Genomic DNA, 72,089 nt, shown 5'->3' with positions numbered 1-72,089 from the left:
TATTGTACTTTGACTGCTTAATTTAAATTCAAATACGCGCGCGCGCACACACACACACACACATATATAAACGAAATTATTTTCCAAAGAATACTAAAATGTACTAATGTAACTCAATGACTAATATATTACAATAACATAATTTAAATTAATTAGAGAATTTTAGACATCTTACTTAAGGGACTATCTTTAGGTTTTTTTTTAGAAGATTATGTTTAAGTTATCTCAAACAAATTTTATACATTACTCTTTCGAAGTATATAATAAAAAGGAAATAACATAAGATTCTTGGCTGTTGTATCTGGACTGGGGCTGGCAAATAGTAGAATTTTATGGAAATTCACTGTATTAGGGTAGGGTGAATGGGTGATGTCAAATGTAAAGTTAGGGCGTAAGGGAATAAGAGTAGTATCCTTAAAAAAAGACTGGTTTCTACGCACAAGGGCCACCACTAACACCGCCACTAGCACAAGGTAAACAATGCCCTTGAGGACACGGTACCTATCACAATATATGCATGTTTTAGAGTGATGCGACATAAAACCGCCGCAATAGGCATGTTTTAGAGGCTGTAACTACAATATAGTGACGCTAAAAAATCCTGCCGCAATAAATATTTCATGTTGCGCATTTTCTATAGTGGCGGTATAGAGAACCGCCGTAATATGTAATTTATAGCGGCGGTGAGATGACTGCCGCAATACGTACTCTTTTTTGCCGGGGGTTGAACCACCGCAATAGACCTTTAAATTTCCTAGCCCCAAAATTTCACTCTATTTTTTTCGACTTCCCATATAAAGATCAAATGGTAAATTACACCCGATTGACATGAAAATTGGCTTGCATGTTAAGAACATGTAGAACATGTGATTCAACGGTTGAATTTTCAAAATATGAATTCTATAATAAGTTATCGGTTGTTGTAACATTTTTTAGAGTTACATCAACCCTATCTTTCTTAATTCAATGTGAATTTTGAAAAATCTACCGTTAAATTATATTATCTTCATATATTTGTCATGATTAAAAAATTTCAAGGTAATCAAGGATTAATAGCTATGTCATCAATCAATTGTTTAAATTCAAGTTTTTGTAATTTAAAATAAGGCACAAAAGATGAATATAAAGTTCATAAGGTAAATTACACCCGATTGGCATGAAAATTGGCATGAATTTTAAGAACATATAGAAAATATAATCCAACGGTTAGATTTTCAAAATATGAATTCAATAATAAGTTATTAGTTGCTGTAACATTTTTTAGAGTTAAATCAAGTGTAACTTGAATCCAACCCTATATTTCTTAATTCGATGTGAATTTTGACAAATATACCGTTTGATTACATTCTCTTCATATATTGTTCATGCTTACAAAATTTCAAGGTGATCGAAGATTAATAGCCATGTCATCAATCAGTTGTTTAAATTCAAATTTTTGTAGTTTAAAATAAGGCATAAAAGATAAGTTTAAAGATCAAATGGTAAATTACACCCGATTGGCATGAAAATAAGCATGTATGTTAAGAACATATAGAAAAAGTAATCCAATTGTTGGATTTTCAAAATATGAATTCAATAATAAGTTATTGGTTGGTGTAACATTTTTTAGAGTTAAATCAAGTGTAATTTGAACCCAACCCTATATTTCTTAATTGAATGTGAATTTTGACAAGTCTACCGTTTGATTACATTATCTTCATATATTGTTCATGCTCACAAAATTTCAAGGTGATCGAAGATTAATAGTCATATCATCAATCAATTGTTCAAATCAAGTTTTTGTAATTTAAAATAATGCATAAAAGTTGAGTTAAACATCAAATTGTAAATTACACCCGATTGGCATGCATATTAAGAGCATATAGAACGTGTAATCCAACAGTTGGATTTTCAAAATATGAATCCAATAATAAGTTATTGGTTGGTGTATCATTTTTTAAAGTTAAATCAAGTGTAATTTGAACCCAACCCTATATTTCTTAATTCAATGTGAATTTTGACAAATTAACCGTTATATTACATTATCTTCATATATTGCTCGTGTTTCCAAAATTTCAAGGTGAACAAAGATTAATAGTCATGTCATCAATCAATTGTTTAAATTCACGTTTTTGTAGTTTAAAATAAAGTATAAAAGATGAGTTTAAAGATCATACGGTAAATTACACCCAATTGGAATGAAAATAGGCATGCATGTTGAGAACATATAGAAAATATAATTCAACGGTTGGATTTTCAAAATATGAATTCAATAAAAAGTTATTGGTTTGTGTAACATTTTTTAGAGTTAAATTAAGTGTAACTTCAACATAACCCTATATTTCTTAATTCAATGTTAATTTTGACAAATTTACCGTTAGATTACATTATCTTCATATATTGTTCATGCTTACAAAATTTCAAGGTGATCGAAAATTAATAGTCATGTCATCAATCAATTGTTTAAATTCAAGTTTTTGTAGTTTAAAATAAGGCATAGAAGATGAGTTTAAAGATCAAATGGTAAATTACACCAGATTGGCATGAAAATTGGCATGCATGTTAAGAACATACACAAAATATAATCCAACTGTTGGATTTTCAAAATATGAATTCAATAATAAGTTATTGGTTGGTGTAACATTTTTTAGGGTTAAGTCAAGTGTAATTTGAACCCAACCTTATATTTCTTAATTCATTGTGAATTTTGACAAATCTACCGTTAGATTACATTACCTTCATATATTGTTCATGCTTACAAAATTTTAAGGTGATCAAAGATTAATAGACATATCATCAATCAATTGTTTAAATTCAAGTTTTTGTAATTTAAAATAAAGCATAAAAGATGAGTTAAATATCAAATTGTAAATTATACCCAATTGGCATGAAAATTGGCATGCACATTAAGAGCGTATAGAACATGTAATTCAACAGTTAGATTTTCAAAATATGAATCCAATAATAAGTTATTGGTTGGTGTAACTTTTTTTAGAGTTAAATCAAGTTTAATTTGAAACCAACCCTATATTTCTTAAGTCAATGTGAATTTTGAGTTATCTACCGTTTTATTACATTATCTTCATATATTGCTCTTGCTTACAAAATTTCACGGTGATCAAAGATTAATAGTTATGTCATCAATCAATTGTTTAAATTCAAGTTTTTGTAGTTTAAAATAAAGTATAAAAGATGAGTTTAAAGATCATATGGTAAATTACACCAGATTGGCATGAAAATAGGCATGCATTTTGAGAACATATAGAAAATTTAATTCAACGGTTGGATTTTCAAAATATGAATTCAACAATAAGTTATTTGTTGGTGTAACGTTTTTTAGAGTTAAATTAACTGTAACTTGAACATAACCCTATATTTCTTAATTGAATGTGAATTTTGACAAGTCTACCGTTTGATTACATTATCTTCATATATTGTTCATGCTCACAAAATTTCAAGGTGATCGAAGATTAATAGTCATATCATCAATCAATTGTTCAAATCAAGTTTTTGTAATTTAAAATAATGCATAAAAGTTGAGTTAAACATCAAATTGTAAATTACACCCGATTGGCATGCATATTAAGAGCATATAGAACGTGTAATCCAACAGTTGGATTTTCAAAATATGAATCCAATAATAAGTTATTGGTTGGTGTATCATTTTTTAAAGTTAAATCAAGTGTAATTTGAACCCAACCCTATATTTTTTAATTCAATGTGAATTTTGACAAATTAACCGTTATATTACATTATCTTCATATATTGCTCGTGCTTCCAAAATTTCAAGGTGATCAAAGATTAATAGTCATGTCATCAATCAATTGTTTAAATTCAAGTTTTTGTAGTTTAAAATAAAGTATAAAAGATGAGTTTAAAGATCATACGGTAAATTACACCCAATTGGAATGAAAATAGGCATGCATGTTGAGAACATATAGAAAATATAATTCAACGGTTGGATTTTCAAAATATGAATTCAATAAAAAGTTATTGGTTTGTGTAACATTTTTTAGAGTTAAATTAAGTGTAACTTCAACATAACCCTATATTTCTTAATTCAATGTGAATTTTGACAAATTTACCGTTAGATTACATTATCTTCATATATTGTTCATGCTTACAAAATTTCAAGGTGATCGAAAATTAATAGTCATGTCATCAATCAATTGTTTAAATTCAAGTTTTTGTAGTTTAAAATAAGGCATAGAAGATGAGTTTAAAGATCAAATGGTAAATTACATCAGATTGGCATGAAAATTGGCATGCATGTTAAGAACATATACAAAATGTAATCCAACTGTTGGATTTTCAAAATAGGAATTCAATAATAAGTTATTGGTTGGTGTAACATTTTTTAGGGTTAAGTCATGTGTAATTTGAACCCAGCCTTATATTTCTTAATTCATTGTGAATTTTGACAAATCTACCGTTAGATTACATTACCTTCATATATTGTTCATGCTTACAAAATTTTAAGGTGATCAAAGATTAATAGAGATATCATTAATCAATTGTTTAAATTCAAGTTTTTGTAATTTAAAATAAAGCATAAAAGATGAGTTAAATATCAAATTGTAAATTATACCCAATTGGCATGAAAATTGGCATGTACATTAAGAGCGTATAGAACATGTAATTCAACAGTTGGATTTTCAAAATATGAATCCAATAATAAGTTATTGGTTGGTGTAACTTTTTTTAGAGTTAAATCAAGTTTAATTTGAAACCAACCCTATATTTCTTAAGTCAATGTGAATTTTGAGTTATCTACCGTTTTATTACATTATCTTCATATATTGATCTTGCTTACAAAATTTCACGGTGATCAAAGATTAATAGTTATGTCATCAATCAATTGTTTAAATTCAAGGTTTTGTAGTTTAAAATAAAGTATAAAAGATGAGTTTAAAGATCATATGGTAAATTACACCAGATTGGCATGAAAATAGGCATGCATTTTGATAACATATAGAAAATTTAATTCAACGGTTGGATTTTCAAAATATGAATTCAACAATAAGTTATTTGTTGGTGTAACGGTTTTTAGAGTTAAATTAACTGTAACTTGAACATAACCCTATATTTCTTAATTCAATGTGAATTTTGACAAATCTACCAATATATTACATTATCTTCATGTATTGCTCTTGCTTACAAAATTTCACGGTGATTAAAGATTAATAGTCATGTCATCAATCAATTGTTTAAATTTAAATTTTTGTAGTTTAAAATAAAGTATAAAAGATGAGTTTAAAGATCATACGGTAAATTACACCGAATTGGAATGAAAATAGGCATGCATGTTGAGAACATATAGAAAATATAATTCAACGGTTGGATTTTCAAAATATTAATTCAACAATAAGTTATTGGTTAGTGTAACGTTTTTTAGAGTTAAATTAACTGTAACTTGAACATAACCCTATATTTCTTAATGCAATGTGAATTTTGACAAATTTACTGTTAGAGTACATTATCTTCATATATTGTTCATGCTTACAAAATTTCAAGGTAATCGAAGATTAATAGTCATGTCATCAATCAATTGTTTAAATTTAAGTTTTTGTAATTTAAAATAAGGTATAAAAGATGAATTTAAAGATCATAAGGTAAATTACAACCAATTTGCATGAAAATTGGTATGAAATTTAATTACATATAGAAAATTTAATCTAACGGTTGGATTTTCAAAATATTAATTTAATAATAAGTTATTGGTTGGTGTAACATTTTTTAGAGTTAAATCAAGTGTAACTTGAATCCAACCCTATATTTCTTAATTCAATGTGAATTTTGATAAAATCTACCGTTGGATTACATTATCTTCATATATTGTTCATGCTTACAAAATTTAAAGGTAATCGAAAATTAATAGCCATGTCATCAATCAGTTGTTTAAATTCAAGTTTTTGTAGTTTATAATACGACATAAAAGATGAGTTTAAAGATCAAATGGTGAATTACACTCGATTGGCATGAAAATTGGCATGCATGTTAAGAGCGTATAGAAAATGTAATCCAACAGTTGGATTTTCAAAATATAAATTTAATAATAAGTTATTGGTTGGTGTAATATCTAATAATAAGTTGGCCTTTTTTACATTTATGGGCTTTCGGGGTGTTTCAGTCATTTTCTTTACGTTTATGGTGTATGTTGGCCTTTTTTTATATTAACTATTAAATTATATTTTACTAATTTGTAGTGCTAAATTATATTTTATGAATTTGAAGTATTAATTTAAATATATTATATTAATTCGAAGTATTAAATTAAATTATATTGTGTTAAATTGAATTATAAAAATATCTTTTATTAATTTGTAGTATTAAATCATATTTTATTAATTTGAAGTATTATATTATATTTTATTACTATTTAAATTATATTTTATTAATTTTTAATATTAGAGGGTATTTTGGTCGTTTTTAGGTTTAGGAGTACATTTTAAGTTTACTAAAATAATTTTAAAATAAATTAATCAAGAAAATATTAAATATTACTATTTATATTAAATATTACTATTTATATTAAATATTACTATTTATAAAATATTTATGAATTAAATATTACTATTTATGTTATATATTACTATTTATAAAATATATATGTATTAAATGTTAAATATTACTATTTATATTAAATATTACTATTTATAAAATATTTATGTATTAAATATAACTATTTATAAAATATTTATGCATAAAATATATATTTATGAAATATGTTCATAAACTTAAGTTACCTTTAGTGGTTAACACGTGAGCCATGTAGATTTTCAGGGTCTCGTCTAAGGTTCTAACCTCCACAATAGCCTTTTTTTTTTCTCTTCATTTTTTAAGTTACTACAATTAAAACTACGTCGTTTTGATGGTAACTAATTTTTCTATTATATTTCTCGATTGTGTAGCTATATATATAAATATATATATATATATATAAATATATATTTTGTTGTAACAATTCCTAGGCAATGAAACTTATGATTCTCTATTATTTCAAGCAATTCATCAAATTGTAACACAAATTCAAATCAAATAGGAGCAATTCATATATGCATTGGTATAGTTTTATAGTCAATTTAATATTTCTTAAAATTATTTTAGTTTTTCACACAAACTAGTAGGTTTCCGTGTACCGGTTAGAGACTAGTTATTAACTACGTGCAAACTACCAAAACTCCCAAAAAGTCTACTCTAGATGGGTGACAAATAGCAACCTAATACTTTGATCTCAACTATAATACTAATCTGCGTCACCTACATACCACTTTCAAGGATTAACGTCTTATCACAGCAATTATATAGTGATTTCGTCTTCTTTTTTTTTCCAAATGAAGTCTCTTTGCTTCTCTCTCCTCACAAAACAAAGGCATCACAAGAATTACTAGATATGGAAGACTAAAATGGATCACTCCCATAAAGTTAAAAAAGTGAAAAAAAAAAAAACACTTAAAAAATTTATTAGGGATTACAAATAATTACTTTAAACTTTTAAGTGATTTTGCACTAACCTTGATTGTGTGAACCTTTTTATTTATTTAAACTAGGTATATATGTAATTGTGAAACTTTGCTAGTAATTTTGGGAAAGTTATTTATGTATGAAGGTTCATGTGACATCTCATGATACCAAGTTTGCATGTATGCTAGAAGATGAATGATCAACTATAGTCTAGAAATACCGTACATTTAGTTTGCTTATTGGCTATGGTAGAGCACCAGCAGAATGGTGATATCGTGGCTAGTAGGGAAAGACAAAAAATGTATGCCTTTGACTGACACTAAGTCTCTCTCTCTGGGCCGCGTTCAGCACTTCAGCCTACACAATGATGTAAGCTTGCAGCTGCTGCAGGGTTTGATGCGCAACTGTGCATTTTGTATGTTAACCAATAGAAACAAAGTTAGAGAAATTCTTTCTATTTTTGTTACTAGCACTCTTGATTTAGTAGTTTTGAGACAATCAGTTTTAATTATAATGTACTTAACAACTTGGAAGTTACTTGCAGTGAGTGAAAGCGTCTTTTAATGGAAGATTTCTTTTGGCTCTCTCTCTTAATTATAATCTAAACTTAAAATAAATAAAATATAGAATCCAAGAAAGTCTCATCAATTATGGTTAGTGTGTCGGTATTCTCTTTTTGAAACTAGGTTCTTTTCACATGGCTTTCAAAAAAAAAAACTTATTAAACATAGGCTAAAACCGAGCACACCTTCTCTCTCTTTTTTCTCTCTATCAAGCCCTTCCTAAAACATCTTCTCTCTCATTTTTGCTCTCTCACTTCAAGTCTAAAACGTCATCTTTGTTTCTTATTTTTTGCTCTCCACAAAATATGTCAATGAAAACGTTCTGAATCCTTTGACTGCAGAACAAAGCAGTGGTCGAAGAAATGCCATTTTTACGTCAAAATACTGTCATCGTTTTTGTGCACACGGAAGATTTGTCGGAACATAACCTAACCACAAATGATCTGAAAATCCTTTTTTCAAAAAAAGTTGACGGAGGCTGATTTGCTAAAAAATCAACTCTTGCCATGACCACCTTGGAAGACACAGTGAAAGTGTCTTCAGGGGTGGAATCTTTACTTGCGGTGCATCTAACCACAACGGGCATGAAGTTGTGGGAAACCATCAGACTTCAGAGTCCTGGCATTTTGCTGGTAAGTCTTCTAGTTAGTTAGTTTGTTTGTTTTGTTTTTTTTTTTTTTTTTGCATTTTTAATAAATTTTAAGCTTAATCTAATCTAATGCTTTCTTATTTTTCATTTTTAGGAACCAAAAATGATGGATGAGCTGGGATAAAGAAAAATGAACTGAGACCAAGTTTTGTCCACCACCTACTCGACGATATTAAAGATCCCTACGAAGGTGGTTGGCCGCCAACCGCCTGGGTCGATTGGTGTAGCCCCAAAGGATGTGGAAAAAAAAAAATGGGGGAAGCAACTCCGAGGAAGATAAGAAAGAAGACACCCACGAGTCGCCAAGTTTTGACGACTACTAATAAGGTAACTTCTCAGAAGTACTTCCTTTATAGCAAATTTTTTTTAGGGTTTTTGGTTTTTGGTTTTTGGTGTCTCCTATCTTGGATGATTGCTTCTGTTTTTGAGGATGAGCTCAATGGGATGTAACTAATCAAACTTTGCTATGAGATTTCTATTTTTGTTTAGTTTTAATATATATTCCTCACATTTATGTGTGTTTGTTTCTCAAAAAAGAAAAGAAAAAAGGAAGTAAATTCAAAACCAAGACTATAAATGATGGCTTTGGCATGTGATAGGCTTGGGCGTCCTAGGAGAAAATAATGACCATATTATAAGACAAGGTCTAGAGAGAGCTCCTATGCTGTTATCTTCTTGACATAGTCACATAAATTCAACAATCACATTTGCAATGTGATTGACTTTCAACTTTTCTCATAACAATTTCTTATAATTCAAATTAGACACACCCAATAGGTCTAATGCCCAAGACCCTACCCTTCATTCCACAACTTTAAGAAGAGGATGATTTGAGCTAGACGTCATAGGCACAACTAGTCACCGAAACATTTGACAAATAAACGAGATATGAAAAATTATGGAAAAAATAAAGGCATAGGGCACATAGGATATCTAAGAATTCAAGATTTCATTGCCAAGCACAAGGGTCCCCCTCACCATTAGGAAATATATTTATCAAGAGGAGATGAACACAAGGCAAAACCAAACAATCCTAGGAACAAACAGACGTACACACAAAATTTAAAAAAACACTTTAAATTCCATAGGGATTACAAATAATTACTTTAAACTCTAAGTAACACTGTATTAACCTTGATTGTGTGAACTTTTGTATTTAAACTAGGTATAAACAATTGTTAAACTTTGCTAGTAATTAGTTTTGTGAAAGTTTATTATGTGTGAAGTGGCATGTGACATCTCATATGATACAAAGTTTACATGCATGCTAGAAGAAGAATGGTCAATATAAAAAGATACCGTACACAGTTTGTATATATGCGTATTGCTGAGCACTAGCACAACACAAGGGTGATTTCAGGGACAGCTAGCAAGCTTGGGCATCCTTCAGTATTTCTTTAATAGAGCAGAAAAAAAAAAAAAAACCAAGCACACCAACCCAAATTACATAAGATTTGTACCAAATACAAATATAAAGCTAGAAGTATCAATTTGAAACAACTGGTACATATAATACTTTAATCTCAAGTATAATACTAACATGCATCAACTACGAACTACTTGCAAGGATTGATGTCTTATCACAGCTTTTATACAGTGACTTTGTCTACCTCTCTCTCTCTCTCTTTTTTTTTTTCCCAAATGAATTCACTTTGCTTCTCTCCACAAAATAAAGGCATTACAATAATTAATAGATATGGAAGACTAAAATAGATCACCCCCATCAATTTTAAAAAAAAAAAAACACTTTAAATTCATTACGGATTACAAATAATTACTTTGAACTCTAAGTAATTTTGTATTTACCTTGATTATGTGAACTTATGTATTTAAATTAAGTATAAACAATTGTGAAACTTTGCTAGTAATTACTTTTGTGAAAGTTATTTATGTATGAAGTGGCATGTGACATCTCATATGATACCAAGTTTGCATGCATGCTAGAAGAGGAAAGGTCAATATAAATAAATACCGTACACAGTTTGTATATATGCTTATTGCTGAGCACTAGCACAACACAAGGGTGTTTTCGGGGACAGCTAGCAAGCTTGTGGTTAAAACAAAAGAGTATAGCTCTGTGCCTCTGGCTCTGAGCCTCTGAGACTCTCTGTGTCTCTGGCGCAACTGTCCGTTTTGTTTTGTGTGCTAAAGAATGAAAATGAAATTGGTAGGTGGTAGCAATTCTAGTTGATCTTGTTGCACAATTTGACGTAATACTCCACCCTAGCTCATTCAATGCTGATTCTTTTTTTTCTTTTTCTTTTTTCATCATTTTTAATTTTGGCTCTCTTCATTCTCTATTAATTTTAGCTTTGGGTTTTAAGACTTCTAACAACTTGATGGGTATAGATACAGACTATATATAGTCGAAGAACCTCACTTAAGACCCTCCTCATCTGCATTATAATTACATTTGTAAGATTCCGATGAGGTGCATTAAAAAATTAAACTATATAAAACAATACTATAGAAGGTTGCTAACTTTGTCACCATGGAAAGAACTTCACTATGCATTTATGTTCTCTCTAATTAAAATTTTGAACAAATTTAAGGAGCTTTTCTAAATCTTAAGTATTGTACTTTGACTTCTTAATTTAAATTGAAGCACACATGCGCGCGCGCACACACATACACACGCATATATAAACGAAATTATCTTCCAAATGATACTAAAATGTACTAATGTAACTCAATGACTAATATATTACAATAACATAATTAAATTTAATTAGAGAATTTTAGACATCTTACTTAAGGGACTATGTTTAGGTTTCTTTTTTAGAAGATTATGTTTAAGTTATCTCAAACAAATTTTATATTTTACTCTTTCGAACTATATAATAAAAAGGAAATAACATAAGATTCTTGGCTGTTGTATCTGGACTGGGGCTAGCAAATAGTAGAATTTTATGGACATTCACGGTATTAAGGTAGGGTGAATGGGTGATGCCAAATGTAAAGTTAGGGCATGAGGGAATGAGAGTAGTATCCTTAAAAAAGACTGGTTTCCTCGCACAAGGGTCACCACTAACACCGCCAATAGCACAAGATAAACAATGCCCTTGAGGACATGGTACTCATCAAAATATATGCATGTTTTAAAGTGGTGGGACATAAAACCGCCGCAATAGGCATGTTTTAGAGACAGTAACTACAATATAGTGATGCTCCAAAATCCCGCTGCAATAAATATTTCATTTTGCGCATTTTCTATAGCGGCAGTATAGAAAACCGCCGCAATATGTAAGTTATAGTGGCGGTGAGATGACCACCGCAATATGTACTCATTTTTGTGACGGGTTGGACCACCGCAATAGACCTTTAAATTTCCTAACTCCAAAATTTCTCTCCATATTTTTTGACTTCCCATCTAAAGATCAAATGGTAAATTACACCCGATTGACATGAAAATTGGCATGCATGTTAAGAACATATAGAACATGTGATCTAACGGTTGAATTTCAAAATATGAATTCTATAATAAGTTATCAATTGGTGTAACATTTTTTAGAGTTACATCAACCCTATATTTCTTAATTCAATGTGAATTTTAACAACAATATCTTCATATATTTGTCATGATTATAAAATTTCAAAGTAACCAAAGATTAATAGTCATGTCATCAATCAATTGTTTAAATTCAAGTTTTTGTAATTTAAAATAAGGCATAAAAGATGAATTTAAAGACCATAATGTAAATTACACCCGATTGGCATAAAAATTGGCATGAATTTTAAGAACATATAGAAAATATATTCCAACAGCTGGATTTTCAAAAAAGAATTCACTAATAAGTTATTGGTTGGTGTAACATTTTTTAGAGTTAAATCAAGTGTAACTTGAATCCAAACCTACATTTCTTAATTCAATGAGAATTTTGATAAATCTACCGTTAGATTACATTATCTTCATATATTGTTCATGCTTACAAAATTTCAAGGTGATCGAAGATTAATAACCATGTCATCAATCAGTTGTTTAAATTCCAGTTTTTGTAGTTTAAAATAAGGTATAAAAGATGAGTTTAAAGATCAAATGGTAAATTACACCCGATTGACATGAAAATAGGCATGCATGTTAAGAACATATATAAAATGTAATCCAACTGTTGGATTTTCAAAATATGAATTCAATAATAAGTTATCGGTTGGTGTAACATTTTTTAGAGTTAAATCAAGTGTAATTTGAATCCAACCCTACATTTCTTAATTCAATGTGAATTTTGACAAATCTACCGTTAGATTACATTTTCTTCATATATTGTTCATGCTTACAAAATTTCAAGGTGATCAAAGATTAATAGTAATATCATCAATCAATTGTTTAAATTCAAGTTTTTGTAATCTAAAATAATGCATAAAAGATAAGTTAAACATCAAATTGTAAATTACATCCGATTGGTATGAAAATTGGCATGCACATTAAGAGCATATAGAACATGTAATCTAACGGTTGGATTTTCAAAATATGAACCCAATAATAAGTTATTGGTTGGTGTAACATTTTTTAGAGTTAAATCAAGCGTAATTTGAACCTAACCCCATATTTCTTAATTCAATGAGAATTTTGACAAATCTACTGTTAGATTACATTATCTTCATATATTGTTCATGCTTACAAAATTTCAAGGTGATCGAAGATTAATAGCCAGGTCATCAATCAGTTGTTCCAATTCAAGTTTTTGTAGTTGAAAATAAGGCATAAAAGATGAGTTTATAGATCATAGGTAAATTACACCCGATTGGCATGAAAATAGGTCTGCATGTTAAGAACATATAGAAAATGTAATTCAATGGTTGGATTTTCAAAATATGAATTCAATAAAAAGTTTTTGGTTGGTGTAACATTTTTTAGAGTAAAATTCAATGTAACTTGAACATAACCCTATATTTCTTAATTCAACATGAATTTTGACAAATTTACCGTTAGATTACATTATCTTCATACATTATTCATGCTTAGAAAATTTTAAGGTGATTGAAGATTAATAGCTATGTCATCAATCAATTGTTTAAATTCAAGTTTTTGTAAATTAAAATAAGGCATAAAAGATGAATTTAAAGATCAAATGGTAAATTACACACGATTGGTATGAAAATAGGCATGCATGTTAAGAACATAAAGAAAATGTAATCCAACTTTTTTATTTTCAAAATAAGAATTCAATAATAAGTTATTGGTTGGTATAACATTTTTTAGAGTTAAATCAAGTGTCACTTGAACTCAATCCTATCTTTCTTAATTCAATATGAATTTTGATAAATGTACCGTTAGATTATATTATCTTCATATATTGTTCTTGCTTACAAAATTTTAAGGTGATCAAAGATTAATAGTCATGACATCAATCAATTGTTTAAATTCAAGTTTTTGTAGTTTAAAATAATGCATAAAAATGAGTTTAGAGATCATACAGTAAATTACACCCGATTGGCATGAAAATAGGCATGCATGTTGAGAACATATAGAAATTTAATTCACCGGTTGGATTTTCAAAATATGAATTCAATAAAAAGTTTTTGGTTGGTGTAACATTTTTTAGAGTTAAATTCAATGTAACTTAAACATAACCCTATATTTCTTAATTCAACGTGAATTTTGACAAATTTACCGTTAGATTATATTATATTCATACATTGTTCATGCCTAAAAAATTTTAGGGTGATTGAAGATTAATAGCTATGTCAGAAATCAATTGTTTAAATTCAAGTTTTTGTAAATTAAAATAAGGCATAAAAGATGAATTTAAAGATCAAAACGTAAATTACACCCGATTGGTATAAAAATTGGCATGTATTTTAAGAACATATAGAAAATATAATCCAGCGGTTGGATTTTTCAAATATGAATTCAATAATAAGTTATTGGTTGGTGTACCAATTTTTAGAGTTAAATTAAGTGTAACTTGAACATAACCCTATATTTTTTAATTCAATGTGAATTTTGACAAATCTACCGTTGGATTATATTATCTTCATATATTGTTCACACTTACAAAATTTCAAGGTGATCGAAGATTAATAGCCATGTCATCAATCAATTTTTTAAATTCAAGTTTTTGTAGTTTAAAATAAGGCATAAAAGAATAGTTTAAAGATCAAATGGTAAATTACACCCGATTGACATGAAAATAGGCATGCATGTTAAGAACATATAGAAAATGTAATCCAAATGTTTGATTTTCAAAATAAGAATTCAATAATAAGTTAATGGTTGGTGTAACATTTTTTAGAGTAAAATCAAGTGTAACTTGAACTCAATCCTATCTTTCTTAATTCAATATGAATTTTGATAAATCTACCGTTGGATTATATTATCTTCATATATTGTTCTTACTTACAAAATTTCAAGGTGATCAAAGATTAATAGTCGTGATATCAATCAATTATTTAAATTCAAGTTTTTGTAGTTTAAAATAATGCATAAAAATGAGTTTACAGATCATATGGTAAATTACACCCGATTGGCATGAAAATAGGCATGTATGTTGAGAACATATAGAAAATTTAATTCAACGGTTGGATTTTTAAAATATGACTTCAACAAAAAGTTTTTGGTTGGTGTAACATTTTTTAGAGTTAAATTCAATGTAACTTGAACATAACCCTATATTTCTTAATTCAACGTGAATTTAGATAAATTTACCGTTAGATTACATTATCTTCATACATTATTCATGCTTACAAAATTTTAAGGTGATTGATGATTACTAGCTATGTCATCAATCAATTGTTTAAATTCAAGTTTTTGTAAATTAAAATAAGGCATAAAAGATGAATTCAAAGATCAAAAGGTAAATTACACCCGATTGGTATGAAAATTGGCATGTATTTTAAGAACATATAGAAAATATAATCCAGCGGTTGGATTTTCCAAATATGAATTTAATAATAAATTATTCGTTGGTGTAACATTTTTTAGAGTTAAATCAAGTTTAACTTGAATCCATCCTTATATTTCTTAATTCAATATGAATTTTGACAAATCTTCCTTTACATTACATAATCTTCATATATTGTTCGTGCTTACAAAATTTCAAGGTGATCAAAAATTAATAGCCAGGTCATCAATCAGTTATTTAAATTCAAGTTTTTTGTAGTTTAAAATAAGGCATAAAAGATGAGTTTAAATATCATATGGTAAATTATACCCGATTGACATGAAAATAGGCATGCATGTTAAAAACATATAGAAAATGTAATCCAACTGTTGGATTTTCAAAATATGAATTCAATAATAAGTTAATGGTTGGTGTACCATTTTTTAGAGTTAAATCAAGTGTAATTTGAACCCAACCCAATATTTCCTAATTCAATGTAAATTTTGACAAATCTACCGTTAGATTACATTCTCTTCATATATTGTTCATGCCTACAAAATTTCAAGGTGATCAAAGATTAATAGTCATATCATCAATCAATTGTTTAAATTCAGGTTTTTGTAATTTAAAATAATGCATAAAAGATAAGTTCAACATCAAATTGTAAATTCCACCCGATTGTCATGAAAATTGGTATGAACATTAAGGGCATATAGAACATGTAATCCAACAGTTGGATTTTCAAAATATGAATCTAATAATAAGTTATTGGTTGGTGTAATATTTTTTAGAGTTAAATCAAGTGTAATTTGAACCCAACCATATATTTTTTAATTCAATGTGAATTTTGACAAATATACCGTGATATTACATTATCTTCATATATTGCCCTTGCTTACAAAATTTCAAGATGATCAAAGATTAATAGTCATGTCATTAATCAATTGTTTAAATTCAAGTTTTTGTAGTTTAAAATAAAGTATAAAAGATGAGTTTAAAGATCATACGGTAAATTACACCCGATTGGCACGAAAATAGGCATGCATGTTGAGAACATACAGAAAATTTAATTCAACAATTGGATTTTCAAAATATGAATTCAATAAAAAGTTATTGGTTGGTGTAACATTTTTTAGAGTTAAATTAAGTGTAACTTGAACATAACCCTATATTCCTTAATTCAATATGAATTTTGACAAATCGACCGTTATATTACATTATCTTCATATATTGCTCTTACTTACAAAATTTCAAGGTGATCAAAGATTGATAGTCATATCATCAATCAATTGTTTAAATTCAAATTTTTGTAATTTAAAATAAAGTATAAAAGATGAGTTTAGAGATCAAATGGTAAATTACACCCGATTGACATGAAAATAGGCATGCATATTAAGAACATATAGAAAATTTAATTTAACGGTTGGATTTTCAAAATATGAATTCAACAATAAGTTATTGGTTGGTGTAGCATTTTTTAGAGTTAAATTAGGTGTAACTTGAACATAACCCTATATTTCTTAATTCAATGTGAATTTTGATAAATTTACCATTAGATTACATTATCTTCATATATTGTTCATGCTTACAAAACTTCTTGGTGATCGAAGATTAATAGCCATGTCATCAATTATTTGTTTAAATTCAAGTTTATGTAGTTTAAAATAAGGCATAAAAGATTAGTTTAAAAATCAAATGGTAAATTACACCCGATTGGCATGAAAATAGGCATGGATGTTAAGAACATATAGAAAATGTAATCCAACTGTTGGATTTCTAAAATATGAATTCAATAATAAGTTATTGGTTGGTGTAATATTTTTTAGAGTTAAATCAAGTGTAACTTCAACTCAACCCTATATTTCTTAAGTCAATGTGAATTTTGACAAATCTACCGTTAGATTACATTATCTTCTTATATTGTTCATGCTTACAAAATTTAAAGGTGATCAAAGATTAATAGTCATGTCATCAATCAATTGTTTAAATTCAAGTTTTTGTAGTTTGAAATAAAGCATAAAAGATAAGTTAAACATCAAATTGTATATTACACCCGATTGGCATGAAAATTGGCATGCACATTAAGAGCATATATAACATGTAATAGAACGGTTGGATTTTCAGAATATGAATCCAATAATGAGTTATTGGTTGGTGTAACATAGTTTAGAGTTAAATCAAGTGTAATTTGAACTCATCCCTATATTTCTTAATTCAATGTGAATTTTGACAAATATACCAATTATATTACATTATCTTCATATATTGTTCATGCCTACAAAATTTCAAGGTGATCAAAGATTAATAGTCATGTCATCAATCAATTGTTTAAATTCAAGTTTTTGTAGTTTAAAATAAAGTATAAAAGATGAGTTTGAAGATCATACGGTAAATTAAACCCGATTGGCATGAAAATAGGCATGCATGTTAAAAACAAATAGAAAATTTAATTTAATGGTTGGATTTTTAAAATATGAATTCAATAATAAGTTATTGGTTGGTGTAACATTTTTTAGAGTTAAATTAAGTGTAACTTGAACATAAACTTATATTTTTTAATTCAATGTGAATTTTGATAAATCTACCGTTGGATTACATTATCTTCATATATTGTTCACATTTACAAAATTTCTAGCTGATCGAAGATTAATAGCCATGTCATCAATCAATTTTTTAAATTCAAGTTTTTGTAGTTTAAAATAAGGCATAAAAGATGAGTTTAAAGATCAAATTATAAATTACACCCGATTGACATGAAAATAGGCATGCATGTTAAGAACATATAGAAAATGTAATCCAACTGTTTGATTTTCAAAATATGAATTCAATAATAAGTTATTGGTTGGTGTAACATTTTCTAGAGTTAAATCTAGTGTAACTTGAACCCAATCCTATATTTCTTAATTCAATATGAATTTTGATAAATCTACCGTTAGATTATATTATCTTCATATTTTGTTCATGCTTATGAAATTCCAAGGTGATCAAAGTTTAATAGTCATGTCATCAATCAATTGTTTGAATTCAAGTTTTTGTAGTTTAAAATAGTGTATAAAAGATGAGTTTAGAGATCATACGGTAAATTACACCCGATTGGCATGAAAATAGGCATGCATGTTGAGAACATATAGAAAATTTAATTCAACGGTTGGATTTTCAAAAATATGAATTCAATAAAAAGTTTTTGATTGGTGTAACATTTTTTAGAGTTAAATTAAATGTAACTTGAACAAAACTTATATTTCTTAATTCAATGTGAATTTTGACAAATTTACCGTTAGATTACATTATCTTCATATATTGTTCATGCTTACAAAAGTTCAAGATGATCGAAGATTAATAGCTATGTCATCAATCAATTGTTTAAATTCAAGTTTTTGTAAATTAAAATAAGGCATAAAAGATGAATTTAAAGATCAAAAGGTAAATTACACCCGATTGACATGAAAATCGACATGAATTTTAAGAGCATATAGAAAATATAATCCAACAGTTGAATTTTTAAAATATGAATTCAATAATAAGTTATTGGTTGGTGTAACATTTTTTAGAGTTAAATCAAGTGTAACTTGAATCCAACCCTATATTTCTTAATTCAATGTGAATTTTGACAAATCTACCGTTACATTACATTATCTTCATATATTGTTCATGCTTACAAAATTTCAAGGTGATCAAAGATTAATAGTCATGTTATCAATTAGTTGTTTAAATTCAAGTTTTTGTAATTTAAAATAAGGTATAAAAGATGATTTTAAAGATCAAATGGTAAATTACACCCGATTGGCATGAATATGGGCGTGCATGTTAAGAACATATAGAAAATGTAATCCAACTGTTGGATTTTCAAAATATGAATTCAATAATAAGTTAATGGTTGGTGTAACATTTTTTAGAGTTAAATCAAGTGTAATTTGATCCTAACCTTATATTTCCTAATTCAATGTGAATTTTGAAAAATCTACCATTAAATTACATTGTCTTCATATATTGTTCCTGCCTACAAAATTTCAAGGTGATCAAAGATTAATAGTCATATCATTAATCAATTGTTTAAATTCAAGTTTTTGTAATTTAAAATAATGCATAAAAGATGAGTTAAACATCAAATTGTAAATTACACCCGATTGTCATGAAAATTGGTATGAACATTAGGGGCATATAGAACATGTAATCCAACAGTTGGATTTTCAAAATATGAATCTAATAATAAATTATTGGTTGGTATAACATTTTTTAGAGTTAAATCAAGTGTAATTTGAACCCAACCCTATATTTCTTAATTCAATGTGAATTTTGACAAGTATACCAGTTATATTACATTATCTTTATATATTGTTCATGCCTACAAAATTTCAAGATGGTCAAAGATTAATAGTCATGTCATCAATCAATTGTTTAAATTCAAGTTTTTGTAGTTTAAAATAAAGTATAAAAGATGAGTTTATAGATCATACGGTAAATTACACCCGATTGGCACGAAAATAGGCATGCATGTTTAGAACATATAGAAAATTTAATTCAACGGTTGGATTTTCAAAATATGAATTCAATAAAAAGTTATTAGTCGGTGTAACATTTTTTTGAGTTAAATTAAGTGTAACTTGAACATAACCCTATATTTCTTAATTCAATGTGAATTTTGACATATCTACCATTATATTACATTATCTCCATATATTGCTCTTACTTACAAAATTTCAAGGTGAAAGATTAATGGTCATGTCATCAATCAATTGTTTAAATTCAAGTTTTTGTAGTTTAAAATAAAGTAAAAAAGAAGAGTTTAAAGATCATATGGTAAATTACACCCGATTGGCATGAAAATTGGTATGCATATTGAGAACATATAGAAAATTTAATTCAACGGTTGGATTTTCAAAATATGAATTTAATAAAAAGTTATTGGTTGGTGTAATATTTTTTAGAGTTAAATTAAGTGTAACTTGAACATAATCCTATATATCTTAATTCAATGTGAATTTTGACAAATTTACCGTTAGATTACATTATCTTCATATATTGTTCATGCTTTCAAAATTTCAAGGTGATCGAAGATTAATATCCATGTCATGAATCAATTGTTTAAATTCAAGTTTTTGTAATTTAAAATAAGGCATAAAAGATGAATTTAAAGACCATACGGTAAATTACACCCAATTTGCATGAAAATTGGTATGAAATTTAATTACATATAGAAAATTTAATCCAACGGTTGGATTTTCAAAATATTAATTCAATAATAATTTATTGGTTGGTGTAACATTGTTTAGAGTTAAATCAAGTGTAACTTGAATCCAACCGTATATTTCTTAATTCAATGTGAATTTTGATAAAATCTACGTTGGATTACATTATCTTCATATATTGTTCATACTTACAAAATTTCAAGGTAATCGAAGATTAATAGCCATGTCATCAATCAGTTGTTTAAATTCAAGTTTTTGTAGTTTAAAATAAGGCATAAAAGATGAGTTTAAAGATCAAATGACGAATTACACCCGATTGGCATGAAAATTGACATGCATGTTAAGAACATATAGAAAATGTAATCCAACGGTTGGATTTTCAAAATATAAATTTAATAATAAGTTATTGGTTGGTGTAATATCTAATAATAAGTTGGCATTTTTAACATTTATGGGCTTTCGGGGTGTTTCAGTCATTTTCTTGACGTTTATGGTGTATGTTGGCCTTTTTCTATATTAACTATTAAATTATATTTTACAAATTTGTAGTGCTAAATTATATTTTATGAATTTGAAGTATTAATTTAAATATATTATATTAATTTGAAGTATTAAATTAAATTATATTGTGTTAAATTGAATTATAAAAATATCTTTTATTAATTTGTAGTATTAAATTATATTTCATTAATTTGAAGTATTATATTATATTTTATTACTATTTAAATTATATTTTATTTATTTTTAATATTAGAGGGTATTTTTTTCATTTTTAGGTTTAGGAGTACATTTTAAGTTTACTAAAATAATTTTAAAACAAATTAATCAAGAAAATATTAAATATTACTATTTATAAAATATTTATGTATTAAATATTACTATTTATCTTAAATATTACTATTTATTAAATATTTATGTATTAAATGTTAAATATTACTATTTAAATTAAATATTACTATTTATAAAATATTTATGTATTAAATATTAAATATTAAATATTACTATTTATAAAATATATATGTATTAAATATTATATATTACTATTTATGAAATGTTTATGTATTAAATATTAAATATAACTATTTATAAAATATTTTTGTATAAAATATATATTTATGAAATATGGTCATAAACCTAAGTTACCTTTAGTGGTGAACATGCGTGCGATGTAGATTTTCAGGGTCTCGTCTAAGGTTCTAACCTCCACAACAACCTTTTTTTTCTCTTCATTTTTTTAAGTTACTACAATTAAAACTGCGTCGTTTTGATGGTAACTAATTTTTCTATTATATTTCTCGATTGTGTAGCTATATATATATATATTGTTTTGTTGTAACAATTCCTAGGCAATGGAACTTATGGTTCTCTATTATTTCAAGCAATTCATCAAATTGTAACACAAATTCAAAACAAATAGGAGCAATTCATATATGCATTGGTATAGTTTTATAGTCAGTTTAATATTTCTTAAAATTATTTTAGTTTACCACACAAACAAGTAGGTTCCTATGTACCGGTTAGAGACTAGTTATTAACTACGTGCAAACTACCAAAACTCCCAAAAAGTCTACTCTAGATGGGTGACAAATAGCAACCTAATACTTTGATCTCAACTATAATACTAATCTGCATCAACTACATACCACTTTCAAGGATTAACGTCTTATCACAGCAATTATGTAGTGATTTCGTCTTTTTTTTTTTTTTCCCAAATGAAGTCTCTTTGCTTCTCTCTCCCCACAAAACAAAGGCTTCACAAGAATTACTAGATATGGAACACTAAAATGGATCACTCCCATAAAGTTAAAAAAGTGAAGAAAAAAAACCACACTTTAAAAATTTATTAGGGATTACAAATAATTACTTTAAACTTTTAAGTAATTTTGCACTATCCTTGATTGTGTGAACCTTTTTATTTATTTAAACTAGGTATATATGTAATTGTGAAACTTTGCTAGTAATTTTGTGAAAGTTATTTATGTATGAAGGTTCATGTGACATCTCATGATACCAAGTTTGCATGTATTCTAGAAGAGGAATGATCACCTATAGTCTAGAAATACCGTACATTTAGTTTGCTTATTGGCTATGGCAGAGCACTAGCACAGGGGTGATATCATGGCTGGTAGGGAAAGACAAAAAATGTATGCCTCTGACTGACACTAAGTCTCTCTCTATGGGCTGGGTTCAGCACTTCAGCCTACCCAATGACGTAAGCTTGCAGCTGCTACAGGGTTTGATGCGCAACTGTGCATTTTGTATGTTAAACTATAGAAACAAAGTTAGAGAAATTATTTCTATTTTTGTTACAAGCACTCTTGATTTAGTAGTTTTGAGACAATTAGTTTTAATTATAATGTACTTAACAACTTGGAAGTTACTTGCAGTGAGTGAAAGTGTCTTTTAATGGAAGATTTCTTTTGGCTCTCTTTCTTAATTATAATCTAAACTTAAAATAAATAAAATATAGAATCCAAGAAAGTCTCATCAATTGTGGTTAGCGTGTCGGTATTCTCTTTTTGAAACCAGGTTCTATTCACATGGCTTTCAAAAAAAAGAAACTTATTAAACATAGGTTGAAACCGAGCACACCTTCTCTCTCATTTTTCTCTCTATCAAGCCCTTCCTAAAACATCTTCTCTCTCATTTTGCTCTCTCACTTCAAGTATAAAACGTCATCTTTGTTTCTTTTTTTTTGCTCTCCACAAAATATGTGAATGAAAACATTCTGAATCCTTTGACTGCTAAACAAAGCAGTGGTCGAAGAAATGCCCTTTTTACGTCAAAATACTGTCACCGTTTTTGTGCACACGGAAGATTTGTCGGAACATAACCTAACCACAAACGATCGAAAATCCTTTTTTCAAAAAAAGTTGACGGAGGCAGATTTGCTAAAAAATCAACTCTTGCTATGACCACCTTGGAAGACACAGTGAAAGTGTCTTCAGGGGTGGAATCTTTAGTTGCGGTGCGTCTAACCACAACGGGCATGAAGTTGTGGGAAACCATCAAACTTCAGAGTCCTGGCATTTTGCTGGTAAGTCTTCTAGTTAGTTAGTTAGTTAGTTTTTTTTTTTTTTTTTTTTTTTTTCATTTTTAATAAATTTTAAGCTTAATCTAATCTAATGCTTTCTTATTTTTCATTTTTAGGAACCAAAAATGATGGATGAGCTGGGACAGAGAAAAATGAACTGAGACCAAGCTTTGTCCACCACCTACTCGACGATATTGAAGATCCCTAAGAAGGTGGTTGGCCGCCAACCGCTTGGGTCGATTGGTGCAGCCACAAAGGATGTGGAAAAAAAAATGGGGGAAGCAACTCCAAGGAAGATGAGAAAGAAGATACCTACGAGTCGCCAAGTTTTGACGACTACTAATGAGGTAACTTCTTAGAAATACTTCCTTTATAGCAAAAGTTATTTAGGGTTTTTGGTTTTTGGTTTTTGGTTTTTGGTTTTTGGTGTCTCCTATCTTGGATGATTGCTTCTGTTTTTGAGGGCGAACTCAATGGGATTTAACTAATCAAACTTTGCTATGAGATTTCTATTCTTGTTTAGTTTTAATATATATTCTTCGCATTTATGTGTGTTTGTTTCTCAAAAAAAAGAGAAAAAAGGAAGTAAATTCAATACCAAGACTCTAAGTGATGGCTTTGGCATGTGATAGGCTTGGGCGTCCTAGGAGAAAATAATGACCATATTATAAGACAAGGTCTAGAGAGAGCTCCTATGCTGTCATCTTCTTGACATAGTCACATAGATTCAACAATCACATTTGCAATGTGATTGACTTTAAACTTTTCTCATAACAATTTCTTATAATTCAAATTAGGCACACCCAATAGATCTAATGCCCAAGACCCTACCCTTCATTCCATAACTTTAAGAAGATGATGATTTGAGCTAGACGTCATAGACACAACTAGTCACCGAAACATTTGACAAATAAACGAGATATGAAAAATTACGAAAAAAATAAAGGCATAGGGCACATAGTATATCTAAGAATTCAAGATTTCATTGCCGAGAACAAGTGTCCCTCTCACCATAGGGAAATATTTTCATCAAGACGAGATGAACACAAGGCAAAACCAAACAATCCTAAGGACAAACAAACATACACACAAAATTTTAAGAATATGAATCTCTAGGAGAAAACCCAAAACAAAATGGAAGGAAAAAAGAAAGAAAAATTGAACATTCTCCCCAATGGTGGTAGTCATTAGTGTACACATTCTTCAGTATTTCTTTAATAGAGCATAAAAGGAAAAAAAAAAAAAAAACCCAAGCACACCAACCCAAATTACATAAGATTTTTACCAAATAGAAATATGAAGCTAGAAGTATCAATTTGAAACAACCGGTACGTATAATTCTTTGATCTCATGTATAATACTAACATGGATCAACTATGAACTACTTGCAAGGGTTGATGTCTTATCACAATTATTATATAGTGACTTTGTCTTTTTTCAGGGTCTCGTCTAAGGTTTTAACCTCCACAACAGCCTTTTTTTTCTCTTCATTTTTTAAGTTACTACAATTAAAACTACGTCGTTTTGATGGTAACTAATTTGTCTATTATATTTCTCGATTGTGTAGCTATATATATATATAGTTTTGTTTTAACAATTCCTAGGCAATGAAACTTATGATTCTCTATTATTTCAAGCAATTCATCAAATTGTAACACAAATTCAAATCAAATAGGAGCAATTCATATATGCATTGGTATAGTTTGATAATCAATTTAATATTTCGTAAAATTATTTTAGATTACCACACAAACAAGTAGGTTCCTGTGTACCGGTTAGAGACTAGCTATTAACTACGTGCAAACTACCAAAACTCCCAAAAAGTCTACTCTAGATGGATGACAAATAGCAACCTAGTACTTTGATCACAACTATAATACTAATCTGCATCAACTACATACCACTTTCAGGGATTAACGTCTTATCACAGCAATTATATAGTAATTTCGTCTTTTTTTATTTTTTTTTTCAAATGAAGTCTCTTTGCTTCTCTCTCCCCACAAAACAAAGGCATCACAAGAATTACTAGATATCCCATAAAGTTAAAAAAGTGAAAAAAAACACTTTAAAAATTTATTAGGGATTACAAATAATTACTTTAAACTTTTAAGTAATTTTGCACTAACCTTGATTGTGTGACCTTTTTATTTATTTAAACTAGGTATATATGTAATTGTGAAACTTTGCTAGTAATTTTGTGAAAGTTATTTGTGTATGAAGGTTCATGTGACATCTCATGATACCAAGTTTGCATGTATGCTAGAAGAGGAATGATCAACTATAGTTTAGAAATACCGTACATTTAGTTTGCTTATTGACTATGGCAGAGCACTAGCACAAGGGTGATATCATGGCTTGTAGGGAAAGACAAAAAATGTATGCCTCTGACTGATACTAAGTCTCTCTCTATGGGCCGGGTTCAGCACTTCAGCCGACACAATGACGTAAGCTTGCAGCTGTTGTAGGGTTTGATGCGCAACTGTGCATTTTGTATGTTAAACAATAGAAACAAAGTTAGAGAAATTCTTTCTATTTTTGTTACTAGCACTCTTGATTTAGTAGTTTTGAGACAATCAATTTTAATTATAATGTACTTAACAAATTGGAAGTTACTTGCAATGAGTGAAAGCGTCTTTTAATGGAAGATTTCTTTTGGCTCTCTTTATTGAAACCAGGTTCTATTCACCTGGCTTTCAAAAAAAAGAAACTTATTAAACATAGGTTGAAACCGAGCACACCTTCTCTCTCATTTTTCTCTCTATCAAGCCCTTCCTAGAACATCTTCTCTCTCATCTTGCTCCCTCACTTCAAGTCTAAAACATCATCTTTGTTTCTTTTTTTTTGCTCTCCACAAAATATGTCAATGAAAACGTTCTGAATCCTTTGACTGCTCAACAAAGCCGTGGTCGAAGAAATGCCCTTTTTACATCAAAATACTGTCACCGTTTTTATGCACACGGAAGATTTGTCGGAACATAACCTAACCACAAACGATCTGAAAATCTTTTTTTCAAAAAAAGTTGACGGAGGCAGATTTGCTAAAAAATCAACTCTTGCCATGACCACCTTGGAAGACACAGTGAAAGTGTCTTCATGGGTGGAATCTTTACTTGCGGTGCGTCTAACCACAATGGGCATGAAGTTGTGGGAAACCATCAAACTTCAGAGTCCTAGCATTTTGCTGGTAAGGCTTCTAGTTAGTTAGTTAGTTAGTTTGTTTGTTTGTTTGTTTGTTTTTTTTTTTTTTTGCATTTTAATAAATTTTAAGCTTAATCTAATATAATGCTTTTTTTTATTTTTCATTTTTAGGAACCAAAAATGATGGATGAGCTAGGACAAAGAAAAATGAATCGAGACCAAGTTTTGTCCACCACCTACTCGACGATATTGAAGATCCCTAAGAAGGTGGTTGGCCGCCAACTGCCTGGGTCGATTGGTCCAGCCACAAAGGATGTGGAAAAAAAATGGGGGAAGCAACTCCGAGGAAGATAAGAAAGAAGATACCTACGAGTCGCCAAGTTTTGATGACTACTAATGAGGTAACTTCTCATAAATACTTCCTTAATAGCAAAAGTTATTTAGGGCTTTTGGTTTTTTTTTTTTGGTTTTTGGTGTCTCCTATCTTGGATGATTGCTTCTGTTTTTGAGGATGAACTCAATGGGATTTAACTAATCAAACTTTGCTATGAGATTTCTATTCTTGTTTAGTTTCAATATATATATATTCCTCACATTTATGTGTGTTTGTTTCTCAAAAAAAAAAGAAAAAAGGAAGTAAATTCAAAACCAAGACTCTAACTGATGGCTTTGGCTTGTGATAGGCTTGGGCGTCCTAGGAGAAAGTAATGACCATATTATAAGACAAGGTCTAGAGAGAGCTCCTATGCTGTTATCTTCTTGACATAGTCACATAAATTCAACAATCACATTTGCAATGTGATTGACTTTCAACTTTTCTCATAACAATTTCTTATAATTCAAATTAGACACACCCAATAGGTCTAATGCCCAAGACCCTACCCTTCATTCCACAACTTTAAGAAGAGGATGATTTGAGCTAGACGTCATAGGCACAACTAGTCACCGAAACATTTGACAAATAAACGAGATATGAAAAATTATGGGAAAAATAAAGGCATAAGACACATAGGATATCTAAGAATTCAAGATTTCATGGCCAAGCACAAGTGTCCCCCTCACCATAGGGAAATATTTTCATCAAGAGGAGATGAACACAAGGCAAAACCAAACAATCCTAAGGACAAACAAACATACACACAAAATTTTAAGAATATAAATCTCCAGGAGAAAACCCAAAAAAAAAAAAAAAAAAGGAAGTTAAAAAGAAAGAAAAATTGAACATTCTCCCCAATGGTGGTAGTCATTAGTGTACACATTCTTCAGTATTTCTTTAATAGAGCATAAAAAAAAAACCAAGCACAACAACCCAAATTACATAAGATTTGTACCAAATACAAATATAAAGCTAGAAGTATCAATTTGAAACAACTGGTACGTATAATGCTTTGATCTCATGTGTAATACTAACATGCATCAACTATGAACTACTTGCAGGGGTTGATGTCTTATCATAGCTATTATACAATGACTTTGTCTTTCTCTCTCTCCTTCTCTTTTTTTTTTTTTTTTTTTTTTCAAATGAATTCTCTTTGCTTCTCTCCCCAAAATAAAGGCATTACATTAATTACTAGATATGGAAGACTAAAATAGATCACCCCCATAATTTATTTATTTTTTAAAAAAACACTTTAAATTCATTAGGGATTACAAATAATTACTTTAAACTCTAAGTAATTCTGTATTAATCTTGATTGTGTGAACTTCTGTATTTAAACTAGGTATAAACAATTGTGAAGCTTTGCTAGTAATTAGTTTTGTGAAAGTTATTTATGTATAAAGTAGCATGTGACATCTCATATGATACCAAGTTTGCATGCATGCTAGAAGAGGAATAATCAATATAAATAGATATCGTACACAGTTTGTATATATGTGTATTGCTGAGCACTAGCATAGCACAAGGGTGATTTCGGGGACAGCTAGTATGCTTGGGCATCCTTCAGTATTTCTTTACTAGAGCAGAAAAAAAAAAAAAAAAAACCACGCACACCAACCTAAATTACATAAGATTTGTACCAAATACAAATATAAAGCTAGAAGTATCAATTTGAAACAACTGGTACATATAATGCTTTGATCTCAAGTATAATATTAACATGCGTCAACTACGAACTACTTGCAAGGATTGATGTCTTATCACAGCTATTATATAGTGACTTTGTCTTTCTCTCTCTCTTTCTCTCTTTTTTTTTTTTTTTTTTTTTCCAAATGAATTCACTTTGCTTCTCTCCACAAAATAAATGCATTACAATAATTACTAGATATGGAAGACTAAAATAGATCACCCCCATAATTTTAAAAAAAAAAAAACACTTTAAATTCATTAGGGATTACAAATAATTACTTTAAACTCTAAGTAATTTTGTATTAACCGTGATTGTGTGAACTTATGTATTTAAACTAGGTATAGACAATTGTGGAACTTTGCTAGTAATTAGTTTTGTGAAAGTTATTTATGTATGAAGTGGCATGTGACATCTCATATGATACCAAGTTTGCATGCATTCTAGAAGAGGAATGGTCAATATAAATAAATACCGTACACAGTTTGTATATATGCTTATTGTTGAGCACTAGCAAAACACAAGGGTGTTTTCGGGGATAGCTAGCAAGCTTGCGGTTAATACAAAAGAGTATAACTCTGTGCCTCTAGCTTTGAGCCTCTGAGACTCTCTGTGTCTCTGGCGCAACTGTCAGTTTTGTTTTGTGTGCTAAAGAATGAAAACCAAATTGGTAGGTGGTAGCAATTCTAGATCTTGTTGCACAATTTGACGTTGTACTCCACCCTAGCTCATTCAATGCTGATTCTTTTTTTTCTTTTTCTTTTTTCATCTTTTTTAATTTTGGCTCTCTTCATTCTCTATTAATTTTAGCATTGGGTTTCAAGACTTCTAACAACCTGATGGGTATAGATATAGACTATATATAGTCGAAGAACCTCATTTAACACCCACCTCATCTGCATTATAATTACATTTGTAAGATTCCGATGCGGTGCATTAAAAAATCAAACTATATAAAAACAATACTATAGAAGGTTGCTAACTTTGTCACCATGGAAAGAACTTCACTATGCATTTATGTTCTCTCTAATTTAAATTTTGAATAAATTTAAGGAGTTTTTCTTAATCTTAAGTATTGTACTTTGACTTCTTAATTTAAATTCAAATACACACACACACACACACACACACACACACATATATAAATGAAATTATCTTCCAAAGGATACTAAAATTTACTAATGTAACTCAATGACTAATATATTGCAATAACTTAATTAAATTTAATTAGAGAATTTTAGACATCTTACTTAAGGTACTATGTTTAGGTTTTTTTTTAGAAGATTATGTTTAAGTTATCTCTATCAAATTTAATACTTTACTCTTTCGAAGTATATAATAAAAAGGAAATAACATAAGATTCTTGGCTGTTGTATCTGGACTGGGGCTGGCAAATAGTAGAATTTTATGGACATTCACGATATTAGGGTAGGGTGAATAGGTGATGCCAAATGTAAAGTTAGGGCATGAGGGAATGAGAGTAGTATCCTTAAAAAAAGACTGGTTTCTATGCACAAGGGCCACCACTAACACCGCCACTAGCACAAAATAAACAATGCCCTTGAGGACACGGTACCTATCAAAATATATGCTACTCCCTGCACACTGGTTTTGCAATGAGATATGGAGGACACTTTTTGCATCTATTACAATTAATGAAGTTGACAAAAGAAAATTTTGGAGGCTATGAATTAAATGAGACTTGCATGTGCAGGGTTATATGGTCAACGTAACTTTGTCTTAGCTTGTACTGGAGCTAGCAGGGAAAGACGAAAAAGATGTGCTTTTGCAGGAGGTGGTGCCCCTCAGGGGTCGGGTTCAGCACTTCAGCCATCACAATCACGTATACTTGCTGCTGTTGCTGCAGCAGGATTTGAGGTGCAACAATGCATTTTGTGTGAAAACAAAGTTGGTAGAGAAACCCTACCTGTTCTTGTTGCACTAATATGGGAATTTGAAAATGACGTTTACTTCAAAATTCAAAAAAACCTGAAACCACTCCACCATCGATATACTTATTGTTTTCTTTAAAAACTTGAAACAATCAACTACAGTACATCCTCATTAAATGTTATTATTGTCTTTTTACCTCTTTTTTAATTCTCAGCCCTATGAATCCACCAAGGATGCATGACGACTCTAAGAAATATTCTCATCAATATACGATGGATAAAAACTAATGTCATGAAAAAAAAAAAAAAAACTATTTCACGTAATGAGAAACAATATTAATTAGGTTTTTTTTTTTAAAGATGGTTTAATGGGTTGTATTTGTGTCACCTTCATGTCAATCAAATACAAACTGTTTATTAAGCTTGTCAAGTGAGTAATATTGTTATTGTTGTGTCATCCTACTTTATTATCAGGGTTTTTATTTTATTTTTTTATTTTTATAAACTATTATCGGGAAAGGTCATGACACAATTATTTAATTAGTCATGTTTGGGTTAAGCTATTCAGGCAAGAAACACTAATTCAATATATAGTACAAGGGCCATGCTTCCATTTCAAACTTAAAATTTTCGTTCTCTGCTTTGTTTCCTTAAATTACAAAACTTTGAAGAGGGATTCTAAGCCTTAAAATTGAGGTTCTAAAAAAGTATGTTAATACTTTTGAACTATCCCAATCAAACTCTGTTGCTGAACCAAATCGCTTGAAGTGAACTTCAAAGTTTTCTATTTGCTGAATGGGAGTCACAAAGCTTTTTCTTTTTCTTTTTTAATTTATTTATGATGTGATAGAATTTTATGGCATATGCTCCATAAATTTTTTTTTTATTAACAGACGAAGCAATAACAAAAACACTATTTTATGGCATATGCTTCCATTTTTTCACTTCTTCACCATCAATTCAAAACACTATTTGATTTTTGGGAGTTTGAACTCGAAATCTCTTAAGAGATTTTACCAATTAAACTAATGGGAACCCATAGGAGCTATATGTAGAGCATTGATGTGAGTTAGAGATATTGGACTTTTTTTTTCTTTTTTCTTTTTGTTTTTTTTTATAGGAAGAGATATTGGCCTAGATCAATGTTGTGAATACCATTTCCATGACTATTTTGGTTTGGTCATTGGAAATGAATATTTCAATGTCAATGTATCATTTCAAAATTACTGCTATATATATAGAGTTTGTATGCTCTTGTGTGTGTGTGTGTGTGTGTGTGTATAAACTGCTTATAAAATAAATATAAGATGAGTTTTATGATCAAACGGTAAATTATACTCGATTAGCATGAAAATTGACATGCATGTTAAGAACATATAGAAAATGTAAACCAACGGTTGGATTTTCAAAATATAAATTTAATAATAAGTTATTGGTTGGTGTAATATGTAATAATAAGTTGGCATGTTTTACATTTATGGGTCTTTAGGGTGTTTCAGTCATTTTCTTTACTCTTATGGTGTAAGTTGGCCTTTTTTTTTTTATATTAACTATTAAATTATATTTTACTAATTTGTAGTGCTAAATTATATTTTAAGAATTTGAAGTATTAATTTAAATATATTACACTAATTTGAAGTATTAAATTAAATTATATTGTGTTAAATTGAATTATTAAAATATATTTTATTAATTTGTAGTATTAAATTATATTTTATTAATTTGAAGTATTATATTATATTTTATTACTATTTAAATTATATTTTATTAATTTTTAATATTAGAGGGTATTTTGGTCATTTTTAGGTTTAGGAGTACATTTTAAGTTTACTAAAATAATTTTAAAATAAATTAATCAAGAAAATATTAAATATTACTATTTATATTAAATATTACTATTTATAAAATATTTATGTATTAAATATTAAATATTAAATATTACTATTTATAAAATATTTATGTATTAAATGTTAAATATTACTATTTATAAAATATTTATGTATTAAATGTTAAATATTACTATTTATAAAATATTTATGTATTAAATATTAAATATTACTATTTATGACAAATTTACCGTTAGATTACATTATCTTCATATATTGTTCATGCTTACAAAACTTCAAGGTGATCGAAGATTAATAGCCATGTCATCAATCATTTGTTTAAATTCAAGTTTATGTAGTTTAAAATAAGGTATAAAAGATGAGTTTAAAGATCAAATGGTAAATTACACCTGATTGGCATGAAAATAAGCATGCATGTTAAGAACATATAAAAAATGTAATCTAACTGTTGAATTTTCAAAATATGAAATTCAATAATAAGTTATTGGTTTGTGTAACATTTTTTAGAGTTAAATCAAGTGTAACTTCAACTCAACCCTATATTTCTTAATTCAATGTGAATTTTGACAAATCTACCATTAGATTACATTATCTTCTTATATTGTTCATGCTTACAAAATTTCAAGGTGATCAAAGATTAATAATCATGTCATCAATCAATTGTTTAAATTCAAGTTTTTGTAATTTAAATAAAGCATAAAAGATGAGTTAAACATCAAATTGTATATTACACCCGATTGGCATGAAAATTGGCATGCACATTAAGAGCATATAGACAATGTAATACAATGGTTGGATTTCCAAAATAGCAATCCAATAAAAAGTTATTGATTGGTGTAACATATTTTAGAGTAAAATCAAGTGTAATTTGAACCCAACCCTATATTTCTTAATTCAATGTGAATTTTGACAAATCTACCGTTAGATTACACTATTTTCACATATTGTTCTTGCTTACAAAATTTCTAGGTGATCAAAGATTAATAGTCATGTCATCAATCAATTATTTAAATTCTAGTTTTTGTAGTTTAAAATAAGGTATAAAAGATGAGTTTATAGAACATACGGTAAATTACACCCGATTGGCATGAAAATAGGCATGCATGTTAAGAACATATAGAAAATGTAATTCAACGGTTGGATTTTTAAAATATGAATTCAATAATAAGTTATTGGTTGGTATAACATTTTTTAGAATTAAATTAAGTGTAACTTGAACATAAACCTATATTTTTTAATTCAATGTGAATTTTGACAAATCTACCGTTGGATTACATTATCTTCATATATTGTTCACACTTACAAAATTTCAAGGAGATCGAAGATTAATGGTCATGTCATCAATCAATTTTTTAAATTCAAGTTTTTGTAGTTTAAAATATGGCATAAAAGATGAGTTTAAAGATCAAATGGTAAATTATACCCGATTGGCATGAAAATAGGCATGCATGTTAAGAACATATAGAAAATGTAATCCAACTGTTGGATTTTCAAAATATGAATTCAATAATAAGTTAATGGTTGGTGTAACATTTTAGAGTTAAATCAAGTGTAATTTGAATCCAACCCTATATTTTTTAATTTAATGTGAATTTTGACAAATCTACCGTTAGATTACAATATCTTCATATATTTTTCATGCCTACAAAATTTTCAGGTGATCAAAAATTAATAGTCATATCATCAATCAATTGTTTAAATTAAAGTTTTTGTAATTTAAAATAATGCATAAAAGATGAGTTCAACATCAAATTGTAAATTACACCCAATTGTCATGAAAATTGGTATGCACATTAAGGGCATATATAACATGTAATTCAACAGTTGGATTTTCAAAATATGAATCTAATAATAAGTTATTGGTTAATTTAACATTTTTTAGAGTTAATCAAGCGTAATTTGAACCCAACCATATATTTCTTAATTCAATGTGAATTTTGACAAATATACCATTATATTACATTATCTTCATATATTGCTCTTGCTTAAAAAATTTCAAGGTGATCAAAGATTAATAGTCATGTCATCAATCAATTGTTTAAATTCAAGTTTTTGTAGTTTAATATAATGTATAAAAGATGAGTTTAAAGGTCATACGGTAAATTACACCCGATTGGCACGAAAATAGGCATGCATGTTGAGAACATATAGAAAATTTAATTCAACGGTTGGATTTCTAAAATATGAATTCAATAAAAATTTATTGGTCGGTGTAACATTTTTTTGAGTTAAATTAAGTGTAACTTGAACATAACCCTATATTTCTTAATTCAATGTGAATTTTGACATATCTAACATGATATTACATTATCTTCATAGATTTCTCTTGCTTACAAAATTTCAAGGTGAAAGATTAATAGTTATGTCTTCAATCAATTGTTTAAATTCAAGTTTTTGTAGTTTAGAATAAAGTATGAAAGATGAGTTTAAAGATCATACGGTAAATTACACCCGATTGACATGAAAATAGGCCTGCATTTTGAGAACATATAGAAAATTTAATTTAACGGTTGGATTTTCAAAATATGAATTTTATAAAAAGTTACTGGTTGGTGTAATATTTTTTAGAGTTAAATTAAGTGTAACTTGAACATAACCCTATATTTCTTAATTCAATGTGAATTTTTACAAATTTACTGTTAGATTACATTATCTTCATATATTGTTCATGCTTACAAAATTTCAAGGTGATCGAAGATTAATAGCCATTTCATCGATCAATTGTTTAAATTCAAGTTTTTGTAATTTACAATAAGGCATAAAAGATGAATTTAAAGATCATAAGGTAAATTACAACCGATTTGCATGAAAATTGGCAAAAATTTTAAGAACATATAGAAAATTTAATCCAACGGTTGGATTTTCAAAATATGAATTCAATAATAAGTTATTAGTTAGTGTAACATTTTTTAGATTTAAATCAAGTGTAACTTGAATCCAACCCTATTTTTCTTAATTCAATGTGAATTTTGATAAATCTACCATTAGATTACATTATCTTCATATATTTTTCATGCTTACAAAATTTCAAGGTAATCGAAGATTAATAGCCATGTCATCAATCAGTTGTTTAAATTCAAGTTTTTGTAGTTTAAAATAAGGCAAAAAAGATGAGTTTAAAAATCAAATGGTGAATTACACCCGATTGGCATGAAAATTGACATGCATGTTAAGAATATATAGAAAATGTAATCCAACGGTTGGATTTTCAAAATATAAATTGAATAATAAGTTATTAGATGGTGTAATATCTAATAATAAGTTGGCATTTTTCACATTTATGGGCTTTCGGGGTGTTTCAGTCATTTTCTTTACGTTTATGGTGTAAGCTGCCCTTTTTTATATTAACTATTAAATTATATTTTACTAATTTGTAGAGCTAAATTATATTTTATGAATTTGAAGTATTAATTTAAATATATTATATTAATTTGAAGTATTAAATTAAATTATATTGTGTTAAATTGAATTATTAAAATATCTTTTATTAATTTGTAGTATTAAATTATATTTTATTAATTTCAAGTATTATATTATATTTTATTACTATTTAAATTATATTTTATTAATTTTTTATATTAGAGGGTATTTTTGTCATTTTTAGGTTTAGGAGTACATTTTAAGTTTACTAAAATAATTTTAAGATAAATTAATCAAGAAAATATTAAATATTACTATTTATATTAAATATTACTATTTATTAAATATTACTATTTATAAAATATTTATGTATTAAATTTTAAATATTACTATTTATAAAATATTTATGTATTAAATATTATATATTACTATTTATGGAATGTTTATGTATTAAATATTAAATATAACTATTTATAAACTATTTTTGTATAAAATATATATTTATGAAATGTGTTCATAAACCTAAGTTACCTTTAGTGGTGAACACGTGTGCCATTTAGATTTTCAGGGTCTCGTCTAAGGTTCTAACCTCCACAACAGTCTTTTTTTTCTCTTCATTTTTTAAGTTACTACAATTAAAACTACGTCGTTTTGATGGTAACTAATTTTTCTATTATATTTCTCGATTGTGTAGCTATATATATATATATATATATATATATATATATATATATATATATTGTTTTGTTGAAACAATTCCTAGGCAATGAAACTTATGATTCTCTATTATTTCAAGCAATTCATCAAATTGTTACACAAATTCAAAACAAATAGGAGCAATCCATACATGCATTGGTATAGTTTTATAGTCAATTTAATATTTCTTAAAATTATTTTAGTTTACCACACAAACAAGTAGGTTCATGTATACCGGTTAGAGACTAGTTATTAACTACGTGCAAACTACCAAAACTCCCAAAAAGTCTACTCTAGATGGGTGACAAATAGCAACCTAATACTTTGATCTCAACTATAATACTAATCTGCATCAACTACATACCACTTTCAAGGATTAACGTCTTATCATAGCAATTATATAGTGATTTCGTCTTTTCTTTTTTCCAAATGAAGTCTCTTTGCTTCTCTCTCCCCACAAAACAAAGGCATCACAAGAATTACTAGATATGGAAGAATAAAATGGATCACTCCCATAAAGTTAAAAAAGTGAAAAAGAAAAACACTTTAAAAATTTATTAAGGATTACAAATAATTACTTTAAACTTTTAAGTAATTTTGAACTAACCTTGATTGTGTGAACCTTTTTATTTATTTAAACTAGGTATATATGTAATTGTGAAACTTTGCTAGTAATTTTGGGAAAGTTAGTTATGTATGAAGGTTCATGTGACATCTCATGATACCAAGTTTGCATGTATGCTAGAAGAGGAATGATCAACTATAGTCTAGAAATACCGTACATTTAGTTTGCTTATTGGCTATGGTAGAGCACTAGCACAATGGTGATATCACGGCTGGTAGGGAAAGACAAAAAATGTATGCCTCTGACCGACACTAAGTCTCTCTCTCTGGGCTGGGTTCAGCACTTCAGCCTACACAATGACGTAAGCTTGCAGCTGCTGTAGGGTTTGATGCGCAACTGTGCATTTTGTATGTTAACCAATAGAAACAAAGTTAGAGAAATTCTTTCTATTTTTGTTACTAGCACTCTTGATTTAGTAGTTTTGAGACAATTAGTTTTAATTATAATGTACTTAACAACTTGGAAGTTACTTGCAGTGAGTGAAAGCGTCTTTTAATGGAAGATTTCTTTTGGCTCTCTCTCTTAATTATAATCTAAACTTAAAATAAATAAAATATAGAATCCAAGGAAGTCTCATCAATTGTGGTTAGTGTGTCGGTATTCTCTTTTTGAAACTAGGTTCTATTCACATGGCTTTCAAAAAAAAAAAACTTATTAAACATAAGCTGAAACCGAGCACACCTTCTCTCTCTTTTTTCTCTCTATCAAGCCCATCCTAAAACATCTTCTCTCTCATTTTGCTCTCTCACTTCAAGTCTAAAACGTCATCTTTGTTTCTTTTTTGTGCTCTCCACAAAATATGTCAATGAAAACGTTCTGAATCCTTTGACTGCTCAACAAAGCAGTGGTCGAAGAAATGCCATTTTTACGTCAAAATACTGTCATCGTTTTTGTGCACATGGAAGATTTGTCGGAACATAACCTAACCACAAACGATCTGAAATCTTTTTTTCAAAAAAAGTTGACGGAGGCAGATTTGCTAAAAAATCAACTCTTGCCATGACCACCTTGGAAGACACAGTGAAAGTGTCTTCAGGGGTGGAATCTTGACTTGCGGTGCGTCTAACCACAACGGGCATGAAGTTGTGGGAAACCATCAGACTTTAGACTCCTGGCATTTTGCTGGTAAGTCTTCTAGTTAGTTAGTTAGTTAGTTTTGTTTTTTGTTTTTTTTTTTTGCATTTTTAATAAATTTTAAGCTTAATCTAATCTAATGCTTTCTTATTTTTCATTTTTTGGAACAAAAAATGATGGATGAGCTGGGACAGAGAAAAATGAACCGAGACCAAGCTTTGTCCACCACCTACTCGACGATATTGAATATCCCTAAGAAGGTGGTTGGCCGCCAACCGCCTGGGTCGATTGGTGTAGCCACAAGGGATGTGGAAAAAAAATGGGGGAAGCAACTCCGAGGAAGATAAGAAAGAAGACACCCACGAGTCGCCAAGTTTTGACGACTACTATTGAGGTAACTTCTCAGAAGTACTTCCTTTATAGCAAAAGTTATTTAGGGTTTTTGGTTTTTTGTTTTTGGTGTCTCCTATCTTGGATGATTGCTTCTTTTTTTGAGGATGAACTCAATGGGATGTAACTAATCAAACTTTGCTATGAGATTTCTATTCTTGTTTAGTTTTAATATATATTCCTCACATTTATGTGTGTTTGTTTCTCAAAAAAAAAAAATGGAAGTAAATTCAAAACCAAGACTATAAATGATGGCTTTGGCATGTGATAGGCTTGGGCGTCCTAGGAGAAAATAATGACCATATTATAAGACAAGGTCTAGAGAGAGCTCCTATGCTGTCATCTTCTTGACATAGTCACATAGATTCAACAATCACATTTGCAATGTGATTGACTTTCAACTTTTCTCATAACAATTTCTTATAATTCAAATTAGACACACCCAATAGGTCTAATGCCCAAGACCCTACCCTTCATTCCACAACTTTAAGAAGATGATGATTTGAGCTAGACATCATAGGCACAACTAGTCACCGAAACATTTGACAAATAAACGAGAAATGAAAAATTATGGAAAAAATAAAGGCATAGGGCACATAGGATATCTAAGAATTCAAGATTTCATTGCCAAGCACAAGTGTCCCCCTCACCATAGGGAAATATTTTCATCAAGAGGAGATGAACACAAGGCAAAACCAAACAATCCTAGGGACAAACAAACATACACACAAAATTTAAAAAAACTCTTTAAATTCCTTAGGGATTACAAATAATTATTTTAAACTCTAAGTAATACTGTATTAACCTTGATTGTGTGAACTTTTGTATTTAAACTAGGTATAAACAATTATTAAACTTTGCTAGTAATTAGTTTTGTGAAAGTTCTTTATGTATAAAGTGGCATGTGACATCTCATATGATACCAAGTTTGCATGTATGCTAGAAGAGTAATGGTCAATATAAATAGATACCGTACACAGTTTGTATATACGTGTATTACTGAGCACTAGCACAGCACAAGGGTGATTTCAGGGACAGCTTGTATATATGCGTACACAGTTTGTATTTCTTAATTCAACGTGAATTTTGACAAATTTACCGTTAGATTACATTATCTTCATACATTATTCATGCTTACAAAATTTTAAGGTGATTGATGATTAATAGCTATGTCATCAATCAATTGTTTAAATTCAAGTTTTTGTAAATTAAAATAAGGCATAAAAGATGAATTCAAAGATCAAAAGGTAAATTACACCCGATTGGTATGAAAATTGGCATGTATTTTAAGAACATATATAAAATATAATCCAGCGGTTGGATTTTCCAAATATGAATTTAATAATAAGTTATTGGTTGGTGTAACATTTTTTAGAGTTAAATCAAGTTTAACTTGAATCCATCCTTATACTTTTTAATTCAATGTGAATTTTGACAAATCTACCGTTACATTACATAATCTTCATATATTGTTCGTGCTTACAAAATTTCAAGGTGATCAAAGATTAATAGCCATGACATCAATCAGTTGTTTAAATTCAAGTTTTTTGTAGTTTAAAATAAGGCATAAAAGATGAGTTTAAATATCAAATGGTAAATTACACCCGATTGACATGAAAATAGGCATGCATGTTAAGAACATATAGAAAATGTAATTCAACTGTTGGATTTTCAAAATATGAATTCAATAATAAGTTAATGGTTGGTGTACCATTTTTTAGAGTTAAATCAAGTGTAATTTGAACCCAACCCAATGTTTCCTAATTCAATGTGAATTTTGACAAATCTACCGTTAGGTTACATTCTCTTCATATATTGTTCATGCCTACAAAATTTCAAGGTGATCAAAGATTAATAGTCATATCATTAATCAATTGTTTGAATTCAAGTTTTTGTAATTTAAAATAATGCATAAAAGATAAGTTAAACATCAAATTGTAAATTACACCCGATTGTCATGAAAATTGGTATGAACATTAAGGGCATATAGAACATGTAATCCAATAGTTGGATTTTCAAAATATGAATCTAATAATAAGTTATTGGTTGGTGTAACATTTTTTAGAGTTAAATCAAGTGTAATTTGAACCCAACCATATATTTTTTAATTCAATGTGAATCTTGACAAATATACCGTGATATTACAGTATCTTTATATATTGCCCTTGCTTACAAAATTTCAAGATGATCAAAGATTAATAGTCATGTCATTAATCAATTGTTTAAATTCAAGTTTTTGTAGTTTAAACTAAAGTATAAAAGATGAGTTTAAAGATCATACGGTAAATTACACCCGATTGGCACGAAAATAGGCATGCATGTTGAGAACATATAGAAAATTTAATTCAACAATTGGATTTTCAAAATATGAATTTAATAAAAAGTTATTGGTTGGTGTAACATTTTTTAGAGTTAAATTAAGTGTAACTTGAACATAACCCTATATTCCTTAATTCAATATGAATTTTGACAAATCGACCGTTATATTACATTATCTTCATATATTGCTCTTACTTACAAAATTTCAAGGTGATCAAAGATTGATAGTCATGTCATCAATCAATTGTTTAAATTCAAATTTTTGTAATTTAAAATAAAGTATAAAAGATGAGTTTGGAGATCAAATGGTAAATTACACCCGATTGACATGAAAATAGGCATGCATATTAAGAACATATAGAAAATTTAATTTAACGGTTGGATTTTCAAAATATGAATTCAACAATAAGTTATTGGTTGGTGTAACATTTTTTAGAGTTAAATTAAGTGTAACTTGAACATAACCCTATATTTCTTAATTCAATGTGAATTTTGACAAATTTACCATTAGATTACATTATCTTCATATATTGTTCATGCTTACAAAACTTATTGGTAATCGAAGATTAATAGCCATGTCATCAATCATTTGTTTAAATTCAAGTTTTTGTAGTTTAAAATAAGGCATAAAAGATTTGTTTAAAGATCAAATGGTAAATTACACTTGATTGGCATGAAAATAGACATGCATGTTAAGAATATATAGAAAATGTAATCCAACTGTTGGATTTCAAAAATATGAATTCAATAATAAGTTATTGGTTGATGTAATATTTTTTAGAGTTAACTCAAGTGTAACTTCAACTCAACTCTGTATTTCTTAATTCAATGTGAATTTTGACAAATCTACCGTTAGATTATATTATCTTCTTATATTGTTCATGCTTACAAAATTTAAAGGTGATCAAAGATTAATAGTCAAGTCATCAATTAATTGTTTAAATTCAAGTTTTTGTAGTTTGAAATAAAGTATAAAAGATGAGTTAAACATCAAATTGTATATTACACCCGATTAGCATGAAAATTGGCATGCACATTAAGAGCATATATAACATGTAATAGAATGGTTGAATTTTCAAATTTTGAATCCAATGATAAGTTATTGGTTGATGTAACATACTTTAGAGTTCAATCAAGTGTAATTTGAACCCAATCCTATAGTTCTTAATTCAATGTGAATTTTGACAAATCGACCATTAGATTACATTATTTTCACATATTGTTCTTGCTTACAAAATTTCAAGGTGATCAAAGATTAATAGTCATGTCATCAATCAATTGTTTAAATTCAAGTTTTTTTTGTTTAAAATAAGGCATAAAAGATGAGTTTATAGATCATACGGTAAATTACACCCGATTGGCATGAAAATAGGGATGCATATTAAGAACATATAGAAAATGTAATTCAACGGTTGGATTTTTAAAATATGAATTCAATAATAAGTTATTGGTTGGTGTAACATTTTTTAGAGTTAAATTAAGTGTAACTGAAACATAAACCTATATTTTTTAATTCAATGTGATTTTTGACAAATCTACTGTTGGATTACATTATCTTCATATATTGTTCACATTTACAAAATTTCAAGGTGATCAAAGATAAACAGTCATGTCATCAATCAATTGTTTAAATTCAAGTTATTGTAGTTTAAAATAAAGTATAAAAGATGAGTTTAAAGATCATACGGTAAATTACACCCAATTGGCACGGAAATAGGCATGCATGTCGAGAACATATAGAAAATTTAATTCAACGGTTGGATTTTCAAAATATGAATTCAATAAAAAGTTGTTGGTCGGCGTAACATTTTTTTGAGTTAAATTAAGTGTAACTTGAACATAACCCTATATTTCTTAATTCAATGTGAATTTTGACATATCTACCATTATATTACATTATCTTCATATATTGCTCTTGCTCACAAAATTTCAAGGTGAAAGATTAATAGTTATGTCATCAATCAATTGTTTAAATTCAAGTTTTTGTAGTTTAAAATAAAGTATAAAAGATGAGTTTAAAGATCATACGGTAAATTACACCCGATGGGCATGAAAATAGGCATGCATTTTGAAAACATATAGAAAATTTAATTCAACGGTTGGATTTTCAAAATATGATTTCAATAAAAAGTTATTGGTTTGTGTAATATTTTTTAGAGTTAAATTAAGTGTAACTTGAACATAATCTTATATTTCTTAATTCAATGTGAATTTTGACAAATTTACCGTTAGATTACATTATCTTCATATATTGTTCATGCTTACTGAATTTCAAGGTGACCGAAGATTAATATCCATGCCATCAATCATTTGTTTAAATTCAAGTTTTTCTAATTTAAAATAAGGCATAAAAGATGAATTTAAAGATCATAAGGTAAATTACACCCGATTTGCATGAAAATTGGCATGAATTTTAAGAACATATAGAAAATTTAATTCAACGGTTGGATTTTCAAAATATGAATTCAATAATGAGTTATTGGTTGGTGTAACATTTTTTAGAGTTAAATCAAGTGTAACTTGAATCCAACTTTATATTTCTTAATTCAATGTGAATTTTGACAAATCTACCGTTAGATTACATTGTCTTCATATATTGTTCATGCCTACAATATTTCAAGGTGATCAAAGATTAATAGTCATATCATCAATCAATTGTTTAAATTCAAGTTTATGTAATTTAAAATAATGCATAAAAGATGAGTTAAACATCAAATTGTAAATTACACCCGATTGTCATAAAAATTGGTATGCACATTAAGGGCATATAAAACATGTAATCCAACAGTTGAATTTTCAAAATATGAATTTAATAATAAGTTATTGGTTGGTGTAACATTTTTTAGAGTTAAATCAAGTGTAATTTGAACCCATCCCTATATTTCTTCATTCAATGTGAATTTTGACAAATATACCAGTTATATTACATTATCTTCATATATTGTTCATGCCTACAAAATTTCAAGGTGATCAAAGATTAATAGTAATGTCATCAATCAATTGTTTAAATTCAAGTTTTTGTAGTTTAAAATAGAGTATAAAAGATGAGTTTGAAGATCATACGGTAAATTACACCCGATTGGCATGAAAATAGGCATGCATGTTAAAAACAAATAGAAAATTTAATTTAATGGTTGGATTTTTAAAATATGAATTCAATAATAAGTTGTTGGTTGGTGTAACATTTTTTAGAGTTAAATTAAGTGTAACTTGAACATAAACCTATATTTTTTAATTCAATGTGAATTTTGATAAATCTACCGTTGGATTACATTATCTTCATATATTGTTCACATTTACAAAATTTCCAGCTGATCGAAGACTAATAGCCATGTCATCAATCAATTTTTTAAATTCAAGTTTTTGTAGTTTAAAATATGGCATAAAAGATGAGTTTAAAGATCAAATGGTAAATTACACCCGATTGACATGAAAATAGGCATGCATGTTAAGAACATATAGAAAATGTAATCCAACTGTTTGATTTTCAAAATATGAATTCAATAATAAGTTATTGGTTGGTGTAACATTTTTTAGAGTTAAATCTAGTGTTACTTGAACCCAGTCCTATATTTCTTAATTCAATATGAATTTTGATAAATCTACCGTTAGATTATATTATCTTCATATATTTTTCATGCTTATGAAATTTCAAGGTGATCAAAGTTTAATAGTCATGTCATCAATCAATTGTTTGAATTCAAGTTTTTGTAGTTTAAAATAGTGCATAAAATATGAGTTTAGAGATCATACGGTAAATTACACCCGATTGGCATGAAAATAGGCATGCATGTTGAGAACATATAGAAAATTTTATTCAACGGTTGGATTTTCAAAAATTTGAATTCAATAAAAAGTTTTTGGTTGGTGTAACATTTTTTAGAGTTAAATTAAATGTAACTTGAACAAAACTTATATTTCTTAATTCAATGTGAATTTTGACAAATTTACCGTTAGATTACCTTATCTTCATATATTGTTCATGCTTACAAAATTTCAAGATGATCGAAGATTAATAGCTATGTCATCAATCAATTGTTTAAATTCAAGTTTTTGTAAATTAAAATAAGGCATAAAAGATGAATTTAAAGATCATAAGGTAAATTACACCCGATTGGCATGAAAATCGACATGAATTTTAAGAGCATATAGAAAATATAATCCAACAGTTGGATTTTTAAAATATGAATTCAATAATAAGTTATTGGTTGGTGTAACATTTTTTAGAGTTAAATCAAGTGTAACTTGAATCCAACCCTATATTTCTTAATTCAATGTGAATTTTGACAAATCTACCGTTACATTACATTATCTTTATATATTGTTCATGCTTACAAAATTTCAAGGTGATCAAAGATTAATAGCCATGTTATCAATCAGTTGTTTAAATTCAAGTTTTTGTAATTTAAAATAAGGTATAAAAAATGAGTTTACAGATCAGATGGTAAATTACACCTAATTGGCATGAATATAGGCGTGCATGTTAAGAACATATAGAAAATGTAATCCAACTGTTGGATTTTCAAAATATGAATTCAATAATAAGTTAATGGTTGGTGTAACATTTTTTAGAGTTAAATCAAGTGTAATTTGAACCTAACCCTATATTTCCTAATTCAATGTAAATTTTGAAAAATCTACCGTTAGATTACATTGTCTTCATATATTGTTCCTGCCTACATAATTTCAAGGTGATCAAAGATTAATAGTCATATCATCAATCAATTATTTAAATTCAAGTTTTTGTAATTTAAAATAATGCATAAAAGATGAGTTAAACATCAAATTGTAAATTACACCCGATTTTCATGAAAATTGGTATGAACATTAAGGGCATATAGAACATGTAATCCAACAGTTGAATTTTGAAAATATGAATCTAATAATAAGTTATTGGTTGGTATAACATTTTTTAGAGTTAAATCAAGTGTAATTTGAACCCAACCCTATATTTCTTAATTCAATGTGAATTTTGACAAATATACCAGTTATATTACATTATCTTCATATATTGTTCATGCCTACAAAATTTTAAGATGGTCAAAGATTAATAGTCATGTCCTCACTCAATTGTTTAAATTCAAGTTTTTGTAGTTTAAAATAAAGTATAAAAGATGAGTTTAAAGATCATACGGTAAATTACACCCGATTGACACGAAAATAAGCATGCATGTTTAGAACATATAGAAAATTTAATTCAACGGTTGGATTTCCAAAATATGAATTCAATAAAAAGTTATTGGTCGGTGTAACATTCTTTTGAGTTAAATTAAGTGTAACTTGAACATAACCCTATATTTCTTAATTCAATGTGAATTTTGACAAATTTACCAGTTATATTACATTATCTTCATATATTGTTCATGCCTAAAAATTTCAAGGTGATCAAAGATTAATAGTCATGTCATCAATCAATTGTTTAAATTCAAGTTTTTGTAGTTTAAAATAAAGTATAAAAGATGAGTTTAAAGATCATACGGTAAATTACACCCGATTGACACGAAAATAGGCATGCATGTCGAGAACATATAGAAAATTTAATTTAATGGTTGGATTTCCAAAATATGAATTCAATAAAAAGTTATTGGTCGGCGTAACATTTTTTTGAGTTAAATTAAGTGTAACTTGAACATAACCCTATATTTCTTAATTCAATGTGAATTTTGACATATCTACCATTATATTACATTATCTTCATATATTGCTCTTGCTTACAAAATTTCAAGGTGAAAGATTAATAGTCATGTCCTCAATCAATTGTTTAAATTCAAGTTTTTGTAGTTTAAAATAAAGTATAAAAGATGAGTTTAAAGATCATACGGTAAATTACACCCGATTGACACGAAAATAGGCATGCATGTCGAGAACATATAGAAAATTTAATTCAACGGTTGGATTTCCAAAATATGAATTCAATAAAAAGTTATTGGTCGGCGTAACATTTTTTTGAGTTAAATTAAGTGTAACTTGAACATAACCCTATATTTCTTAATTCAATGTGAATTTTGACATATCTACCATTATATTACATTATCTTCATATATTGCTCTTGCTTACAAAATTTCAAGGTGAAAGATTAATAGTCATGTCCTCAATCAATTGTTTAAATTCAAGTTTTTGTACTTTAAAATAAAGTATAAAAGATGAGTTTAAAGATCATACGGTAAATTACACCCGATTGACACGAAAATAGGCATGCATGTTTAGAACATATAGAAAATTTAATTCAACGGTTGGATTTCCAAAATATGAATTCAATAAAAAGTTATTGGTCGGTGTAACATTTTTTTGAGTTAAATTAAGTGTAACTTGAACATAACCCTATATTTCTTAATTCAATGTGAATTTTGACAAATTTACCAGTTATATTACATTATCTTCATATATTGTTCATGCCTAAAAATTTCAAGGTAATCAAAGATTAATAGTCATGTCATCAATCAATTGTTTAAATTCAAGTTTTTGTAGTTTAAAATAAAGTATAAAAGATGATTTTAAAGATCATACGGTAAATTACACCCGATTGGCACGAAAATAGGCATGCATGTTTAGAACATATAGAAAATTTAATTCAACGGTTGGATTTTCAAAATATGAATTCAATAAAAAGTTATTGGTCGATGTAACATTTTTTTGAGTTAAATTAAGTGTAACTTGAACATAACCCTATATTTCTTAATTCAATGTGAATTTTGACATATCTACCATTATATTACATTATCTCCATATATTGCTCTTACTTACAAAATTTCAAGGTGAAAGATTAATAGTCATGTCATCAATCAATTGTTTAAATTCAAGTTTTTGTAGTTTAAAATAAAGTAAAAAAGATGAGTTTAAAAATCGTATGGTAAATTACACCCGATTGGCATGAAAATAGGTATGCATATTGAGAACATATAGAAAATTTAATTCAATGGTTGGATTTTCAAAATATGAATTCAATAAAAAGTTATTAGTTGGTGTAATATTTTTTAGAGTTAAATTAAGTGTCACTTGAACATAATCCTATATTTCTTAATTCAATGTGAATTTTGACAAATTTACCATTAGATTACATTATCTTCATATATTGTTCATGCTTACAATATTTCAAGGTGATCTAAGATTAATATCCATGTCATCAATCAATTGTTTAAATTCAAGTTTTTGTAATTTAAAATAAGGCATAAAAGATGAATTTAAAGACCATAAAGTAAATTACACCCAATTGGCATAAAAATTGGTATGAAATTTAATTACATATAGAAAATTTAATCCAACGGTTGGATTTTCAAAATATGAATTCAATAATAAGTTATTGGTTGGTGTAACATTTTTTAGAGTTAAATCAAGTGTAACTTGAATCCAACCGTATATTTCTTAATTCAATGTGAATTTTGATAAAATCTACGTTGGATTACATTATCTTCATATATTGTTCATGCTTACAAAATTTCAAGGTAATCGAAGATTAATAGCCATATCATCAATCAGTTGTTTAAATGTAAGTTTTTGTAGTTTAAAATAAGGGATAAAAGATGAGTTTAAAGATCAAATGGTGAATTACACCCGATTGGCATGAAAATTGACATGCATGTTAAGAACATATAGAAAATGTAATCCAACGGTTGGATTTTCAAAATATAAATTTAATAATAAGTTATTGGTTGGTGTAATATCTAATAATAAGTTGGCCTTTTTTACATTTATGGGCTTTCGGGGTGTTTCAATCATTTTCTTTACGTTTATGGTGTATGTTGGCCTTTTTTTAAATTAACTATTAAATTATATTTTACTAATTTGTAGTGCTAAATTATATTTTATGAATTTGAAGTATTAATTTAAATATATTATATTAATTTGAAGTATTAAATTAAATTATATTGAGTTAAATTGAATTATTAAAATATCTTTTATTAATTTGTAGTATTAAATTATATTTTATTAATTTGAAGTATTATATTATATTTTATTACTATTTAAATTATATTTTATTAATTTTTAATATTAGAGGGTATTTTGTTCATTTTTAGGTTTAGGAGTACATTTTAAGTTTACTAAAATAATTTTAAAATAAATTAATCAAGAAAATATTAAATATTACTATTTATATTAAATATTACTATTTATATTAAATATTACTATTTATATTAAATATTACTATTTATATTAAATATTACTATTTATATTAAATATTACTATTTATATTAAATATTACTATTTATAAAATATTTATGTATTAAATATTACTATTTATCTTAAATATTACTATTTATTAAATATTTATGTATTAAATGTTAAATATTACTATTTAAATTAAATATTACTATTTATAAAATATTTATTTATTAAATATTAAATATTACTATTTATAAAATATTTATGTATTAAATGTTATATATTACTATTTATGAAATGTTTATGTATTAAATATTAAATATAACTATTTATAAAATATTTTTGTATAAAATATATATTTATGAAATATGGTCATAAACCTAAGTTACCTTTAGTGGTGAACATGCGTGCCATGTAGATTTTCAGGGTCTCGTCTAAGGTTCTAACCTCCACAACAGCCTTTTTTTTCTCTTCATTTTTTTAAGTTACTACAATTAAAACCACGTCGTTTTGATGGTAACTAATTTTTCTATTATATTTCTCGATTGTGTAGCTATATATATATATATATATATATATATATATATATATATATATATATATATATATTGTTTTGTTGTAACAATTCCTAGGCAATGAAACTTATGATTCTCTATTATTTCAAGCAATTCATCAAATTGTAACACAAATTCAAAACAAATAGGAGCAATTCATATATGCAGTGGTATAGTTTTATAGTCAGTTTAATATTTCTTAAAATTATTTTAGTTTACCACACAAACAAGTAGGTTCCTATGTACCGGTTAGAGACTAGTTATTAATCACGTGCAAACTACCAAAACTCCCAAAAAGTCTACTCTAGATGGGTGACAAATAGCAACCTAATACTTTGATCTCAACTATAATACTAATCTACATCAACTACATACCACTTTCAAGGATTAACGTCTTATCACAGCAATTATGTAGTGATTTCGTCTTTTTTTTTTTTCCAAATGAAGTCTCTTTGCTTCTCTCTCCCCACAAAACAAAGGCTTCACAAGAATTACTAGATATGGAAGACTAAAATGGATCACTCCCATAAAGTTAAAAAAGTGAAAAAAAAAAATAACCACACTTTAAAAATTTATTAGGGATTACAAATAATTACTTTAAACTTTTAAGTAATTTTGCACTATCCTTGATTGTGTGAACCTTTTTATTTATTTAAACTAGGTATATATGTAATTGTGAAACTTTGCTAGTAATTTTGTGAAAGTTATTTATGTATGAAGGTTCATGTGACATCTCATGATACCAAGTTTGCATGTATGCTAGAAGAGGAATGATCACCTATAGTCTAGAAATACCGTACATTTAGTTTGCTTATTGGCTATGGCAGAGCACTAGCACAGGGGTGATATCATGGCTGGTAGGGAAAGACAAAAAATGTATGCCTCTGACTGACACTAAGTCTCTCTCTATGGGCCGGGTTCAGCACTTCAGCCTACCCAATGACTTAAGCTTGCAGCTGCTGCAGGGTTTGATGCGCAACTGTGCATTTTGTATGTTAAACTATAGAAACAAAGTTAGAGAAATTATTTCTATTTTTGTTACAAGCACTCTTGATTTAGTAGTTTTGAGACAATTAGTTTTAATTATAATGTACTTAACAACTTGGAAGTTACTTGCCGTAAGTGAAAGCGTCTTATAATGGAAGATTTCTTTTGGCTCTCTTTCTTAATTATAATCTAAACTTAAAATAAATAAAATATAGAATCCAAGAAAGTCTCATCAATTGTGGTTAGCGTGTCGGTATTCTCTTTTTGAAACTAGGTTCTATTCACATGGCTTTCAAAAAAAAGAAACTTATTAAACATAGGTTGAAACCGAGCACACCTTCTCTCTCATTTTTCTCTCTATCAAGCCCTTCCTAAAACATCTTCTCTCTCATTTTGCTCTCTCACTTCAAGTCTAAAACGTCATCTTTGTTTCTTTTTTTTTTTTTGCTCTCTACAAAATATGTGAATGAAAACATTCTGAATCCTTTGACTGCTAAACAAAGTAGTGGTCGAAGAAATGCCATTTTTACGTCAAAATACTGTCACCGTTTTTATGCACACGGAAGATTTGTTGGAACATAACCTAACCACAAACGATCGAAAATCTTTTTTTCAAAAAAAGTTGACGGAGGCAGATTTGCTAAAAAATCAACTCTTGCTATGACCACCTTGGAAGACATAGTGAAAGTGTCTTCAGGGGTGGAATCTTTACTTGCGGTGCGTCTAACCAAAACGGGCATGAAGTTGTGGGAAACCATCAAACTTCAGAGTCCTGGCATTTTGCTGGTAAGTCTTCTAGTTAGTTAGTTAGTTAGTTAGTTTTTTTTTTTTTTTTTTTTTTGCATTTTTAATAAATTTTAAGCTTAATCTAATCTAATGCTTTATTATTTTTCATTTTTAGGAACCAAAAATGATGGATGAGCTGGGACAGAGAAAAATGAACTGAGACCAAGCTTTGTCCACCACCTACTCGACGATATTGAAGATCCCTAAGAAGGTGGTTGGCCGCCAACCGCCTGGGTCAATTGGTGTAGCCACAAAGGATGTGGAAAAAAAAATGGGGGAAGCAACTCCAAGGAAGATGAGAAAGAAGATACCTACGAGTCGCCAAGTTTTGACGACTACTAATGAGGTAACTTCTTAGAAATACTTCCTTTATAGCAAAAGGTATTTAGGGTTTTTGGTTTTTGGTGTCTCCTATCTTGGATGATTGCTTCTGTTTTTGAGGATGAACTGAATGGGATGTAACTAATCAAACTTTGCTATGAGATTTCTATTCTTGTTTAGTTTTAATATATATTCCTCACATTTATGTGTGTTTGTTTCTCAAAAAAAAAGAAAAAAGGAAGTAAATTCAAAACCAAGGCTCTAAGTGATGGCTTTGGCATGTGATAGGCTTGGGCGTCCTAGGAGAAAATAATGACCATATTATAAGACAAGGTCTAGAGAGAGCTCCTATGCTGTCATCTTCTTGACATAGTCACATAGATTCAACAATCACATTTGCAATGTGATTGACTTTCAACTTTTCTCATAACAATTTCTTATAATTCAAATTAGACACACCCAATAGATCTAATGCCCAAGACCCTACCCTTCATTCCATAACTTTAAGAAGATGATGATTTGAGCTAGACGTCATAGACACAACTAGTCACCGAAACATTTGACAAATAAACGAGATATGAAAAATTACGAAAAAAAAATAAAGGCATAGGGCACATAGTATATTTAAGAATTCAAGATTTCATTGCCGAGAACAAGTGTCCCCCTCACCATAGGGAAATATTTTCATCAAGACGAGATGAACACAAGGAAAAACCAAACAATCCTAAGGACAAACAAACTTACACACAAAATTTTAAGAATATGAATCTCTAGGAGAAAACCCAAAACAAAATGGAAGGAAAAAAGAAAGAAAAATTGAACATTCTCCCCAATGGTGGTAGTCATTAGTGTACACATTCTTCAGTATTTCTTTAATAGAGCATAAAAGAAAAAAAAAAAAAAAAAAAAAAAAACCCAAGCACACTAACCCAAATTACATAAGATTTTTACCAAATAGAAATATAAAGCTAGAAGTATCAATTTGAAACAACCGGTACGTATAATTCTTTTGTCTCATGTATAATACTAACATGCATCAACTATGAACTACTTGCAAGGGTTGATGTCTTATCACAGTTATTATACAGTGACTTTGTCTTTTTTCAGGGTCTCGTCTAAGGTTCTAACCTCCACGACAGCCTTTTTTTTCTCTTCATTTTTTAAATTACTACAATTAAAACTACGTCGTTTTGATGGTAACTAATTTTTCTATTATATTTCTCGATTGTGTAGCTATATATATATATATAGTTTTGTTTTAACAATTCCTAGGCAATGAAACTTATGATTCTCTATTATTTCAAGCAATTCATCAAATTGTAACACAAATTCAAATCAAATAGGAGCAATTCATATATGCATTGGTATAGTTTGATAATCAATTTAATATTTCGTAAAATTATTTTAGATTACCACACAAACAAGTAGGTTCCTATGTACCGGTTAGAGACTAGCTATTAACTACGTGCAAACTACCAAAACTCCCAAAAAGTCTACTCTAGATGGATGACAAATAGCAACCTAGTACTTTGATCACAACTATAATACTAATCTGCTTCAACTACATACCACTTTCAGGGATTAACGTCTTATCACAGCAATTATATAGTAATTTCGTCTTTTTTTTTATTATTTTTTTCAAATGAAGTCTCTTTGCTTCTCTCTCCCCACAAAACAAAGGCATCACAAGAATTACTAGATATCCCATAAAGTTAAAAAAGTGAAAAAAAACACTTTAAAAATTTATTAGGGATTACAAATAATTACTTTAAACTTTTAAGTAATTTTGCACTAACCTTGATTGTGTGACCTTTTTATTTATTTAAACTAGGTATAAATGTAATTGTGAAACTTTGCTAGTAATTTTGTGAAAGTTATTTATGTATGAAGGTTCATGTGACATCTCATGATACCAAGTTTGCATGTATGCTAGAAGAGCAATGATCAACTATAGTCTAGAAATACCGTACATTTAGTTTGCTTATTGACTATGGCAGAGCACTAGCACAAGGGTGATATCATGGCTTGTAGGGAAAGACAAAAAATGTATGCCTCTGACTGATACTAAGTCTCTCTCTATGGGCCGGGTTCAGCACTTCAGCCGACACAATGACGTAAGCTTGCAGCTGTTGTAGGGTTTGATGCGCAACTGTGCATTTTGTATGTTAAACAATAGAAACAAAGTTAGAGAAATTCTTTCTATTTTTGTTACTAGCTCTCTTGATTTAGTAGTTTTGAGACAATCAATTTTAATTATAATGTACTTAACAAATTGGAAGTTACTTGCAATGAGTGAACGCGTCTTTTAATGGAAGATTTCTTTTGGCTCTCTCTATTGAAACCAGGTTCTATTCACTTGGCTTTCAAAAAACAAGAAACTTATTAAACATAGGTTGAAACTGAGCACACCTTCTCTCTCATTTTTCTCTCTATCAAGCCGTTCCTAAAACATCCTCTCTCTCATTTTGCTCTCTCACTTCTAGTCTAAAACATCATCTTTGTTTCTTTTTTTTTGCTCTCCACAAAATATGTCAATGAAAACGTTCTGAATCCTTTGACTGCTCAACAAAGCCGTGGTCGAAGAAATGCCCTTTTTATGTCAAAATACTGTCACCGTTTTAGTGCACACGGAAGATTTGTCGGAACATAACCTAACCACAAACGATCTGAAAATCTTTTTTTCAAAAAAAGTTGATGGAGGCAGATTTGCTAAAAAATCAACTCTTGCCATGACCACCTTGGAAGACACAGTGAAAGTGTCTTCAGGGGTGGAATCTTTACTTGCGGTGCGTCTAACCACAATGGGCATGAAGTTGTGGGAAACCATCAAACTTCAGAGTCCTAGCATTTTGATGGTAAGTCTTCTTGTTAGTTAGTTAGTTAGTTTTTTTTTTTTTTTTTTTTGCATTTTTAATAAATTTTAAGCTTAATCTAATCTAATGCTTTTTTTATTTTTCATTTTTAGGAACCAAAAATGATGGATGAGCTGGGACAAAGAAAAATGAACCGAGACCAAGTTTTGTCCACCACCTACTCGACGATATTGAAGATCCCTAAGAAGGTGGTTGGCCGCCAATTGCCTGGGTCGATTGGTCCAGCCACAAAGGATGTGGAAAAAAAATGGGGGAAGCAACTTCGAGGAAGATAAGAAAGAAGATACCTACGAGTCGCCAAGTTTTGATGACTACTAATGAGGTAACTTCTCATAAATACTTCCTTTATAGCAAAATTTATTTAGGGCTTTTGGTTTTTTATTTTTTGGTTTTTGGTGTCTCCTATCTTGAATGATTGCTTCTGTTTTTGAGGATGAACTCAATGGGATGTAACTAATCAAACTTTGCTATGAGATTTCTATTCTTGTTTAGTTTTAATATATATTCCTCACATTTATGTGTGTTTGTTTCTCAAAAAAAAAAGAAAAAAGGAAGTAAATTCAAAACCAAGACTCTAACTGATGGCTTTGGCATGTGATAGGCTTGGGCGTCCTAGGAGAAAATAATGACCATATTATAAGACAAGGTTTAAAGAGAGCTCCTCTGCTATCATCTTCTTGACATAGTCACATAGATTCAACAATCACATTTGCAATGTGATTGACTTTCATCTTTTCTCATAAAAATTTCTTATAATTCAAATTAGACACACCCAATAGGTTTAATGCCCAAGACCCTACCCTTCATTCCATAACTTTAAGAAGAGGATGATTTGAGCTAGACGTCATAGGCACAACTAGTCACCGAAACATTTGACAAATAAACGAGATATGAAAAATTATGGGAAAAATAAAGGCATAAGACACATAGGATATCTAAGAATTCAAGATTTCATGGCCAAGCACAAGTGTCCCCCTCACCATAGGGAAATATTTTCATCAAGAGGAGATGAACACAAGGCAAAACCAAAACCAAACAATCCTAAGGACAAACAAGCATACACACAAAATTTTAAGAATATGAATCTCCAGGAGAAAACCCAAAAAAAAAAAAAGGAAGTAAAAATGAAAGAAAAATTGAACATTCTCCCTAATGGTGGTAGTCATTAGTGTACACATTCTTCAGTATTTCTTTAATAGAGCATAAAAAAAAAACCAAGCAATTTGAAACAACTGGTACGTATAATGCTTTGATCTCATGTGTAATACTAACATGCATCAACTATGAACTACTTGCAAGGGTTGATGTCTTATCATAGCTATTATACAATGACTTTGTCTTTCTCTCTCTCCTTCTCTTTTTTTTTTTTTTTTTTTTTTTTTTTTTTTTTTTTTTCAAATGAATTCTCTTCGCTTCTCTCCCAAAAATAAAGGCATTACATTAATTACTAGATATGGAAGACTGAAATAGATCACCCCCATAATTTATTTATTTTAAAAAAAACACTTTAAATTCATTAGGGATTACAAATAATTACTTTAAACTCTAAGTAATTCTGTATTAATCTTGATTGTGTGAACTTCTGTATTTAAACTAGGTATAAACAATTGTGAAGCTTTGCTAGTAATTAGTTTTGTGAAAGTTATTTATGTATAAAGTGGCATGTGACATCTCATATGATACCAAGTTTGCATGCATGCTAGAAGAGGAATAATCAATATAAATAGATATCGTACACAGTTTGTATATATGTGTATTGCTGAGCACTAGCATAGCATAAGGGTGATTTCGGGGACAGCTAGCAAGCCTGGGCATCCTTCAGTATTTCTTTACTAGAGCAGAAAAAAAAAAAAAAAAAACCACGCACACCAACCTAAATTACACAAGATTTGTACCAAATACAAATATAAAGCTAGAAGTATCAATTTGAAACAACTGGTACATATAATGCTTTGATCTCAAGTATAATATTAACATGCGTCAACTACGAACTACTTGCAAGGATTGATGTCTTATCACAGCTATTATATAGTGACTTTGTCTTTCTCTTTGTCTTTCTCTCTCTTTTTTTTTTCTTTTTTTTTTTTCCAAATGAAGTCACTTTGCTTCTCTCCACAAAATAAAGGCATTACAATAATTACTAGATATGGAAGACTAAAATAGATCACCCCCATAATTTTTATAAAAAAAAAAACACTTTAAATTCATTAGGGATTACAAATAATTACTTTAAACTCTAAGTAATTTTGTATTAACCTTGATTGTGTGAACTTATGTATTTAAACTAGGTATAAACAATTGTGGAACTTTGCTAGTAATTAGTTTTGTGAAAGTTATTTATGTATGAAGTGGCATGTGACATCTCATATGATACCAAGTTTGCATGCATTCTAGAAGAGGAATGGTCAATATAAATAAATACCGTACACAGTTTGTATATATGCTTATTGCTGAGCACTAGCACAACACAAGGGTGTTTTCAGGGATAGCTAGCAAGCTTGCGGTTAATACAAAAGAGTATAATTCTGTGCCTCTGGCTTTGAGCCTCTGAGACTCTCTGTGTCTCTGGCGCAACTGTCCGTTTTGTTTTGTGTGCTAAAGAATGAAAACCAAATTGGTAGGTGGTAGCAATTCTAGATCTTGTTGCACAATTTGACGTTGTACTCCACCCTATCTCATTCAATGCTGATTCTTTTTTTTCTTTTTCTTTTTTCATCTTTTTTAATTTTGGCTCTCTTCATTCTCTATTAATTTTAGCATTGGGTTTCAAGACTTCTAACAACTTGATGGGTATAGATATAGACTATATATAGTCGAAGAACCTCATTTAACACCCACCTCATCTGCATTATAATTACATTTGTAAGATTCCGATGTGGTGCATTAAAAAATCAAACTATATAAAAACAATACTATAGAAGGTTGCTAACTTTGTCACCATGGAAAGAACTTCACTATGCATTTATGTTCTCTCTAATTTAAATTTTGAATAAATTTAAGGAGCTTTTCTTAATCTTAAGTATTGTACTTTGACTTCTTAATTTAAATTCACACACACACACACACACACACACATATATAAACGAAATTATCTTCCAAAGGATACTAAAATTTACTAATGTAACTCAATGACTAATATATTACAATAACTTAATTAAATTTAATTAGAGAATTTTAGACATCTTACTTAAGGTACTATGTTTAGGTTTTTTTTTAGAAGATTATGTTTAAGTTATCTCTATCAAATTTTATACTTTACTCTTTCGAAGTATATAATAAAAAGGAAATAACATAAGATTCTTGGCTGTTGTATCTGGACTGGGGCTGGCAAATAGTAGAATTTTATGGACATTCACGATATTAGGGTAGGGTGAATAGGTGATGCCAAATGTAAAGTTAGGGCGTGAGGGAATGAGAGTAATATCCTTAAAAAAAGACTGGTTTCTATGCACAAGGGCCACCACTAACACCGCCACTAGCACAAAATAAACAATGCCCTTGAGGACACGGTACCTATCAAAATATATGCTACTCCCTGCGCACTGGTTTTGCAATGACATATGGAGGACACTTTTTGCATCTATTACAATTAATGAATTTCACAAAAGAAAATTTTGGAGGCTATGAATTAAATGAGACTTGCATGTGCAGGGTTATATGGTCAACGTAACTTTGTCTTAGTTTGTACTGGAGCTAGCAGGGAAAGACGAAAAAGATGCGCTTTTGCAAGAGGTGGTGCCCCTCAGGGTCGGGTTCAGCACTTCAGCCATCACAATCACGTATACTTGCTGCTGTTGTTGCAGCAGGATTTGAGGCGCAACAATGCATTTTGTGTGAAAACAAAGTTGGTAGAGAAACCCTACCTGTTCTTGTTGCACTAACATGGGAATTTGAAAATGACGTTTACTTCAAAATTCAAACAAACCTAAAACCACTCCACCATCGATATACTTATTCTTTTCTTTAAAAACTTGAAACAATCAACTACAGTACATCCTCATTAAATGTTATTATTGTCTTTTTACCTCTTTTTTAATTCTCAGCCCTATGAATCCACCAAGGATGCATGACAACTCTAAGAAATATTCTCATCAATATATGATGGATAAAAACTAATGTCATGAAAAAAAAAAAAAAACTATTTCACGTAATGAGAAACAATATTAATTAGGTTTTTTTTTTAAAGATGGTTTAATGGGTTGTATTTGTGTCATGTTCATGTCAATCAAATACAAACTGTTTATTAAGCTTGTCAAGTGAGTAATATTGTTATTGTTGTGTCATCCTACTTTATTATCAGGGTTTTTATTTATTTATTTTTTTTATAAACTATTATCGGGAAAGGTCATGACACAATTATTTAATTAGTCATGTTTGGGTTAAGCTATTCAGGCAAGAAACACTAATTCAATATATAGTACAAGGGCCATGCTTCCATTTCAAACTTAAAATTTTCGTTCTCTGCTTTGTTTCCTTAAATTACAAAACTTTGAAGAGGGATTCTAAGCCTTCAAATTGAGGTTCTAAAAAATTATGTTAATACTTTTGAACTATCCCAATCAAACTCTATTGCTGAACCAAATCGCTTGAAGTGAACTTCAAAGTTTTCTATTTGCTGAATGGGAGTCACAAAGCTTTTTCTTTTTCTTTTTTAATTTATTTATGATGTGATAGAATTTTATGGCATATGCTCCATAATTTTTTTTTATTATTAACAGACGAAGCAATAACAAAAACACTATTTTATGGCATATGCTTCCATTTTTTCACTTCTTCACCATCAATTCAAAACACTATTTGATTTTTGGGAGTTTGAACTCGAAATCTCTTAAGAGATTTTACCAATTAAACTAATGGGAACCCATAGGAGCTATATGTAGAGCATTGATGTGAGTTAGAGATATTGGACTTTTTTTTCTTTTTTCTTTTTGCTTTTTTTTATAGGGAGAGATATTGGCCTAGATCAATGTTGTGAATACCATTTTCATGACTGTTTTGGTTTGGTCATTGGAAATGAATATTTCAATGTCAATGTATCATTTCAAAAAAAAATTCTTGCCCTAAGATAATTGCTTTTAGGTTCTCTTTACGAGTTGTCTCTTCTTATGACTGACTACCTTAATCTGAAACTAATGATTTGAGAACTCTCCACATGGGAGATATTATTTCTGGGAGGATTGAGCGGATTGAATCATATGGTTTGTTTATCACAATTGACAACACAAATTTGGTAAGGAATAAATTATTCACTTAAGTCATAATTATCAGAATGAGTTACTTTTCAAAGTTCTTTCTAGAATGGCCAAGCCTGGGGATTTTTGTAGGACATAGTTATTATTGTGACCCCAATTCATGTTATTGCTAAACTACTTTGCACCCATTTTATCTAGGTACATATTTAAAATATCAAAAAATTTATTCTTTATCAATATTCATTTTTGTGTAGAAAAATGCTAAGACCACATATTTTACACAATTGTGGCCATAACTTGCCATGTGAAGAGTTATGAGTGAAAGAGGTGTGGCAGTGGATCCATGTGTGTTCATACCTCTACCACTCATAACTCACAACGTGGCAAGTTGTGACAAAATTATGTAAAATCATGTGGTCTTGGTATTACTCATAGGTCATTTCTTGAACAACGTGGTCTTGTTTTCTTGAACAATGTGTGTTTTCTTTCGTGTCGTTTTTTTTGTTTTTGTTTTTTATGTCTGTGTCATGTGTCTTTTTATTTCACCACCATTTTTTTTTTTTTGTCAAAGAACAGAATGAATAGTAAGTGTTTCGTTAACAAAAAAAGAAGAAGTATAGTATGTGTTTCAACTGCAAGTGGCAAGTGGGTTCTCAATAAATCATAAAATTGTCTCTCTTTATTCTCTATTTTATTGGGTTGCATGCAGCGTGGGGTTCTAAGACTTGTAACTACTTGATGAGTTTTCTCTCGCTTGCCTTCGTACGTTTGTTGCTAATATAAACTGTATAGTCGAAGAACCTCATTTAACACCCACACCATCTATAATATAGTTACATTGTAAGATTCTGACATAGTACATTAAAAATTCAAATATAAAAACATTACTATAGAAGGTTCCTAACTTTGTCAACTTTATAAGACCTTCACTATGCATTCATGCTCTCTATAATAAATTTGAATAAATTTATAGAGGTTTTCTTAATCTTAGATATTGTTCTTTGACTTTTTAAATTAAAATTCAAACATACATACATATATATATATATATATATATATATATATATGATTGTATTGACTAATCTAATATAATATAAACAAAATTACTCCAAAAGTATACAAAAATTCACTAATGTAACTCAATAACTAATATAATACAATTGCATAATTGAATTTAATTAGAAAATTTAAGACACCATACCTAAGTAACTATATATGTTTAAGTTATCTTTTATCAATTTATACTAACTCTTGTAGGAATAAAGCTCCGAAAATAATTAAACAAAATCAATTCAAACAAATAAAAAGGAAATAACATAAAATTCTTGGCTCATAAAATTTTATGGACGGTCAAGATATTAGGGTGATGCCAAATGTCGAGTTAGGGTGTGTGGGAATGGTTGTGGCACCCTACAAAAAAAAAAGGGCTGGTTTTCATATTATCTAAATTCAAAATATATATAAGCTTTATCCACAGAGACTAGACTGCTTCTCCCATCTCAGGCTGATTTTGCATCATTAATTGCATCTACACATGAGACTTGGAGGACACTTATATAGATGAATTAAATGAGGCATGCATGTGTGGGGTCATATGGTCAAATTAACTTTGTTCGAGCTTGTCCTTTACTCACTGTACTTGGCCTAACGAAGGCTGAGCTTGTCTAAGCTTGCATATGTGTGACTCTTTTTTTTGCCTTGGCACATGGATTTAGGGTTCTTTTATTTATTTATTTTGATGAGTATTTGGGATTCTTTTAGAGTACTTGGAATCTTGGGCAGATGATGGATTCAAAATGGGAGCTATGAGATTCCATGAGATTTAAATTTAAGACCATTTGGGACATATATAGTAAATGGTAGGAATTAAACTTATATAGATAACTACTTTGGGATACACATGCAAGGCACTTGTTGCCATTTTAGTATGAAAATTTCATAGGGTGTATTTTATACATTGCACAATAGAATATTCTAGAAATCATAAAATTTCATTAGGGTTTATCTAAGGGTGTAATAGTAGGGGTATATGCTCCTTTATAAAATATAAAGCTAGAAAATTTTCAACTTTAATTTAGGGAATGAATGAAACTAACCCAAACTTAAAAGGGTGAAAGTGCTTTTTTGTCTCTTTTTTTTTTGTGTAAAACTGTGTGTGAGAGTGTTTAAACATTAAAAAAATGTGTTATAAAAAAATGCAGCCCAAGAAAACTGTGTATAAAACAATGAATTTTGGTTCAACAAAACTGACTAATCCAAATAAATTAAGTATAGCAATGCAACGAAATTTTACGATATTTTTACAATACTTTTATTTTTAGCAATGATGGATCCTAATCTAATATTTCATTATTTTATTTTAAGGTAATGTTATATTCATAAAATTTTCACAATAAATCTTAGATGGTAAATTGTTACTGGTTCTAAATTGTGCATTTAAAAAACAAATAAACAAACACGCCAATTGAAGAAAATTGTGCTTGAAACAATGAATTTTGGCTTAGCAAATTTTCTAAACCAAAAAAGAAACCTAGAAACACAACAAAATATCAAACATTTTCGCAGTATCTTTTATTTCCAACTATGGTAGGTACTGGTTTGATATTTTATTTTTTTACGTTCACAATATTTTTTCAATAAATCCTATATAATAAATTGCTACTAGTTTTAAATTGGAACCACCACTTTAAATTGTATAATAACAACAAATAAAATAAGAAGACTGCACATGAAAACTGTGCGTAAAATAATGAATTTTGACTGACTTAATTTGACTAGAATAAAAAAGAAGTCTTGGTGCACAAAAATATATCATAACATTTTCACGATACTTTTATTTTTAGCAGTGATAGAACCTGATCTGATGTTTTATTATTTTATTCTAGAAAAATGTTACCTTTACAATATTTTCACAACAATTTTTTGATAAAATTTTTTTACTAGTTTTAAATTGGTCTCATTACTGATATTATTTTATCCATAAAAAATATTGCCACTTAGGATTTTTTTTGAAATTATTGTGAAATTTTTTGAACTTGACATTTTATTTTATTTCGATCTATAAGGAATTGATTTCTCAGCAATTGTGAAGATATTGTGACAACAACAAGATATTATAACATTTTCACAATACATATGTTTTCAATTGTAGTTGGTACTAATCTCGTATTTTATTATTTTGTTTTAAATAATAAAGAATTAACACCTCAATATTCGTGAAAATAAAGAATGTTAAATGCATAAACCAAAGCTGTAGCTTATAGCTTAATTGACACATTCTCATCTAATCAACTAATACGTTAAGGATTTAAATCTTGATCTTTCATAATTATCAAATTATATAAAAAATAGAAATTAATAATTGAGAGTTGGATTTGATTTTTTTATTATTTGTGGTACATTGGAGTATTGTTGTGATGGATAATTTATGATTTTTTATTTATTTAAAAAAATTTGGGCATAATTTGACAGTGATTTTGTGTTTTAATGTATAGGTTTTATGCGGCAGAGCTAGTTGTGGCATTGGAGTATTTGCACAGTTTAGAAATAGTATTTGCATTGGAGTATTTGAAGCCAGAAAACGTTATGATTCAAGAAAACGGTTACATAATGCTAGTTGATTTCGACCTCTCCACAAGATTTTCACCAAAAACCCCTCGATCTTCTCCAAATTGTAACTCAGTCCCTAAGCCCAAGTTTCCCAAAAAAAGCGCCTCTCTTTGCTACACAAGTTTTCTGGTAACATGGGCATTGCCCTGAATGATGACTCACTGCCGAGTCAGACGCCAAACTCGTCCGAGTCAGAGACCAAGTTGAAGTGCAACTCGTTCGTTGGGATAGAGGAGTACGTGGCACCTGAGATCGTGTTAGGGAACCGTCACAATTTTGTAGTGGATTGGTGGTCACTCGGGGTTATGCTTTACGAAATGTTGTACAGTACGACGCTGTCTAGAGGGTCAAATAGGAATCAGGTTCTATTCCTCTCATTTTTCACGTCTTTTATTCGCCCTCTTTCTCATTTTTCTCTCTCATACTTACTCTCTTTTCTTTTATACTCGTACTCTCTGTGTGTAGGCTTAAAGTCTATCTCCTTCTTGTCTTTCACCTTCTACTCTCTCTTCTTTTATACTCACTCTCTCTCTCTCTCTCTCTCTCTCTCTCTCTCTCTCTCTCATTTTTCATATCTTTTATTCACCTTCTCTCTCATTTTTTTCTCTTATACTCACTCTCTTTTCTTTTATTGTACTCTCTGTGTGTAGGCTTTAATCTATCACCTTCTACTCTCTTTTCTTTTGTACTCATACTCACTCTGTGTAAGCTTTTTCTTGTTTTTCTCTCATAGTTCAAGGCGTTTATCTTCTCGCTTTCTTAGTTGATACCCTTAGACCAAATATTACAAACACCAAAAGCTGCAACCCTCAAAACATTAGCTTCTCGATCCTACATTCTCAACCTTAGCCTAAAAAAATGAAAAGATTCACTCCTCACCCTGCCGGTACAGTGTACATAATACTTCATTTCCGTACAGACTTCTACAACGGTGAAAAGAGGGTTTGTTACCATAGGAGTTAATGGAGAGGATTTAGTGGCTAGGAAAGTCACAAAAGAAGAGCTCAAACAGGGCTTTCAAGGTGGTGGTTATGAGAAGCTAGCCACCATCTCTTTGGTAATGGCATCCGTTCAATCGGTTGCCAATCTCACTGCCGTGGCTTCCTCCCTTGCTGCTGATGGCTCGGAGGAGACCCTTTCATGTTTGATTCACATGGCAAAACTATAGGATCCGTCGATTAAATCGGTATTTTCTCATTTTATTTTTTCTTCTTACATTTTTTTTCCTCAAAAAACCTCATTTTTTAACTTTTTTTATTTTTACCGTGTAGGATAAGGAAGCTTCTGATTTGCTTCATGGGGTCTCCGAGCTAAAAAGGGATGTTATCCTAGGCTCTATGTTAACTAATGCCAGTGAAGTGCTCGATACTCTCATGATGGACTAGAAAATGAAGAGAAATGTGGTGAAAGCTGGTGTGGAGATACAAAGAAAATGGGAGCTGGAGGTGGGGACGAGAACAAAGAAGATGGCAATGGCAATGGAAACGGTAATGGAAATGGAAATGGCAGCCGTAGCTCAATTATATGGGGTATTTGGGAATCTGTAAAGGATTTTTTTAAGAATACATAGGGCTTTCTGTTTTTCTTTAAACTATTTTGCTTTAAATCAATAGAAAGTTTAGGTATTCTGAGTGCATGTATAGTTTTCTCCAGCTTCTATCTATGCTCTTTGATTTTGTGGTGGAAAGCAACTTAAAAGTGTGCATAGATGCTCTTAAAGCTTTTGCAGCTCGGATACTTTTTAATTTTGTGAAAGTTGTTTTCCTGCTTAGATACTTTAATATGAGTAAGTCTGTAATTTGTTTTCCTTGAAATGTATGGTTATATTTGGATCAATCCTGATGCTATTTTAGCAATTCCTCAACGTTTTATTATTATTATTTTATTTTATGAACACAGTTCCACAACTTTAACCTTACTAAATGCTTTCATTAATGGTTCAAATTTTTAGTGTTGTTAGCCTAGGTAATTACCCTACTAGATTTGCCTATTGTTTTGGAAGAATCTGGGTTGCAGTTTGAATAATTTCTTACACTATTTTAAACTAATAATAACATTGATTATCCTTTCGGGAAAAAAGTGTCACAAAGTTTTCAACCTCTTTTTCAAATTTTGGGATTTTTTTTTTTGGTTGCTGCTATTTTTATTCCAATTTTGAAGTAATTTAATATCATAGTTTAAACGAATTTACACGGCCTTTTTTAAAAAAAAATTTGATTATTGATTATAATATATAATGTTTTTTTATTTTTTAATTATAATATATAATGTTAGTTTTTAAGATTTGCAAATTGATCGGGAATAATAAATAATGGAGGGTTGGAGGGGTTAAGTTGTCTTTAGGAATTAAATTAATAATTTTTGAAGTGTCTTAAAGTTTGATGATATTAATCCAAATTTCAAAATATATTATCCACTAAATAAGAAGGAATATGAAAAGTGTTGATTTCTTACCCTAGCTTGTCAATTCTTTTTTGTTTCTCAAAAAAGAAAAAGAAAGAAAAGCTGGTATAAAAACCTGTAACATTGAAAATTGGGAAATTATTGTATTGAATTTATATTATGGCAAACAAAAATGTTGTCTTTTCTTTTTTGTCATTATCAACAAAATTATTTTGAACATCTTTAAAAAAAAAAAAGAGCACATAATTCTTCTAATTTTTTTAAATAATGGTTTATTTTGGAATTTCTGATACTGCCTATATAAATATGAATTTTTTATCAATGGAATTTGTTACGGGTATCCATCCTATGCTTATTGTATCATTACATTGTGTAGTGGGTGTCCATCCTATGCCTATTGTATCATTGTATTGTGTAGAATGTAGACCGCCCAGAAACAATAATGACACGCTGATGTAAGCAAAGAGATTTGATCTTTTTTTTTTTTTTTTTTTTTTTTTTTTTTTTTCTGGCATGCGCCGGTAGAAGTTAGTATTATTGTAGCAGTATTGGTAGAAGTGACTTGGCTGCTCGCATAAAAACTTTTTTGCGTTTGCTTTTTCCTCAAGAAAATCAATCAATCAAATCTGATCATCAGTTGTCAATTAATGCCACTGGAGATACGTTGGTTTAGCTCCATAAAATACTTAAACAGTACTACCAAATAAACTCCACTAATTTTTATTTTAAGTTGTATTTTTTTGTTCCTACATTTTGAGGCATATTTGATAGAAAGAAATTTTATTTTTGTTTTCAAACAATAAAAAAACAATTTTCAAATAATATATTTTTTTGAAAATAGTTTTCACTTTTCAAATAATATTTTTTACATGTTTAACTCAACATTTTTATTTTTGGAATTTATTATAAAAGAATTACAAAAATTAATGTGTAAAATATATAAGTTACCTTTTTTTTGGTGAGTAATAATAAGGGAATAATAAATTTCATGTACCTCATTGTTATGATGGTTTATACTTTAGGGATTATTCTATAAATTAAGTTTCAAATAATTTATTGAATTAGAGCTTTTTATAAAGAAGCACCTCTCTTTTAGTCATTTAGCAGCAATTCTAATGGTTAATCTTTTAGGGAACTTTAATCTTGCTTACTAGTTAACACACCCAAATTTGTATTTGGGATGCTTTATATACTAATTTGACAAATCTTTTACTCCCAAAAGTAGGCCTAGATAAAATAGAAAGACTTTTTTTGCACTCTTGATTTAGTAGTTTTGAGACAATCAGTTTTAATTATAATGTACTTAACAATTTGGAATTTATTTGCAGTGAGTGAAAGCATCTTTTAATGGAAGATTTCTTTTGGCTCTCTCTCTTAATTATAATCTAAACTTAAAATAAATAAAATATAGAATCCAAGAAAGTCTCATCAATTGTGGATAGCGAGTCGGTATTCTCTTTTTGAAACCAGGTTCTATTCACATGGCTTTCAAAAAAAAAGAAACTTATTAAACATAGGCTGAAATCGAGCACACCTCTCTCATTTTTCTCTCTATCAAGCCCTTTCTAAAACGTCTTCTCTCTCATTTTGCTCTCTCACTTCAAGCCCAAAACATCATCTTTGTTTTTGTCTTTTTGCTCTCCATAAAATATGTCAATGAAAGCGTTCTGAATCCTTTGACTGCTCAACAAAGCAGTGGTCGAAGAAATGCCCTTTTTACGTCAAAATACTGTCACCGTTTTTATGCACTCGGAAGATTTGTCAGAACATAACCTAACCGCCAACGATTTGAAAATCTTTTTTTCAAAAAAAGTTGACGGAGGCAGATTTGCAAAAAATCAACTCTTACCATGACCACCTTGGAAGACACAGTGAAAGTGTCTTCAGGGGTGGAATATTTACTTGCAGTGCGTGTAACCACAACGGGCATGAAGTTGTGGGAAACCATTAAACTTAAGAGTCCTGGCATTTTGCTGGTAAGTCTTCTAGTTAGTTTGTTAGTTTTTTTTTTTTTTTTTCATTTTTAATAAATTTTAAGCTTAATCTAATCTAATGCTTTCCTATTTTTCATTTTTAGGAACCAAAAATGATGGATGAGCTGGGATAGAGAAAAATGAACTGAGACCAAGCTTTGTCCACCACCTACTCGACGATATTGAAGATCCCTAAAAAGGTGGTTGGCCGCCAACCGCCTGGGTCGATTGGTCCAGCTACAAAGGATGTGGAAAAAAAATGGGGGAACCAACTTCGAGGAAGATGAGAAAGAAGATACCTACAAGTCGCCAAGTTTTGACGACGACTAATGAGGTAACTTCTCAGAAATACTTCATTTATAGCAAAAGTTATTAAGGGTTTTTGGTTTTTGGTGTCCCCTATCTTGGATGATTGCTTCTGTTTTTGAGGATGAACTCAATGGGATGTAACTAATCAAACTTTGCTATGAGATTTCTATTCTTGTTTAGTTTCAATATATATATATTCCTCACATTTATGTGTGTTTGTTTCTCAAAAAAAAAAAAGAAAAAAGGAAGTAAATTCAAAACCAAGACTCTAAATGATGGCTTTGGCATGTGATAGGCTTGGGCGTCCTAGAAGAAAATAATGACCATATTATAAGACAAGGTTTAGAGAGAGCTCCTATGCTGTCATCTTCTTGACATAGTCACATATATTCAACAATCACATTTGTAATGTGATTGACTTTCAACTTTTCTCATAACAATTTCTTATAATTCAAATTAGACACACCCAATAGATCTAATGCCCAAGACCCTACCCTTCATTCCATAACTTTAAGAAGAGGATGATTTGAGCTAGACGTCATAGGCACAACTAGTCACCGAAACATTTGACAAATAAACGAGATATGAAAAATTATGGGAAAAATAAAGGCATAAGGCACATAGGATATCTAAAAATTCAAGATTTCATTGCCAAGCACAAGTGTCTCCCTCACCATAGGGAAATATTTTCATCCAGAGGAGATGAACACAAAGCAAAACCAAACAATCCTAAGGACAAACAAACATACACACAAAATTTTAAGAATATGAATCTCCAGGAGAAAACCCAAATAAAAATATATGGAAGTAAAAAAGAAAGAAAAATTGAACATTCTCCCCAATGGTGGTAGTCATTAGTGTACACATTCTTCAGTATTTCTTTAATAGAGCATAAAAAAAATAAAAAAAATAAAAAAAACCAAGCACACCAACCCAAATTACATAAGATTTGTAACAAATACAAATATAAAGCTAAAAGTACCAATTTGAAACAACTGGTACGTATAATGCTTTGATCTCATGTATAATACTAACATGCATCAACTATGAACTACTTGCAAGGGCTGATGTCTTATCACAACTATTATACAGTGACTTTGTCTTTCTCTCTCTCCTTCTCTTTTTTTTTTTTTCCAAATGAATTCTCTTTGCTTCTCTCCACAAAATAAAGGCATTACAATAATTACTACATATGAAAGACTAAAATTGATCACCCCCATAATTTATTTATTTTAAAAAAAAAACACTTTAAATTCATTAGGGATTACAAATAATTACTTTAAACTCTAAGTAATTCTGTATTAACCTTGATTGTGTGAACTTCTGTATTTAAACTAGGTATAAACAATTGTGAAACTTTGCTAGTAATTAGTTTTGTGAAAGTTATTTATGTATGAAGTGGCATGTGACATCTCATATGATACCAAGTTTGCATGCATGCTAGAAGAGGAATGGTCAATATAAATAGATACCATACACAGTTTGTATATATGCGTATTGTTGAGCACTAGCACAGCACAAGGGTGATTTCGGGGACAACTAGCAAGCTTGGGCATCCTTCAGTATTTCTTTAATAGAGCAGAAAAAAAAAAAAAAAAAAACCAAGCACACCAACCCAAATTTCATAAGATTTGTACCAAATACAAATATAAAGCTAGAAGTATCAATTTGAAACAATTGGTGCATATAATGCTTTGATCTCAAGTATAATACTAACATGCATCAACTACGAACTACTTGCAAGGATTGATGTCTTATCACAGCTATTATATAGTGACTTTGTCTTTCTCTCTCTCTTTCTCTTTTTTTTTTCCAAATGAATTCACTTTGGTTCTCTCCACAAAATAAAGGCATTACGATAATTACTAGATATGGAAGACTAAAATAGATCACCCCCCATAAATTTAAAAAAAAAACACTTTAAATTAATTAGGGATTACAAATAATTACTTTAAACTCTAAGTAATTTTGTATTAACCTTGATTGTGTGAATTTATGTATTTAAACTAAGTATAAACAGTTGTGAAACTATGCTAGTAATTAGTTTTGTGAAAGTTATTTATGTATGAAGTGGCGTGTGACATCTCATATGATACCAAGTTTGCATGCATGCTAGAAGAGGAATGTTCAATATAAATAAATACCATACACAGTTTGTATATATGCTTATTGCTGAGCACTAGCACAGCACAAGAGTGTTTTCGGGAACAGCTAGCAAGCTTGCGGTTAAAACAAAAGAGTATAGCTCTGTGCCTCTGGCTCTAAGCCTCTGAGACTCTTTGTGTCTCTGACACAACTGTCCGTTTTGTTTTGTGTGCTAAAGAATGAAAACGAAATTGGTAGGTGGTAGCAATTCTGGCTGATCTTGTCGCACAATTTGACGTAGTACTCCACCCTAGCTCATTCAATGCTGATTCTTTTTTTTCTTTTTCTTTTTTCATCTTTTTCAAATTTGGCTCTCTTCATTCTCTATTAATTTTAGCATTGGGTTTTAAGACTTCTAACAACTTGATGGGTATGGATATAGACTATATATAGTCGAAGAACCTCATTTTGCACCCACCTCATCTGCATTATAATTACATTTGTAAGATTCCGATGTGGTGCATTAAAAAATCAAACTATATAAAAACAATACTATAGAAGGTTGCTAACTTTGTCACCATGGAAAGAACTTCACTCTGCATTTATGTTCTCTCTAATTTAAATTTTGAATAAATTTAAGGAGCTTTTCTTAATCTTAAGTATTGTACTTTGACTTCTTAATTTAAATTCAAACACACACACACACACACACACATATATATAAACGAAATTATCTTCCAAAGGATACTAAAATTTACTAATGTAACTCAATGACTAATATATTACAATAACATAATTAAATTTAATTAGAGAATTTTAGACATCTCACTTAAGGGACTATGTTTAGGTTTTTTTTTTTTAGAAGATTATGTTTAAGTTATCTCTATCAAATTTTATACTTTACTCTTTCGAAGTATATAATAAAAAGGAAATAACATAAGATTCTTGGCTGTTGTATCTGGACTGGGGCTGGCAAATAGTAGAATTTTATGGACATTCACGATATTAGGGTAGGGTGAATAGGTGATGCCAAATGTAAAGTTAGGGCATGAGGGAATGAGAGTAGTATCCTTAAAAAAAGACTGGTTTCTATGCACAAGGGCCACCACTAACACCGCCACTAGCACAAAATAAACAATGCCCTTGAGGACACGGTACCCATCAAAATATATGCTACTCCCTGCACACTAGTTTTGCAATGAGATATGGAGGACACTTTCTGCATCTATTACAATTAATGAATTTGACAAAAGAAAATTTTGGAGGCTATGAATTAAATGAGACTTGCATGTGCAGGGTTATATGGCCAAATTAACTTTGTCTTAGTTTGTACTGGAGCTAGAAGGGAAAGACAAAAAAGATGTGCTTTTGCAGGAGGTGGTACCCCTCAGGGGTCGGGTTCAGCACTTCAGCCATCACAATCACGTATGCTTGCTGCTGCTGCTGCTGCAGCAGGATTTGAGGCGCAACTATGCATATTGTGTGAAAACAAAGTTGGTAGAGAAACCGTATCGAATCTCGAATTTTGATACTCACTCCTATCATTCCATCTTCTCTTATTCTGTAGACCTATCCTATTTTACCCCCCCTTCAAAAAAAAAAAGTTAAATCCACAACCACAAGGTCTACCTTTGGTACCCACTCCTCCCATTCCCAAGACCAACATACGAAAGAAAACTCTATGATACAACTCTCTCCAATCCAAACTCCATGTGTACCATTAGGGCTTTTATGGGCACTACAAGAAAAACGAGCTATTGCGGTGGTTGCGAAAAGTGCCGCTATACATCG

The sequence above is a fragment of the Castanea sativa genome, chromosome 12 (genome assembly GCF_040712315.1).
Source record: "Castanea sativa cultivar Marrone di Chiusa Pesio chromosome 12, ASM4071231v1".
Classification (NCBI taxonomy): Eukaryota; Viridiplantae; Streptophyta; class Magnoliopsida; order Fagales; family Fagaceae; genus Castanea; species Castanea sativa.
The sequence above is the reverse complement of the archived record's forward strand: the minus strand, read 5'-3'. Positions refer to the sequence as shown.